At 36.8% G+C, this 72,089-nt stretch overlaps 2 protein-coding genes across 2 annotated transcripts; both read right to left on the reverse strand.

Annotated features, from left to right (window-relative positions):
- Window positions 1-1,951: 1,951 nt before the first annotated feature.
- LOC309408008 (5'-3' exoribonuclease 1-like) lies at window positions 1,952-14,017 on the reverse strand (the record flags this gene model as incomplete). Its single annotated transcript, XM_082003711.1, has 12 exons — window positions 1,952-2,306; window positions 3,106-3,172; window positions 4,521-4,670; window positions 5,692-5,759; window positions 5,975-6,143; window positions 6,260-6,347; window positions 8,277-8,359; window positions 8,599-8,709; window positions 8,802-8,911; window positions 9,262-9,359; window positions 10,696-10,928; window positions 13,943-14,017. The coding sequence occupies 12 exons, from the start codon at window positions 14,015-14,017 to the stop codon at window positions 2,197-2,199; spliced, it is 1,362 nt and encodes a 453-aa protein (XP_081859837.1). The 3' UTR covers window positions 1,952-2,196.
- Window positions 14,018-15,617: 1,600 nt separating this feature from the next.
- ATR (ATR checkpoint kinase) lies at window positions 15,618-57,161 on the reverse strand. The gene is made up of 47 exons (XM_082003610.1): window positions 57,082-57,161; window positions 56,051-56,142; window positions 54,605-54,748; window positions 53,160-54,049; window positions 52,227-52,414; window positions 50,740-50,934; window positions 50,312-50,538; window positions 49,485-49,637; window positions 49,140-49,338; window positions 48,279-48,538; window positions 47,689-47,879; window positions 47,478-47,578; window positions 46,992-47,163; window positions 46,163-46,330; window positions 45,055-45,249; window positions 44,532-44,717; window positions 43,997-44,089; window positions 42,440-42,570; window positions 42,111-42,254; window positions 40,790-40,883; window positions 39,924-40,049; window positions 38,226-38,432; window positions 37,919-38,032; window positions 36,852-36,967; window positions 35,821-35,941; window positions 34,748-34,885; window positions 33,409-33,616; window positions 32,782-32,960; window positions 31,744-31,908; window positions 30,447-30,538; window positions 29,758-29,849; window positions 29,185-29,362; window positions 27,747-27,923; window positions 27,193-27,352; window positions 26,472-26,651; window positions 25,028-25,170; window positions 24,507-24,604; window positions 23,180-23,412; window positions 22,282-22,416; window positions 21,487-21,687; window positions 21,029-21,172; window positions 20,138-20,288; window positions 19,079-19,235; window positions 18,803-18,956; window positions 17,739-17,890; window positions 17,386-17,491; window positions 15,618-15,989 (listed from the first exon to the last, which is right to left on the reverse strand). The coding sequence occupies exons 1-47, from the start codon at window positions 57,138-57,140 to the stop codon at window positions 15,816-15,818; spliced, it is 7,983 nt and encodes a 2,660-aa protein (XP_081859736.1). The 5' UTR covers window positions 57,141-57,161; the 3' UTR covers window positions 15,618-15,815.
- Window positions 57,162-72,089: the final 14,928 nt, after the last annotated feature.

The raw sequence follows: 72,089 nt of genomic DNA on the forward strand, positions 1-72,089 counted from the left end.
TTAGCACAGAAATGTCTACATTGGTTAATGTGTTAAGTTCAAAAATGGCCTTTCCTGGTCAATGTGTTAATTTTCTCATTACAGTCTCACCCTTCCTCATGTCCCAGCTCCCTCATAAAAATGGGACAATTCCAATGGAATGGCTTTGGAGAATAAAGATTACTTTTTTACAAATATGTTTCCAATGGCTGATCATATTTTGCCTTTTACATTTAACATAGACAGAAATATTTAAAAGACTGTAGATGTTATCATAAAATTCTGCAAAATAACTATTGAAAAAACTTCAAAGCCTTAGGGGTCATTCAAGTAGCAACTGTTGTCTTTTGTGAGAAGACTAAGTCCCCTCAACCTTTCACTGCAAACTATGAAAACAACTGATAGGCACATACCACCATCTGTATATATCTTAACATCTAATCTGCACTTTTATTTTCATCCACTCTTTGATGTGCTCAAATATAATCTGATAAAAGACATTACAACAATATATAGAATACTGTTATCCTATATGCAGAAGTAAAATGTTACTATTTTACTCCTCTCCATTAATGTTTTACTGTTTGATTTGTACTTAAAGCCTTCTACTCGTTACTAGTGTTCATACGAACAGATTTTCTATAACAAGATGGGTTTTTTACCTGCAGATATTCTGTATTTTTGTATGTATATAGGAATAGAATTTTTTCTCAAAAAATATGAAACTAAATGTTTGAATAGCTGATCAAAAACATGAACAAATAACAAAAAGTCCATGTCCCTTACTTAAGACTTCTGACACTGGAAGCTGACTTTGTTCATGGTAACTTAATCTAGCCTTACTCTCCAGGCAGCAAACATTTATATTTCTCTGTGGTCTCATCAAGTGTTAAACTTCCATTTAATTGCCTGTCTACTGTTGATTAATTAAGAAGTTCAGCAGATTTCTTATGAAGCTTTTATAGACAGCAGACGTTGAAAGAACTTACCTCATCAATGAATGGGATTAATACTACAGCTTCCCATTCTTGCTGCTTTCCATTTAGGTCAGTTTTAAAATCCGGTGGATAGTATTCTATAATAGGAGAGTCTTGACTGATCATCAAATGCTAGGAAAATACAATAGAAAATACAAAATACAATACTCTGAACAATATCAGAGACAATTTAGCACTAATTCTAGGAAGAGATAGAGAAAGGCTGGTATTAAAACCAACTCAAGGCTGAATAGGAATTCAACATTTATCATTTAACTGTCCTAGTCTGAAAGCTTGGCCAGCGTAAAATCTTGTATTTATTACTAACTTTACAATGTACTAAGAATAGTAAGAAATAGAAGTATCTCACCATACACCTACAATTTAGAGGTAGAATATGACTACAAGGATGCTCAAAAATATCAAGGAGTTACTCCAAAATAAAGCAGACAACCAGTAAGCGATAGATAAATGCAATTTAATTCTAAATCCTACCTGGTAGCATTTAGGTAACAGATCTTTGCTAGCTGCTGGAAGTACAGCAAGAAGCTGTTCAAATGGCATGAAAGGTTTTCCCAGTTCAAATTTGATTTTGAGTTTGCTGATGTTGCGAATATCTGACAGATAAGGTGCATAATGATAAGGATAATACCTGCAGGGGGAAAAAAACCTCTTATGTTACTTGAATTAATTGTAGCACAGCAGTGTTCACAGATCAGAAGCAAACAGAACTACATTAAATGTTCCCAGCATACAAGGTGGAATACTGCTCGATCTTTAAGCAATTTCTCATTTGGCAATTTTTCTTACCAGCTCCATGACTGAACTCCATGGTAATAATAATGCAAAATCCATTGTATTGCCTGGACATAACATTCAGCTTGATCAGCCAAGAAGTCACTTAAAATAAAAAGGAAAGATACTTATTAGTTTTTCTCATTTTCACTGGTGTATAAAAATTACTTAGCACCTTGTACGTAGGAATGAAAAGCATTTTGGGAAGCTAGTAAGACCATGGTTTTCTAGATTCATTTAATTCTAATGGATTTTTTTTCTCTCTGGTCATCAAATACTTGTTGCAGAAAACTTGACTTGCAGCTCTTCCTGCATTAGCCAAAAGAATCACTGCTTCATTATACTGCCATGTGTTCTCTGCTTTCGACATCAATGAATACTCTGTCTTGTATTAGACATACTGCAAAGACTTGTATTTGGTGTTTAAAAAGAAAAAAGCATATACTTACTCAGAAACTACTTCTACACCCATTTTAGTCATGTAGTAAGTTCTTTTGTATTGCCTAAACTCAGTTTCAAACAGATCATCATCTTCTGGTTCATCTTCCAACACAGCTGAAAAAGCAATCATGGGGGAAAAAAAAAAAAAAAAGAAAAAAGGATTGACATTCACTTCTCTACTACAATAAGGTTTGAAGACATTCAGTTTTGACTTAATGCCTTAACTTTACTCCTCAATTCACAGTTATAGGTGCTCATACCTTCCTTGCACTGAAAGTAGCATGAAACAGCCAAACAAAATCTTTACCCAGATAATCTGGAACTTTTTTTTCCCTTTAAAGACAGGCAACCTGTTTTGTGATCCAATTACAATAATAGAGAAGAGAATATAAGCCATCAGAAAATAAGAAAAAATTAAAATAAAAATTTTAAAATTCAATATTTTTAGCAACATCATCTTGTATCATAGAGTAGTATTTATACATTTTTGACCTTACATTTCAAATCATGAGCAAAAAACATTTCCTACAAGTGGAACGAGTTTAAAAACACAACCATAACACCAAAAGCCCCAAATCCATATAAAAATCTGTTCATTTGACCCCACCTGTATAATACAATAACTAGGCGTACAATTATCAAAACCATAGTGTTGTTAAGATTTGCTCATTCATTCCTTTAATTCATCATGGAAATACTGGTCAGGTAAGAAGCACTTTAAAAGCTTTATCCCCACTCCCTCTCACCATAAGCCAGTGATGTGCAGTTCCATTTCCCAATAGCTGACTACATAACTCTTTCATTTAGATTAAGGTAATCTCTGACATTAAATTCTTACAGATCTTCCAAATGTATACACAAATTAACAAAGGGTTTTTTATTATACGTATACGGAAAAATTATTTGCACTTACTTTTAGGGGTCACAACTTCACCTTCGCTTTTTTCTAAAGCAGCCAAACATATAGAATTTTCCTGAGCCTATTAAATTAGTATTTGAGATAGAGTAAAAATACAGAATAATATGCACATACCTCATTCACAACCACATAATCTGCAAGTCAAAATGCTATAATCAAGATGTATAAATATTATTATTTAGTATAAAACCCTCTACATTTCCTTCTCTTGTAATTGCCTAGGGAAAATGATTTTATCCATACAGATCAGACAAAGGACCAGTCTCAAATAAAATCTCAACTGCCTTTAAAAAAAAAACTGAATCTTTTCCAACACACAACTATTTAAAAAACTGTGCAGTACACATTTAAGCATTTTACCTACATCATGCATTGTGCTACAGCATCAGTATGCAATGTTTTAATCAGTAAATTTTTAAGAGTCCAAATCACTTCTGTAGAAAGGATAGAAGAAACTGTGTTTTAGAGAGTCAAGCAAGCCAAACATTCACTGCATTCTCACGCTACACACTGTCTTTCGTATACAGCACTGTGTAGCTTTCAACAAGCAGAATCATTAAGTTGGCCCTCCTCCCCTGCACCTGAGATACGCAAGCTCCTGACTGTCACTGCCATTCAAAGGATCAGTCAAGATGACTAGCTAATACTACACAGCTGCTCCAAACTTCTGTGGCAAATAAGAAAACAGCCACAAATAAAGCGTATCTTATTGATGGAAGAGCTAACATCTTGCTCTTACAAACCACAAACTGCACTAAAGAACAGGATAACGGTATACAGTGACAGATTGAACTTGAAGGAATTTCCTGCCACTACTCTACCCTCTGCTGAAGGCACACATTGAAGGACAGACAACGGAGGTGGTCATGGGGAACATTTCAGTGGGGCAGAGTCAAGATACAGAGAAGGGTGCTGTTTATTATTAATTAGTTATACCAAGAATTGCAAGTGTAATAACCAATCTGACATCGCTCACACCAATGAAATTGCTGTTTATCTATTTATTGTCTAATAGTCGGCCAATACCAAGGCATGCATGAATGATCTATCAGTGTATCTGAAATACAGAAAAATTCCAGCAGGCTATGCACTGAAAAGTGCTATAAAGCACAGCAAGTTTGACCATAACTTACCCAGAAGTAAGTTTTGCTGCTGTTGAGGAACAGATAAATTGATATAAAGCACTAAGTTATGGTCTTACAAGATTTCAAAAATCATGAGAACCTGACCTTGACTTAATAATTTCATCACTCACAGCCAGCAATGCATACAGGCAGTTCCTCTAATGTTACATTTTACCACCTTTTCTGATCTCAAAAAATCTCAGAACAAAGGTTTATGCCATTTCATTTCTCTAAGATCAAGTTATAGATTTGCAAAAAGTAACATTCTTATTTCCAAAATTGCACATGTAAGACACTAACCTTTTGTTTCTTTTGTTTATTTTTTCTGGCTTCCTCTGCTGCAATACCAGCTGCCTCATTGAGGTATTTATTGCCCACTTTACTTTCAAACCATTTTAGGTCTACAAAGACTTCACTGAAGTGTTCACGATCAAACTGTGCAGAAAGATTAAAGTAAGTTTAGAAATATTTGAGGAAGGCCAAATTAGAGTGCTAAATTAACGATGTCTTTTTAGTTACATGCATTAAATTACATCTAGAGTTATTCATACACATTTTGCCCTAGAGCTAAAACTGAACTAACAGATTAATATTAAAAATCTTTTTTCTTATCACTGTGTAACATACACCCAAGCCATACTTTGTTTTCTTTCAGTAAGGCAGCAATGGGTAACAAAAAGAGTTAGATCATTTCCACACTCCAGAATCAACTCTAGAAGTAGAAGAACTATATAGGGTCTGGGTAATACACTCTAGTGTCACACACCCAACACTTTCATAGTTCTATCTAACAACCAGAAGACATGGCTGAAGCAGGGACAGTAGATGAACTTCCTCCTTCCACGTTCAGCAGAAGGCTGAGACCTTTCCATTTCTGTATGGCCTATACCTTTGCTCATCTTACTTTTACTGCAGTGGCACTTAAACAGGATTGCCTCCTGTATGCCAGTTAGTTCATGAAGAATGCCAATGCCTGCCTCTGAGAGACACTAATGCTTCATTGCTCTTTATCAGCGATCTTCATGAAAAAATGGCAAAAAATATTGCTCTCCAAGATCTTCAGACATAGCTTTACCCCACAAGAAACTGATCAGCAGGAAGAGCAAAGAATATTGCTGCCTGCAGCACGCTCTGCCCAGTGCTGCCACTCAATATTGAATGAGAGTTGAGAACCATGATTCTACTGGTGAATCCTCATTTGACTGGTAGTACTAGAAGATGCTGGCTAAAGCATAGATCAAATGATTCAATCTTCTTCCTCTTATGTCATGATAAGATCAGACAACTGATTGGATTCCATCAGTTAATGGTAAAACAGCTGACTGAACCCCATGTAAAACAGAGTCATTTAACAGTTCATTAAAACTACAACATGATGTAGTTTTTAGGGCACTATATTGAGGTTATATACAATAAGCTATACCTTTCTATACAGCGCAATTTCAGAGTTACTTACATCTGACAATTTTGTGAGATATTTCTCAAAGCGTTTTAAATTCAGATGCCCATTTTCATTTATGTAACCTATTGGGAAAATAAAAGTACGTTTTTTAAATTAACAATTTACCAATTTCAAAATTTCAATTTACATGCCCCGTAGATAATAGAATGCAATCTTGCTGGCTGTGTAAAGAAAGTGTAATGATGTTAACCATTCTAACATGGCTAAAAAGGTCAATAAATATTAATGCAGGAATGTTAATGTTTCTACCTTCCACAACTGAACTTAGTATTCTTACCTCCCAGTTCTGGCAAGATAGCCATATACGTTCTATAAAGTAGTGGCAGTGCATCATGATTAATGTGTAAATGAGGTAGATGAGGAATAAAATCATTTCCTACAAGGAAACCCATTAAGATCCAATCATCTATTATCCTTTCAATATCGTATTCAAAGGAAATCTTGTCCTGGAGGCAGGGGGTGTGGGAAGAAAAAAAACAACACAGAGGCATAATTTTTATTATCTTGTTTGCATAAAAAGACCTCACCCATTTTTTTCAATCACAGCGCCACTAGAACTTACTTTTACTGGTGAAAATTCATAATCAATATATTCTCTCATCAGTGATAAGTGCAGTAAATGAAAGGTGGTTTCCTCTGGTGCACATGCTCTGTAAATTATTCAAAACACTAAGTTAATTATTTATAAGCACACTTTCAACATGAATATTTCACAAGTCCAAGGTTACCTAAAACCAAGTAATCTTACTAAGATTATACCTTTTCAAAAAAAATAATGTATAAATATTTCTTTGAATCTATTTTAGGATTCACTTGGTTTGGGTCTATAAAATTTTGCAGTAGAATCTTCTAAATGGCAGATGAGACTGCACTGTATGGGAAACAGCTAGCTTAGAAAACAGGGAAGCTTTGTGGAGTTCCACATTGCATTAACTGCTTCCTAAATAATTATCCCACTGTCCAAAAAAGGGACAGCCTAACCTAACTTTGCACCAAAGGAAATAAACTTAAGGTATTTTAGAACTAGTCTGAGTACATACGGAGTGCACAGATTCATGTCTAAACTGCCTGGGTTACATTCGCAGTCATTTGAAATGCTTCTTGTAAGAAAAGAGTACGCTCAACTTGAAGATATGCTCCGTATGTATTATCTAGTGGCTTCAACACAGCACCAAAAAAATGACCAACCTACTGCTTGTTTATGGCATAAATTAGTCAACACCTAGTCTGCCTTCTTTTCCTCACTTCACTAAAATTACTTAATACCCAAGCCAACGTTAGACCAAAATCAGTTTATACCTACAAAAGATTAATGAGCTAAAGACTGATGTATTTTAAATTTGTAAAGGACTATTTCACCTTATAGATACTGTAACTAGCTGGGACCACCTCCACTGACAAACCAGCATAAACACCTGTGTATTCACACACACACGGTAGATTTTTGCCAAAAATCCTCTGAGGAAGATGCATGTGATACCCAAGCTTGTATGAAGACTAAGATGAACTCTGAGCTACACTTGGCTGCATAGAACTTCAGGCCCAATTCTGTCAATTTTTAAATGTAATTTTCATATTGGCAAATCCAGGTTGATGCTCTAAGACTCTAGAGACATTCTGCCCCTTATTTGTCATTGATCTGGACTTGAAAAATACTTGATAAAACAAGTAATTTCTCTCAATCAAAAAACTGCTGACAGGTATTAATTTGTATGTATTTTTAGTATTTTCAAATTTCCAACTAAGTACTCATAAAAGCGACAATATCGACAGAAAGCAATTGCAGTAACTTCCAGAACTAAATTCCTGTAATGAGCAGTATATGATCCAGAAACTACAACACATACAATTGTATGTAATTACATACAATTATATCATTATAACTATCACTATTATCCAAAACCCTTTCTGTATCAAAAAAGTGTATTTCTCCCTGTCTCTCCTACCTTCTCCCTATATTCACGAAATATATACTTTATGGACCTTCAAAGAAGGAACCTAGCCACAGTAACAGTTATAAAATTAATTCTTCTATCACTTCAGAATAGCTCCATGTACATGCACAGTTCTGGAACAAATCACCTTTTCCTGAGCAGTTATAGCCCACAAGTTAGTTCAAATGGGCAAATTCAGAACAAGAGCATCCAGTCAGCCACTTTAAGAGAGTTTATTTTAGTAATTATTCTAGTAATTTAATTACACGCACAAAACCTCAGAGTTACAAATACATTTTAAAAAGTCAATATCTGCATAAGACAATTATGGAAACAATGTCACTACACCCTGGGCTGCTCCATTCATAATATGAAGAAAGAAGCACAACACATCAGAGCTCTAAGGATTTTTTTTTTTTTTTTATCAGCTATCCCGACAGCATACATTTCCTTGTGTAAACTAATTCAAATGCACAATTTAAAAAGTTGATTTCCCTGATTTCATGTACTTTCTAACACAAAAATAAAATAGTATTTTATTAATTTAGTATGCAATCAATAAAAAAACCTCTGTTTTAGTGACACAGTATATTTTGCATTTAATTTCATCATATATAAAATAAGAATAAAATTAAATCAGTTCACCTTTGAGATTTTTTACCACCAAATCTGACTTCTTCTCTTAAGAGCGCAAAGTGTGCCTCATGACTTGTTAATCCCAGCATAATCTATTACAAAGAGATATTAGAAAGGTCTTACTTAATTTTTTTTAAAAAACTGTTACTCAAGATTTGAGCAGTATAAAGAGAATTTGCTGTTCTGTTTCATTACAAATTCAAAAGTTTGCAGGAATACAAAATTACATGTTTGCTTAATAACAGTTTAGAACCCTATGTGCTTAGGAAGACATCAAAGTCATAGACACTTCATAAAATTTTGTTGTTTGTATTATTTTAATTGCACATACCAAGTCAGCATCTAAGCCATAGAGACAGTGTCTTGTGTTTGGATCATGATGGGGCTTTGCTTTTTCTGATCTGATGAACTCCATAATTTTATGCTCGCCTTCCCCTGGAGTCTGTACAAAAAAAAACCCCTAAATTAATCAGTAAGGATCTTTGAATAAAATAAGAGTTTATTTAAAATAAAATATTAACAAAATACAATGACCTCATGGCCTGATAAGTAGACTGTTACTCCTTGCCAGGATTTGTCTGTGGAAATCTTCATATTTACAAAATATTTAAGATGCTCATGCAATCTGGCCATAAATTCAGTTCCTGAAAACAGAAATCTAAGTCAAACACAAAGCTTTTCACTAGTCTTTCAAAATTGTACTTACATATCAAAAGTATCAATTAAAAAAAAGCAAGTAAAAATTTTGCAAAAGATGAAAGGGACAGCTGTTTTTTTCCCCAAGAGGTTTCATTTTTTCCATAGCAATCAAAAAAATTTTTAGAATAAGAAAGTAATCCAACCCTACTAAATGTTATTAAAACTTGTGTTCCCAACTTACTTGAGCCTTTATCAATTCTGTCCTCCAATTAAAAAAAAAAAAAAAGCCTTAGGATATAGATGTAAAAGCATAAAGTTAAACACTTAAATTTAAATAATTAACAGATTGTCTTACCTGGTGTAATACAGTTGGAGTCAAATCTGGCTTCTGTAGGGAGAGTTTCTCCCTTTTCTAATGCCTTTTTTATTTTGTCCTCTGCCTCTTTTGCTGATCTAAAACAAAATAGGTTTGGAGAGAGGGAGTAGAGAAAGAATCATCTTATTCAAATGTTAATAGCCTACAACATTACTGACAAAAGACATATAGTTGATTTTTTAAAGTGTTTTAAAAAATAAAGGAAAATTTAACTCCTGAATAGAATTTGAACTTGTATCTGATACAACTGGAAGGCTTAAAAATAGCTTCCCCCTTAGCCCTCAGTAATGATGATAATCTGTTATTACTCAGCTACAGTTAATATTTAGATTACCGAGATGATCATTCAGTGGCTGATCACCATGAAAGCGAATTAATGTGGAAACAGTAGGAACACTCAGGATTTAAACAACTGTAAATGCCATCTCAGAACAATAACGGTAATGTAGCTAAACAAAGCAGCAAGTTTGGAATACCACAGGGGTAGGAGGGGTGAACTAACAGTTTTCAGCACTAGTAATGGAGAAATCAACAAAAAAATATCATTCTAGCCTTTCTCAGCCAAGGATTTCATAAACACTTTTGAACCAGAAAAAGAGAAGCCACCAATGTCTCATATTTTTGTCCTTCCCTCAATTCCGCTCCAGTTTTCTATTTAGAGCTCGCTCTTAATCTCTTCTTCCTCTCAACCTCCTTTTTTTCCTTTAAAAAACCAACCTCCCAAAAAACCCTGAACCAAAAACCAAATAAAAAAGAAAAAAAAAACCCCAGTAGCTTGAAAATATTTTCTCGTGTCCCTTTCCCCCAGTTTGTTTCTGTGGCATTTCACTGTCTGACCACTGGCTTGCTTTCCTTACAGCAGTCTTCAAAGAAGCTTCCACATCTCCCAAAACATTAATATAATTCTTAACACTGTGAAATCTACTTGCAGCTCTGTATCGGAGCTAGGCTGCTAGCTTACATCAACAGGAAACCAGAGTTTCTAATGAAACTTTATTTCTTCTATGACTGTCAAAGAACATTCCATTACAGCAACCAAAAAGGGGTATCTTGAATTCGCATTCACAAATACAGAAGACACTCACAGATTAGGAAGCTATTGGAGACATCTGTAAGAGCTTAACTGCAGGTTTATTTCACAGAAAATTTCATAGAAAAAAAAAGCTCCTCCCACCCCCAAGTCCTGCATACACCGCGAAAAATCTAAGTCACAAGCAAACTTTCCTTTTTGGAATCCCGATTTAATATTTAACATTTTACAAGTAGTTACCCTCATTTAATGAAAAATTAAAACTACTGTCAAAGGCACGATCGCTCATAATATATTTTTCTTTTCATGGCATACATTTAAGTAAATGGGGTTTTTTTAAGTGTTTACTATCATAAAGACAGAGCAAGAACAAATATTCCCACCTAAAACGTCTCCCACGCTGCTGATTCATTTTTGCTCTTGGAGCTACTCCATCAACTGCCATGAAGAAAACCTTCCTTGGTTTAATAATCCGAAACAGTACTTCCAAGTAGTGAAAAATATCAGCAAAAATCTTATCTTCTGAGATTCTGAAGTGAATATCATCATCATTTGGATGTGAACACTGATGTATAATGCCATTCATGTCCAGGTATAAGTTGTCAAATTCTGGAATCTACAAAAGCCACAGTTAGTACCCATTTGGTGACAGCTGAAGCAATGCAATCACTGCCGAAGGTGGGGCTGAGAGGAATGAACTCTGGAAACGACCTGAGGTGGGAAGACCTCCCTGGAACCTACTGCACACCAATGGTCTAAGAATATCTTGCCTGGTTACGGGTTTTGTCTGAATTTGCCATCTGTTATTATGATTTTCCCAGTGAAGAAAGTCAGCTGAACAGATTCCTATCCTATCCAGACTGTTCCTGGTACCTCAGGACTTCCGTCTCCTGTGCTTGATCAGTCTTCTACATGGTACAAGGGAAAAGCAAATATAACCCACACTCTCAGGATGAGATGATTTCTTTTTTTAATAACCCCACATATTTAAACCGAGTCAATCTTGCATAGCTGCACTATAAACAACAAAACCTACAAAAATGAGTATGCAATTTCCAACAGTATTTCAAAAGCAAAGCCAGTTTAAGAAGCTTTAGGGTTCTCCCCCGTTAACCAGTTCCATGACCACTGCATGCTGCCTCTTCAGCTATACTAAGAGCCACCTGTGAGTCTAGAGAGTAGCAGTTACCACCAAAAGCAGCAGATACCACTGATAGCATCAATTTCTTTCCCACGCTTTCCACATGTGGGTTTTTTCTGTCTAGTTCTCTGTTCTTCTAACAGCCTTATGTGTAGCAGCCCAATTTTCTTTTAAGGGAAAAAACCCTGCCCCGAATGCACACAAGGAACATGTAGAGCACAAACACTGTTAAACGCATAAAGCAACGGGGCCATTATCTACCTTTTTGTTACCAAAAGTCACCAAACATGCACAAGAGCAATGAATCCATTCTTTAATCCACCGATATGACTGTTCATAAAAATCCTCCTATCATTACAACTGGAGGAAGGCACTGCTAACTTTTTGTTATTTTCTGTAGTATTGTTGCTGAAATATCTTTACGTAATTTTGAAAGGCATGTTGTTGGACTTTTATTTAGCATCCACAGGCAAGAGAAACACAATTCTGTTTTAGAAAGAGGAATGAGAAAGAGGAAGGATCAGGAAATCAGGAAGGATCTCCAGTCATCTGCAATAACTAGTCTTCTGTTACGCATAATGATCTTCAGTACAGTCAAATTCAGTAACGAGACTGCTCTCAACATGCTTAAGCACCACATGATTCACACAGGCATCACTTTCAGATAAGAATAGAGTGGGGCTTTGCACAGGCAGCGTTCCAGACACATGAAAGCTAAAGCTTTTACATGGAAGCAACATATATATGGAAAACAGATGACCTTTTAAGAAGCACAGCTATAATATGATTTAAAAATAATGATGTGTTTTACAGAGGAATTGCCTTTTATTCTGGGTAGTTTTTTCTATAATAGCAAACAAAAGTCCTAATCTAGATGCTAGTGTGTGTCAATCTGTACGTTCAAGTGGTCTGGCAGAGAAAAGGATGTAAAGGGATACACGTTACTGTTGCAGCTTAATATCATAATCTAGACATTTTCTTTTCTCTTTTATACAGAGTAAGAATTCCACATAAGCTGACAACATCATCTAACCTTTCAAAAGACTAACTAGAGAATGACATTAGCATACTTAAGGTTGAGTTGTGCCTTCTCTTTACCTTAAGAGCCCTAACAGCGTCTTTCAGAAAGCATCATGGGTACTACTCCCTGCTGCTATCCCCATGGTCAGAGAAGACGCATACAGACTCCTCAGCTTGCCACAGTTGGCAGTTGTTCAGCAGAAGTTTAAAGTTGCCACCAATTTCAGTGAGCAGCCCGGGCTTTTAACAGAACAGGTGAAAAGCCAGCATACACTGCCGCCTTGCTACACAGACAGTAAAAGAAACTGCAGTGAAATCCAACAAATCATAAGCAAAGACCTAACCTTTGAAAACTACTTTGAAACTAGACGGAAGGGTCAGACATCCAGATTTGGAATCACTTGAGTAGGGCATCTTAGATATGTCGATACAACAGCTATTTAATCTTTTAAAGTGCTCTCTCTTTTGGAAAAAGTATTAACACTCAAAGACGCAGTCAATAATCACCCAACTCATCTCAGAACATCCTTATTCAGATGATAAAACCACATCCGTAATGCCATTTGAAAATGGTAATGAAAAGTTAAGCGCTTGTGCTAACAGGTACCAAACATGACTCCTCTAAAAACAAAACTTTTTTCCACGTCTGTTACAAGCATTATTTGCGGCTTTCCTTTTGCAGTCTTTAACACTTGTTGAAGTTTTTTTTTTTTCTTTCTTGTTTTTGCTACTAATACTGCCCGACGCATGCAACAACAAGGAAAGGCAGCAGAGCTGTAAAACCTGTCCCTCGTCATTACTGCACCATTCGTCGTCAGCAGCAATAACTTTTCTGAGCCCAGTAACGAGGGAACTCCGGTCTCCTGCTCCCCAAGGGATGAAGGCGCCGAGGCAGCACCGCGGTTTTCAGAAGGGCTGGGGAGCAGCACGGTCACAGGAAACAAAAGCGAAAGGCGAGCCCGGCGCAGGGAGCCTGACACCGCCACGTCTGCGGGGAACGCTCCGCGCGGGGCACCTCCTCGGGGAACAGCGCCGTTTCGGTCCGGGTGCTTCTGCAAACATTACTTGCACGCAATGAGGAGGGCAAACATCTCCGCCGCTGACCTCCACAGCAGCAGGCTCCCGCCACTGCTGTACGCTAGCAAAGACCTCGAGCGCACGGTCAGGCTTTCGGGGCCCCCGAAAGCCTCACCCGCTTCCCAGCACCCGCACGCCGCCATCCCGCGGCTTTCGGCCGCTGCGAGCTGCGGGTCTCGCGGAGGCGCGGCTGCAGGGCAGCCGCCCGCCCTGCGCCGACCCGCCTCGGGGCGAGCCGGCCTCAGCTCCGGCTCAGCCCCGCAAGCCCGGCCGGGGACCAGGCCCGCTCCCTCGCCCGGCCGAGAAGCCAGTCAGGACCCCCCCCCTCCTTCACCCCGGCGCGGAGCGGGGACGGGACCTTGGCAGGCAGCGGCGCTCCGCTCCCAGCTCACCTGATGCTCCTTCAACACCTGGCTGAGGCAGGGGTACCGCTCCGAGATCCACCGGTAGAACTTGGGGACCCCCATGGCCACTGCTCCCTGCCGACCTCACAGCCCCGCCGGACCCAAACAACACCGGGCCGCGCTCCGCCTTCCTTCCGGCGCGCAGTACTGACAGCGGGCCGCCCGCGCCATAGAACGTCGCGCAGAGCGCCCCGCGCCGACCACAGAGCGGGGCGGATAGAGCGGCGCTGCTGGCGCAGAGCGGGGCCGCCTCCCTCCCTTCAGCGGCAGCCCCTGCCCTCAGGCGCAAACGTCGTTCCACCGCCTCCTCCCCCGCCAAGGGGCTCGGGGCGCCTCATCGGCCGCCAGCATCAAACACGCGAAGCATCGCCTCTCGCCCCTTCTCCTAGCAGCCCACACAGGAGCTCCCAGCACGGGCCTCGGTGCCCTCGGGCCTGGCGTGCTGCAAGTAGCAGATCCAGTCCCAGCGTGGTGGAAATCGGTACCTGGTGCGAATTCCCTGGGAGGCTCTCTTCACTCTGCGGCATAATGGTAAAGCCTGTGAAAGGTAACGTAACCCCAGCACTCTCACAGGCCCCAACAAGAGAGATCATAGCAGGTTCCAAAGATCTTACTTGGAAAAAGCTCCAGGTTTATGAGACAGTGACCCCACTTCAGAACATTACCCAGTAGTTCCCCACAGAAACAAAACTATCGTAACCAGTTGTAAACCCATTACATGTGTTTACTCTCCAATGTGGATTTCAGCTTCAGTTTTACAACACAGCATCCCTGTGATCAAAAACCAATGGCATTGTTTGCCTCTCAGAAAAGCAGAAACAAAAAACACTTGACAAAAATTCTAATGAGACCCTACTGTAGGGAAGAGGAGTATAATTTTTCCCTGCCTCCCTGCTCCTTTCCCTACAGTTTGAATGCCTAGAGAAGCAAGCATTACTGTAAGTTAGTATATGCCTTCTGAACATACTTAGTCTACTCTTACCCATGTCAAAACACTTTTTCTGAAAGAGTCTGAAAAAACCCATCATTGTAGCCACAGTTTTTACAAGGTGGGGGGAAAGAGAAAGGCCTCTCCAGAACTCTCAGGGGCCTGAATCTATGTCAAACCCACAGATACTATACCCCGGCCTGGTGTGCTGGTGTCACAGCCGTACTGCCAGGGTCCTCTAACTTGCAGCTTTGTGTCATTTACTTCACAACAGTTTCTTACCACAGCAGGCAAGGGCTACAGAAACAGTTAAAACATTGTAACACTTCACCAGTTTCTTCATGGTAAGATTTAAGATCCCAAATGCTTTTCTAGACATAGCCAGGCCATATGGAAGAAAGTAAAAGGAAGCCAAAATTCAAGGTCTACTGCTCAAAAGAAATACTAATTATTTTTAGAAAGCCCTTTTGAACTAGGAGTAGGAAAAGTTGAGAGAACCACTTTACATCATACCTGTATAAAACTTTAATGTCAGATTTTCTAATCTACAAGTAAGCTCAATGACAAACATCTTTATAAATTACTGTATATTTTTGTAAAGTTAGAGTGCATTCTTTCAACATTGCAAAAATTTTTCACAGAGTAGATAGGTACATAAAGAACTTGCAGAAGCTTGCACAGTCTAATTTTTAAGCAGTTCCTATGTACTACCTTCTCTCTCTATATATAAAACAAGTCGTAACACCTTACACTTCAGCAAGTGTATTCGTAGCATACTTGCAAGTGTATTGTATATTTTGCATAGCTTTCGGACTGTTCTGCTGCCTACAGTCAGAAATAAACAGAAGTAACCAGTTATCACTGATTAACACCTTCTCAAGAATATTACAGCTACATCACTTGCAAATGGTATTGTTCCAACATGAACAAAGTTCACATATATGGAGCCCAGCCCATATACATTTGGCAGAGCAGATTGTCATCACTTGCTTCTTGAATAAGGTAATGAACGTGCCCTTCAATAGATAAGGGTAATCCTTTTATTCTGTTTCTAGTCTTAATGACACCTTGCAGCCGCTGTTCTATATCAAGGACATGGGTTTTGGCCTGGAAACAAAGAAAAACAAAAAAAAATTAATATTGCTACTATTCATGAACTTCCACTTCTTAAAATAAAAAGTATTTATTAGGATGTGTTTGAAATCTGTACAGTACTTTAATACAAAACCCAGATGTCTACACCAATTGCTTTGAAAATAAAGGACACTCACTTTTAAAAAATAATTCTTTAAAATGGATAGATTATTAGCCAAGTTATAACTTTCGTCTTACATTTTTACAGATGAAATTTACCAGAGAAGACTGAAAAAGCTATGCAAATGTATTTGAAAATGTTAGAATGCTTTATTTCATAAAATTACTTTCAAAGTAATGCGATATTTTCCCAGCCTTTCTCTTGGAATTCTGGATAAAATTGAAGAAGGTACCTAGAGTCTGGTAAATTTAGGCCAAAACTATGAGCAACTGAAAATGAAGAAGTCTTATAACAAGTTACGCTGCACTACTCAAAATGAGCTTATTCTGAGGCTCACTAGAGTAGCTAGTTCATACCAATTATACTCACACATTTTCTTTTAAAGCTCAAGCATAACATTGGCACCTATCCAGAAAAAACAGTTAACCATATACCACTATGTGGGTGGTCCTGTAACTAAAAGAAAGGTTATGTAGACACAGCTGGGTTAGTAATTATTTGAAGATCAGGAGATTTTCTATGCTCAAAAAGCTCAGTGATGTTCTTTGTGGTAATACAGCTTCACTGCTGTAGTTTGTCCTTATCTTAGTTGCCATGTTTATTAGTGCTCCCTAAGTTTTATCTGCTGTTACACCTATTTATTGTCACTAAATATTCCTTTAAAAGCAAAAAGGAGACAAATCAGAGTTCTTGCAATGGGGAAAGAGAATAAATATTACAGGTTGCACAAGCTACATTTTGGATGAACAACATAGTATTTATGAGCAGATACAAAAGAATCAGTACATATGAAATCCCAATTTTAACCAAGTATTCCTTGATATGTAACAAGGCACCTATTTATTCAATAATAAACATTCACTCATGAAAAGCACAAAACTATGCATGGAAAGGACCTCCATCACTGTAAGTCTGGAGGACTATGCAACAGTCAGAGCTAGTGGAAGCAGGAGCCTCACCTATCCTATTTGCTTCTGTTGATGTTGTCTTTGATTTAGTAACACTAATAAGGGAATCATAGGCTCTATTTTGTTTGGTTCTTTAGTAGATAAATTATATTTTCCATCAATAAAAATAGTGTTTTAATGCATAAAAAATTATGAACACAGAGATAGTCAAGAAGAAACAACCAGAGGGATTTTTACATGAACGAAAAAACAAGAAAGTTACAGTTTCAGTTAGAAAATACATAACTTGCAACCATAATGGACATTTGAATACCTTATCCTATGCTTGGTTTCAACTGACCTTTTCGTTGACAACTTCTCCAGTTTCGTTCACCTGTGCTTTTGTATTCCCTTTGACAGGTTTACTCCATTCCACAAGAGGATCATGGAGAAAAGTCTTTAAGACACTAAATAAATTAAAAATAAAAAAGGATAAGATACATATACAGTTAATTTTCAAAACAAGAACACTGACAGCAGTCTAAATTTAGTGCTGAATATTTATATTGTTTTATATTTAACTGCATGTCATAGTAAGACTGAGCTGCATGATAGGCATATGCTGGAACTGGCACATTCACCAGCAGTTACTGTTTCAGATATTTAGACTACAGACAGCTTTTTCAGAGTTTGTAGAAAAACCAGTTGCCCTACCTCATTAGAGGCTCCCTTTGATCACGCATAAGCCTCATTGTAACTTCACACGCTCTTCGGAAGAGACCTTCTGTTCCCATTGGACCCATTCCGTTAACCATGTTGTGAGTGAGACGAAAAGGAACGATTTCTGGAACTTCAAAAGTTTCTCCCTTTACATGGATAAAAAAGAGCATACCCCCAGTGTTTTAGGCATTATTAAAGAGTAACATTTGCATTGTTTTTAGGTGTTTTTCCCCCATCTTTGCCAGTGGCAGTTTCCTAGCTGACAAGAGATGTTTTCAAATCCTTCTCAGCTGTTAAAGGGAAATTACAGTGAATAAAGGATACCAATGTCCAAAAACCCTCTTTTTCCCTGTTCTAATACAGCGTATAAAATTTATTCTAAATATATATTGCTGCTCTGTAGTCCCATGAAAATCCTAACTTTTCTTTTATAATATGCAAGTTAGCTTAAAAACATATGTCTGTCTTTTATTAAGGGTTATGTAGGACAATTTAGGCTTACTAAAAAGAAAGCAGGAGAAATAAACTAACAGTGTCTCTACCTCAGTTATCTGAATTAAAATGGGCACATATTCCACACCAAAAGCATCTTTCAACAGAAACACCAAAACTTCAAATCCCACTCTGGCCACAATTTCTGCTGTTTATTTTTGCAGAACCATTGGAATTTTGTGCTGAATTAGTGTGAGAAAAATAAAGAAACTTCAAGCAGCAGAATTCTGAATATAGTAATTACAGCTTGCTTTGTGGCGTGGTAGTGAAGACAGGAGAGTCACAAAATACAAATACTCTAAAATTTGGGCTATTTCAGTGTATCCAATATCAGATGAGCTGATGTGGCTAAATCAAAAAGCTGGCTTTCATTAATGCAGTCTACTGAACAATCACATACTCTTTCATATCCCAGACTGTTGGGTATAAATAAGAAACAAAGTGAGAGAGAGAACACAACAGATACATTAAAGTAAAAAAAGTGGGGAAAAAAAACAAGACAGGAGAAATTTATAACTTACATGCATGTAAAATAAAGAGCAAGTTCAGCAAGTGGCATTTCTCACCTTATTGAAAAGGCAGTTGAAATCCACATGCACACATTCACCCGTCAAAGAATCAAACAAGATGTTTTCGCCATGACGGTCTCCTAGACCAAGTATGTAACCTACCATTGACATAACCGCAACAGAACGACAATAGGCTGACCTACTATTGTACCTGCGGAAATAAGAATCAGGTATGCCTAGGTCACTTCCTTGTATTTATTCAGTGGTATCATTAATGTTCAGCGAAATACTTAAAGTAGATATGCTTGAGCTAGCCTAATCCCAGTCACTCACCATGAAGTAGGGTCAGGAAACGTTCTAAGAAACCATTCATGAAACAGAGGAGGGTGACGAGGCAGAAGGACTTCTTTGAACATTTTCAGCTTTTCAGACAAAGGTGCTGACTTTGGAAGCATATGTTGTCGCAATTCTTTTCCAGTCATATAAATACCTGTAATAGACCTCCTCATTTAGACAAAAGAAATCTCCAACTATTAACTTTTATACATACTGTTGCAATATGGTATTTCAGAGATGATAAACATCTCCATAAAAAATAAATAAACGAACAAATGGGAAATAACCCATAGAACATGTTGGTGGTGGGATACTGGAAAAAAAAAAAAAAAAAAAAAAAAAAATCACAGCATTAACTGAAAGAGAAGACCTGGCAAAGAAGCCACCAGTTTTACCAATCGCCATGGGGTGGAGTGGGCAAAACACACATAATACAAAAACACCTGCCCTCACAAACCCATTCATTATATTCAGCTGAGATGTTTAGAGTTCCAAACTCCCAGACATCTGGATACATCCAGATAACATGTCAAATTTTCTCCCAAAATTTTATTGTATTGACTGGGAAGTTGCTTCGTTACCAAGAAATTATAAAGAAATCCGATCTTTTCCCTGGAAAGTTGCTGTACCCTCAACCTTAATTAAGGTAATTTGTAATTGAATCATCTCACACAAATGTAACAGAAATAAAAACAACAGATCAAAGCTAAAGTCCAGTCTTTTCTATTATTCAGTGCTGCACATACATTCCCGTGCTGCTGGCACTGCTGCTGAAACAATTTACATTGTTGTATAAAAGAATGTATTAAGATGGCTGAGTTATCAGTTCTTGTAAAAGGAACTTGCTTATTGCAAGCACAAATTATCTTCCTTTTAAGAGTAAGAGTTTACCACACATATGAATTGTAATAATACATTGCAGATAGTTAAAATACATGTGACTCTGTCTTCCTAGAATTTAGTCTGATCCCTGCTGTTTGTCTCATTTACCAATAAAGATACAAGCCCTTTAAAGAAAAAAAAAAAAAATCACTGTAGTCTAATATATTTATTTACCTTTCTCCTTATAAAGTTTTATCAGGATATTTCTTAGGCCAGCAGTATTGTTCACCCATTCAATTATGCCACATTCATCATTTAATGGGATAACTGCGTAGGTCCGAATATGGAGTTCTCGCCTACGTGACTCTGCATCTTTTCTTAAGCACTATTCACAAAAGGAAAATTAGATTAAGAGATAACATAGATAGGATCAAAATGTATCAATAACATTAACCATTCTATCTATTTTCCAATCACACGATCTAGAATTTGAAATTCTAAGCTTCACTCTCTGCAGTAGGTCACATGCAAGCAAAATGCTCATCTGTTCTCCAAAGTAAATGAAAAAAGAGAATTTTGCAATAAAACAGTCAAACTGCAGAACTTGTACATGGCTTAGATCCCTTAAAAGCAGTATTTGAAATAGGTGTTTTAGTGTTTCAGAGATGCTATCGTTTGCTTTAACCGCATGGAAAACATGGTACCTTAACCTTAAGTATATTGCCAAGAAGCAAAATGTAACTAAGAAGTATGGCAACACTTTAGCATGAAAAGATGGGATTTCCCTATTTCTCATAAAAATTATTAGAAAACACTGAATAAGAAATATTAAACATGACAGTAAAAGTTTACAGTTATTTATTTACTGTAAAAAACCTTTCCATCTATAACAAAATAAGCAATTGTTTTGGCAAAATGTTGTATTTTGTTATTGTTTCCACAAGTCTGTGAGAAGTCACACATTATCAATTGCTATTGATTTCCACTGAAATAAGATATTTTGCAACAGTTTACTTTTCTTCCCGTACGCTTTATCTCAAGGTAAGTCAGGGTTTTTTGTTAGCTAGTTCAGCACTTTGGTCTGGTCAATGAGTATAATGCATCTGATTGTCTCACTCCTCAAACCTTATTAATAAGCGAGTTGAATTCCATGAGCCGACAGTCTTTTCTTAGATCATCTTTTGGCTTACACATCATAATGTAAGATTTCCCATCTGAACCTTTTAAGGTGATCTTTTTTGGCTTTTGAAGCGAGGCAAGAATTTCCACCTAAGGAAAAAATGAAATTCTTTTTTAAGACCTGTATCAGATCATACAAAATAAAGTGTCTAACTGTAATAAACCACTGCAACCAATTAGGTCAGCACTTCCATGGTGCTACAGCATATTAAACCGCCAGGTCAAAACTGAAAGTACTAAGAGGCCATATCTGTCTCAGGTTGTTATGACAGAAGCCACTCAGTTTCCACAAAAATAATTACGAAGTTTCCTACTCAATTCTCCATTTCTAGGGAGCTAAGATATATTTGCAGTTACCTTTGTTTAACATGAATTTTAAAATGAGGTGCCAACTAGAGACTTACCGTATCATCAAAGCCTGCAATGTAGGCCCAGCATCCGGGAAAAGGGTCATGGTTAGCATGTGTACCAGGGATTGAAGGAAGAGTTGGTATCATTACAGATTGTAAGGGAATGAGAATTTCACTAAATGTGTGCTCTTCTACTAATCTCTTAAGTGTTTTGAAATGAATATTCATGCTTAATGTTGAGCTGTTTCCATCAACCTTGAAAAAAAAGTTGTTCAAAAGTTAAAAATAAACACTTAAAATATTACTGCTATTTCACATTAACTAATGTATAGAATAGAATAATAAATGCTTATGGTAATAAGAAAAAAGGTAAATTACATTTCAAATTAAATGGGAGTCGTAAAAAGTAACTATATCTGGCCTTCATGGCACTTGTATTGTTCACCCTGAATGCGAATGCAAAATAATGAAAGAATTTAGTTTTACCTTTATTATCAGGTTCATTTGTTCATGCAAACACAACCAGCTACTTTTACAGTGAAACTCTGTGAAAGTTACTGGGCAAGAATCATACATGAAAGCACAAAGTAACGTAAAGCTCATGCACTAGGAACCATTATGCCAGTACCATTATGCACTGAAATATTTTACAACATGCTCAATTTAGAGCTATTTTCTTCTTTTTTTGAATAGTGTTCTTAAATTAAAAAATAATCTTTTACAAGTTAATGTAGTTTCTATTAAATTGCAGTTATGTAACGGATTGGCTAGAGAAAGCCATCAGAAGATTTGTATAACATTTCTGAATAATCCATTTGCATGCATTAATTTGTTTATTTTTGTAAATACCGGTTTGTTGCATAGTTCCAATAGCTTATCTGTAAGGCGTGTTGCATCTCCAATAAATTTTCCTAAAGAATCCTTCATGTGAATAGCTTTGTTTAGAATTTCCTTACATCTATTGACACGCATAGGGTAAGAGGACTGAAAAAAGAGCGAAGTTAAAATGTATTAAGCCACAGTCAAATCAATTAAAGAATCCTAAAAAAACACCAAACCACAGTAATTAATACATTATTTTCTCTATTTATTGCTTATCATATTTAATATCTGGTGAAGGATGTTCTCCAACTGAAATTTGGTACTTGAGCAAGTACTGAAGTGGTGTGGTAGCTGGGGGTGTGTGGGGTTATTTCTTGGGAGTCCCACAACATAAAGGCCAATAATCAAGAATATGCCAGTGTATCCTAAATATTATTTCACCAGCCTTAAAGAAATAATAAGCACCATGCTTCCCAATTTGCTTTGGAATGACCTTACTACCAGGTAAATATTAGGACTAAGTGGTATATCTGTCTCATTTTAATGAAAACACAGAGTTATTATTTGATTATAAAACTGGAAGTACTATCACAATTACTAAACCCAACGAAATCTGTTGTCCATGACTACCCAATTTATCAGCTATTTGTTATTCAAGCTTCCTTTCCTCATATATCATACAAGTCAGCATGCATATTAGCATTCTAATCGGGAACATTTAAAATGTAATATCTGAATTTTAGACTACAATAAAATCTTTTGCAGTGATAGCATTGACACCCTGTTCCCCAACACTGTACCAGAGCAACCGAAACTCTCAATTCCTTCTTATCACCTTAAAGTAAAATAGGTTATATTCACATTTCTCTCTGATGAAAACAGTTTTACAAACTTAACAAAGGTGTAGCTATACTTGTCAAGGTACCTTGGACACAGCAGTCATCATCCACATTGCTTGCTGTGGATAGGCTAAAAACACTTTAGCAACAATCACCATCAGAACTGCAAAGACTTCATCATGAGAATGGCAGATTCGGGAGATTAACTGAGAAAAAGCTGTCAGAAACTGGTAAGGGGCCAGGTGATTTGTGTGCTCTGTAATCACTTTGTTTATTTTAGCCAAATCATTTTTCATTTGAACACGTTCTGAACGACTAGCTGAAAAACACAAGAGGACAAGATTATGTTCCTTTCCCCCTCCCGCATCGGAAATGTAAAGTCATTGAAATCAAGCCTGTGGAAGCTCATTTTGTTGGTAATTTTTATAAGCCAAAACAACTCAAGGAAAAGCTCCTACTGTAAAGTTCTTTTTAAATTAGCATACAATGACTTAATACATATGCTATTTAACTAACCAGAATAACAGGAAATAAACAAGCACAGACAACAGGAACATGGAACAGGCTATATTGGAAAAGCTCTCCTTATACTCTTAAAATAAAACATCTACTCCTCCTCTAAAGGAATGCAATGGCATAGAACAAAACCAAAACACTCCATGTATTTCCATGGTAAAAGGATTCCAGTGTTCTTTAGTGGAAAGGAAAATAAGAAAGTCTTTACAAGGGACCTGATCCACCCCTGCACCAGAGGACTGAGCATGAGTAGCACATCAATAAGAGAGAAAGCAGCATCTGATGTGCCTGCAGCCAAATCCAGTTAAACTCAGTGTATAGAACCAGGTCAAGATCAAGGAGTCACAACTGTCTGCTGCACTCCAGACCTGCAGGCAATGTTTGCAGTTTTCATTTGTACAAAAAGCTCCCACCCGAAATGCACGCATGATAGTCGTTTCACATGCCTTGATGCTGCCTACAGCATTTTTTCCCCCCTTTATTTAAATTTCAGTAAAATTCCTTCAACAACTGGAACCAAGACAAATTGGAAAAAAAACCCAAAGCCTAACACTTTACTGAAGCAAGTGTATACAAAGCCACTACTCATGTGGCAACTTAGAAGAGGTGACATGCAAGGATTTTCCCTAAATCTGTTTGTCAACTTAAGTTACCTGAGGAACAATGCTATCCCATTATGTAATTTTTTTTTAAAGTTCTGGAGGGTTTAACAAAAATAATTAATACTCTCCTGCATATTAACATCCTATAATTTAGAACAATAATAGTACTTTCTTGTTTCCATATAATATCAGGCAATAAGTCTAAACAAAGAACTGTAAACATACTTCACTGTTCTTTCAATCCTATATTCAAAAGTATGACACAGGCAGTGTGTACTGGGAAAAAATGTTCTACCTTTATCACATTCATATGCTTTTGCTCCGAAGTCCAGCCATAAAGATAGCATTCTTGGCATTGACTGATAGATGAATTGGTTTCCATACTGTAGAGACCTGCGATTACATGTTTAAATCGCAGCATGTTAATGATATATATTAGAAGCATTACAAGTTTTACATCCTTAATTGTTTCTCATTCCGTTCTGGACTTTAGAAGTTTATGTTCAGCATTTTAATGCATCTGCAACAAGCAAAAGCTTACTAATATACAACATTTTTGGTTTTATTAACCAAAACTGCAGATGAAATAATTAACTGTCTTACACAAGACAGACAACAATTGCTTAGTCAGAAGGCAGAAGTAAAATTAAGTAGGTATGAAAACAAAAGGAAGCATGCAGTATTTTATTTTACTATATTGCATAAAAATTTGAGTCAGTCTGAACTACTGAAAGACAATATATTCCTATAAAATGTGTTTTCAGTAGAATAATCATCCTTCTATAGAAACTAAGCAAAGTTCTCTTAGGGTCTAACCTTCCAAAATGATGAACTATGTATCTAATCAGGTCTCCTTGTTTTTCCATCTTGTTGTCCGTTACCATCGGCATTAATTTATCATAGTATTTAGCAAGATAAAAATGTCCATCTTCCCATTCTGGCAAGAAAATCGTAACATCCTGCAACAAAATAAAAAAAAGATACTTACTTTTGAAAGGATGCTAAATTTAAAATAAAAAAAAAATAACAAAAAAGATTCTCAAGAAACAAGAATCTTGTATTAGTTACCTTTGTGCAAAGTATGTGCAAAAAACCTAAATAATTGTAACTTCATAATTCCAAAATTGCAATTTTGCCCCAAGAGAAATGCCTGCACGAACTAGAAGCCTGTTCTTAAAATACCTTTTGGATTTGGAGACAGCAAGATAGTTTAAGATGATACAGGATTCCTCAACTAGAAGATTATTGTTTCATTAAAAACATTATAATCACATTCCTGATCCTGGTAAACTCAATACTGTGTTTCTTTTAGTTTTTTGAGAAGTGAAACAGCAGGGTGTTTTTCACATTTGTTTTCCTTCTAAAAGCATGATGTTTAAAAGAAAAATAAAAAATTGTGTGACATGTATTAGAAAAGAAATAGCATAGCAAGTGGTACATCCATTCTCTAATAACACTGGCTTGTTTCCAGTGCCAGTGTTTACACAGTAGAGAATTCTAAGCATTAGTATTTTAATATAATCCACCAATATTTCATTAGTTTCCATTATTTCAACCTTGATTTGATTTGATACATACGTTAGATTTTTCTCTACATGAGTATTACAGAAGTATTTCAATTAGTAAGACAGCAGTAAATATTAACAGCATAAAATGCCAAAACTTGGCTACAACTGTTAAGGAAGCATAGAGATCTGCATCTACTACTGATTTAGTATGCAATATTAATCAATGCCAAAACAGTATTTCACTGGCATAGCAGGATGAAGCAGCACAGTGCTATCTTGTTAAAGAAAAACATACCAGTTGCCTCTTTTCCTAGTTCTCCAGAGACTGGAAGTGTATTTAAAGCACAGTTGTAAGTCACTAACAGAGAGAGAAGGAACACTGAAGAGCAGCGCAATGTGTCATCAAGTTATCTCAGTACTTAATTTAGAGTAGTCCACTTTTTAGTGAGGAATTCTAATTTGTGCATACTTAAGAAAAAAGCCACACTTGTCATTTGTTTTTTTACTTTACAAGAGTTATACTGCTGGGAACTGTAGACTTCTTCGTATTGATGTGTTACATTAAAGCTAGTTCAGATAGTTAATTCTTTACAAGAAGAACTACTTCCCTCCGATGCACTGATACACCATTTAACTCAATTGATGTTATCATTGGTTGACATCATCAGGAGCATAATGATAGCTTACTTAAGGGATATATTATTATTATTATTAAAAACTGCTGTTTTGTTAACATGAGTATATCATATTACCTTATACTTTTTCATAACTGCATTGCTTTCAAAGTTAGCAGTTTCTTCCATAAATCTGCCCACTAGCAACATTGCCCGACCATGGATGAGTTGATTTTTGGTATTGCACGGTGCTTTGTTTTCAGGGAAACATAACTCAACCCCCTTCTGGAGAACAATGAGTGCCTGATGAACCTCACCCTAAGCGAAAGAGGAAAACATTTTATAAACTGTAAACAAGAGAGATGTAGAACTTCCATTTTACAGTTGTTATTAAGGCAAAGCTACGTCCCCAAGTGTGTTCTAGATCATTCTGGCTGAGGTAACTGGATATTACTGACTTATGCTTATTATATTCCCTTGTTATCTCAGCATTGTTGTCCCTTTAGTTTCACTGTAATAATTGCTGCCCTGCCTGCTGCCTACCTCTATTAGTTAAAAGGACACAGATTAAGGAAAGGTCTACTACTAAGATAATGCAAATTTGCCTGGGCTGTTTTGACAGAGGCAGGTAATCCACCAGTTTTATACATAGCTGCCAGAAAAGTCAATGGATACAGTAAAGGGCTGACTAGCAGTTGGAAGTAAAAATTTCCCGTGGCTCAACTGCAACCAGAATGCGTTGATAGTCCCAGCTGACACATTTTGGTTTACATATACCAATTGTATGACTTTTCTTGAAGAAAACAAAAGATTATTTTCTTGCATGTAAGAAAGAAAGAAACACTTTTATTTTCTTTACCTTGGACCAGAGCCACTTTGCTCTTTCTATATAAAGTTCTGAAAGCGTAGATTCTCCAGCATTCAGAAGAGCATTATATGCAGTCTGGTGATGACCAGCTTTTCTTGCAACTCTAGCACTCTGGAGCCAACACTGACCAACAAGCTCACTGTAATCGTGGCTGCAGAGATATTTTTGCAGAAAATGGAAAATTTCAGTGATGAATGCTACTTTACAATCTGAAGTAAATATTACAATGTGTTGAAACACAAAATTTCTCAATAAGCTACATACTACATAGAGATCATTTGAAGTTATTTGTAATATATCTATTTCACCTTTTTTTCCATTTAAGCCTGGAAGCAAATACTCTTTCCCCCTGTTTCTCCCTTACTTTTCCTATAGACACCACTCTTCCCTTCTATTTTGAAGGTATGTAATACCGGTGGGGACTGCTTTTGCATACAATATACATTTCCACAGAGTTTTATCTTCTCTCTTCTAATACACATATGGAAAACCAGAATATAACTCAGAATACAAAAGGGACAGACAGGAAATAGTCGTGTTCTCACCTTTTACTGAGACTAAGCAAAGCCCTTCTCAATGCTAAAATTGGTTCTTTTGCTCTGTAAGAGTTTTGGGTCATTTCAATACGAGCACACCAATTCAGGGCATCTCTACTGTGGTCACCATTTGGTTGCTGAAACACTGGTCCAATACTATGCTCCAACTCACATAGCATATGCAACCTGTGTTAACACAATAAAGGCAAAAAATTGTTGAAAACTGGTTGCTGTTTGAGATATATGCAAGTTTTATGCAGCTTTTTCCATTTTCTTTCTAAAAGGGGGCCATGTAAGTAATTTCAAATGGTAGGACTTTATTTTAAAAGCAAAAATACAGCAAAGCCAAACACAAAAAAATCAAGGATTTGCAAAGTGATTAGTTATTTTCTCACTATTCCTTTAACAAGCTGTTGAACACAGAGACAATGAAGATCACTGGGAGAGGAAGTCAATCTTCAGAAAGACTACTTCTATTCATTACTTTTAGTAATAATTCTTAAAAAAGTCTGATACTTTCAAGAAATACCATTTTAGAGACGATATACTATCTGTTATTGAAAAACCTCCTTTACAAATAAAGTTATTCCATTTATTTAAAAATACCATTATTATTATTAGCTGTCACTGTAAAGCTGCAGAGCTGAGGGCTTTTAAACGCCTACGTTCTCCCTGTCAGAGTCTAAATGTAGAGAGTATGTCTGACAGAGAAGCAGTGACTGAAAGTTTCCAAGTAGGCCAGATGAACAGCTAAATCGAACTATTTTGAAATACTTATTTCTCAATACTCAAACTCCATTTCCTAAATAAAATAACACTGAAAAAATTATCAACATAAAATAGTATTGAGAAGTAATTAAGAAATACGTACTTCAACTTGCTAGTTTCATGCAGTATCTTGCCATAAGGATGCATTTACAGTGCAGAGGAAGTATTAAGCCTTTTTCATTTAAAAAAAAGGCTACTCACTTGTTAAGTCTACTGAAGCCAACTTCAAAATTTCTTAGAAAAAGTAAAAGTACTGAAAGGGTTTCAATTTTTACTGCTTTTTGTTTATAAAAGAAGAGAGTGCTTTTAAGCCACCATAGAGATTAAAACCAATGCTCTTTAGTTAATGGAATACGTATACTGGCCTACATGTACTACTATAAGCATGAAATTAAATTGCTGATTTTTATTACCTGATGTTTACCTAAACTTGCTTGCTGATTTTGAAAGACTATACCCAACAGTTTTATTGTGAATACTTTTCATGGGGGATAAATATTAATTCCCAATTAAACAAAGGTTTCCAGTTGGCCGAGTATAAAATAAAATAAAAAAAAAAAAAAGAGGTGACAGAAAATGCACATCAGTACCATTTATTGTGGAAATGGAAAATTCTTGCTGCTGGATACTTGATTATGTGATTTCTGGATTTGAAAATAGCAACATCAAAAACAGAAACCTGATAATATGTTCGTATCCTCGCTGATAGGATCCTCTTTCAAAGCTTGCTGCTGAAAGGGGTACAATCTGTTCTGCTCGAACAACCTTGAGCGTTTCATAAAAAGCTGCTTCATTTTTCTTCTTGGCTGATAATAATAAATGTCCTAGTCTGACACTCCAAGTAGTGGACTTCACATCTTTGGGGAGAAAAAAAAGCCTCTCAAACTCTGTTTCTTTTAAGCAGCTTATTCTGAACATGCTAGTTTGTCTTAACACACCACTAGAAAAGTAAGTTTTTCTCAGAACTAATTAATTGAGTTTTAGAAATACTGTATAATTCCACCCCACAACCCACCCCCTCAAACAAACTGAGAAGAAACGTGGTGTTACACTTGCTTGAGATTTTTACTCAAAGACTATACAGTTTACAATCAAATAAATTTACAAAAACTAGAAGACCAACCTTCCCCACAGTAAAACCCAAGACTAAAAAAATTACTATAGCGACCCTCGATTCAAGATGATTAGACTAAAACACACGCTTGTCAGAAATGCAAGGAAGTATTCATATTTTGTCATCATGATAACTTACCTGAAGCCAAATAATTTTCCAGTAAATCCCATCGTGATAGTTTCCAGGCTGCTTCCACTCTGTAAGTGTTCAATTCAGAAATCCATTCAGACCTGTTAAAAGAAAATAAAGGCAATAAAAGGTTGTGCTGAACTAAGGTTTTTTTTCTCCCCCGTATGTTAGTTCTACATTATATTAGCACATATTCTTTATGTACAACTTCTCTCACTTGAAAAGAAACAAGATAATGTTGCTTCTAATAAAATTTAATAAAACCAAGGATATACATTGATAAAAAATAACAGTTGTACAACACGATCCTACAAATTACATTTCTAAGTAGTGTATTTAACTTCTATGGACCAATTTTAAAATTACCATCTTCCAATCCATTTATCCTACTAGACTACAGAATAGCTATGGAACAAGTAACACGCAAGACAATGAATGAAAGATTCTATTTAACAAATTAAAGCACGTATCAACACTGCACACAGTGCAGACAAGAAGTACTAACATTTCTGGAAGTCTTGGAATAAATTATAATATACAGACAAAGCACTTAAAGTTTTCTAGGTTCACATTGCTAATTGGATATGCTTGATAAGCCTCAAATGCTTGATAACGCGCAAAAATGGCTACTGATACATAGGTCTAACACGAGAGCTTCATATTACTCAAATAAACATTGTATTAGATGCTTACAGTACCTGTTTGCAAGCACTCCATTGACCTGAGTCATTACAGTAGATAACTGACCAAGGCCTAACATGGACTTCACTACACCATGATAATGAATAATCTAGAGGAAAAAAACACAGCACCCAAATGAAGAAAACACACACATATTACATTAATGAACTTCATGGCAGTCTGAAGGAGGAAATGTGTCCATTTGGGTGCTTTTTACAATATGAAAAGGCACAACCAATTGCATCATAACTGCGAAATGAACATTCAAAATTAAAAAAGCCTATGATTACCAAAGAACTTAAATCACTATAGGCAATTTATTTGTGGTGAGGCACATTTCAAGTAGTTTGATGTTAATTTATTAACACTCATACCAGAGTTGTGAATAAAAATTTGATTTAAAGAAATTATCAACAACAAGAAGAAAAAAAAACAGTCACAGGAAGGAAATAATCCCAAAACCCAAAGCAATTTCACCCTTCATAAAAAGGTTTTCCATACTCTAGGAATGAAGTAGGACAACCAAAACACTCTATTTACTATACGTTTTATCAGCTGTGCTAGATAACTGCTGCTTCACAGGGAAATGTAAGAAACTGTAGGGACAGCCTAGCCTAGGAAACTTTTTCCAATTTCCATTAGAAGAGTATTTCAAATATATAAAGGGTAATACATGTCTTCAACTTGCTTTTTGCATTTATCATCACATGTCTGGATATTAACTTTGGCATACAAAAAGCATGACGGTTTTCCAGTACTGCTCAGGCTTACAGTACCTAGTGCTACCTGGTTCCAAATAAAGGATGGGAAAGGGGAATGGAAGACAAATAATTGTAAGTTTTCTTTCATCAATTTCCAATTGCTCTTACATTATGAACATTTTCCCTGGAAATCAATAATCAAAATAGTAAGTCTGAATTACTTCAAATAAAACCTGTGGTAACTTGTTTTAATAGGTCTCTTGCACGTACCAGTATGGATCAATACTTAAGCAATCCAATTCCAGGCCTTCCCAAGCAAAGGCTGAACTTTAATTGCTAAGCTGTCCTAGCAAAAACGTGGGCATAAGCATCCAACTATTAACCCAAGCCTACCAGTTAGAGTATAAATGCAGTAAAAGATTTGTTTCAGTTCCTCAGACACTTCCCATAGCAATAACTATTCAGCAACTACCACAGTAAACTCTTATGTTCCCATTTTACTTAAATATTCTGAAGAGGTATTTTTATCTCAGTCTTGTGTTAGTTAAGAAGATTGAAGTAATAATTACATATACTTAGAAAAAGAAAAATAAAGAATTTGTCTTGTATTTACCTGATCAGGTTCCAGCTGGATAGCTCTATCATAACAGGCTGTTGCATCTCTTAGCAAGCCAATACTTTCATGTTCAAGGATTTGTTCTTTGAGAGATGGTTCTGCTTTCCGAATTGCACTCACCCCAGCTACTCCATCTGGCTCATGCATAGCAGCATACAATTTCTTTATTCAAACAGAATCGGAAATGGATATTAAAACCAACTCCAAGACAGCAAGACATGCTCAGAATCACACATCTTGAAAATGGAAAACTAACTACTCTGTAGGACTTCTTAGCATTAAGCTTTCATAGAAAAATGTCATTTTTGCTGGGCCATTTCCAAAGTTGAGCCCTACTTTTGCTTAGCATATTGTAATACTCATGATCTCATACTATAGAAAAAATAAGAATGAATAACACATCAAGTTATCTGACACAATCTGTACAAAGAGCAAAATAAATATCCTATTATTACACAATAAAGTAGTATATTATGAAGCTGCAGATTACTTCAGGTAGAAAAGCAGCATAGTAAGTTTTTCAAATTTGAAGTGTCACTGAGGAATATAGCCATAAGGAACCACAAACAGGTTCATCGCACAGGTTAAGATATTTCTTGAAAATAACTTACATCGTTTTCAACACCCTAAGCATTAGCTCTTTCTCTACTTTAGAATAAGCCACTTGAGCTTAGGCCTTTTTTTTTTTTGTTGTTATTACAGTTGGCTGTGTTTTCTCTGACAAAAGGCACAGAGTTAACCAAAAGCAATAAATGCTGTACTTTCAACAAAAACACATTTAACTATTTTCAGGATTTTACAATCTTCTATTATACATTAGAAAGCTACTCTTCCCTTTTCATATAAACAGCATACCAAGCAAGGAGAAGTACTAAATATTGCTGAAAGACAGATGACTAAACACTTGTATCCAATGGCAAGAGCCTGACTACATCTTTTCTTCTTCCCATCTCAAAGGAGAATTTGACTAAGCTTTATTCATCTATGTCTATTTTCATTTTAAAATAAAACAAAAACCAGAAAGAATTTCGGAACCTGAAGAAATCCAAGATGCTCCTGAATATTTTGTTTCTTCTCTGTGATGAATGATTCAAAGTGCATCACAGCCCTTGTGTAGGCCTTAGAGCGAAAGGAAGCCACGGCTAGTGTATCCTGAGGTATGAGGTCTAGAAAACGTGTCACATTTTGATATTCTCCGTAGTCTTCACTTGATGCTATAGAAAAAAAACACTTTAAGAAGTCTGTCCGTTGAAGTTTCATTTACAGGAATGACCTTATGCATCAAAAATTGGCTAATTAATTTCATAATTTAGTGAGATAATATCTTCTATCAACAATAATTTATTTAAAACAATCCTGGTGAACTTCCTACATCTTGCAAGACAGCACAGGATATGTTAAACTGAACCTTTAGGAAACTAGCAAGAAATTTGCATTTTGTTTTTTGAATTTTGAATCTGTATTTCTTACAATAGGTATTCAAAACAATGGATTTGAGGTGGGAGGGGGTGGAAATCACAATATGAGAGTTAAGAAATCATACAGCAGACTAACATATTATAGTAATATTGCACTCTTCAATGGTCATAATGTGAAGTGGCAAATTTAAATACTTATCTGAAGAATGTAAATGCCACTTTGAATAAAATAAGCATCACTCACTTTTTAGATCACCTCTGTCCTTGCTAGACTTGCTAGTATTTTTCTCAGCAATAAGCATTTGAAACTTATGTCTAGCCCATTGAGTTAGATGATCAAGCATGGAGAACACTGTCTGTGTGCTCAGCTGACTTAGATCAGATGCACTGTCTTCAAGTCTCCTAGTCGACTGGTCATCGTGTTTCAGAACGGCCATAATCTCCACATAAACCTACACAAACATTAATATGAAAAAAGACAGAAGTGCCATACAGGCATCAAAATAGTAGGAAACAGCAATTAACACAAAAATCAAACTAAAATACTAGATATTTTAATTGTATATTTTAATAATTTGGGTCTTTTTTGCAAGCTCTGTTTGTCCCACAATCTTAAGAGGAAGAAATGGCAAACCAAGTAGCAGTTGTCAGGAGATTCCATATGGAGAGAAAGCCTTTCAAAAGCAAACCCTTGGATTCAGAACAGCCATCGCGACTACTGGAATTTTAAGTTCCAAGACACAATGAATGCTACTGCACTTCTACTGCAAATACAATACTTCAAGGTTTGGTAAGAGTCAAGTTATCTACTGCCTACCAGGTCACAGATCTACTTTTATGTTTATCTTTACGTAAATGCCATGCTGAAAGACCTGCTTCCTGTTTGTTTTAGTCAACAGAATATGAGTTAACATACATAAAAGATGCTTATTGTGGATGTACTTGTTCACAAAAGAAAAAAATCATCACCCACCTCTACACACCCACAATGTTTAAATACAGTTATCTTATCTGTGAAACTTCAAATTAATAGAACAAAAGTTATATTTTTCAGTCTCTTCAACTTCCGCTAAAGCAAAAATTAAGGAAAGCAGACTGGACGATTCTTTTCTCTCCTATCCCAGCTTTGCTACAAGACATCTATGAATCCTGCTCTGCATGAATCTAGTAGCTACATAGTTTTTCCACTTAAATTGTTAAGCGTATGCAAGGGAGAGAAAAAATTATGGGTCTGAAATCTTGGAAGTATACAAGTTCAATTTAGTCCTTGTTTGTGTTGCACTCTTCCTCTTCGTACCACTCCAGTTCTTGATGTTACTGCAAGTCATAATTAACTGCATAATATCTCATCCCAGGCCCTGCTGAAAAAACAGATGGAAATCCACAGACAAGCAGTTCAACACAACTTGTATGAGTAAATTAAAAAACTTGGCAGAAAATTTGTATTATTAATACAGGAAAAGGCATTTAACACCTATACGATTTGTTCACCTAGGTCAGTAATTCTGCAGAGCTGAACAGCTCTTAGGAAAAACAGCTCCTGAACATTCCTATGAAGAACACTACCTTCTTATACATCTCACCTCTTGTTGATCCTCTTGACTGCAACCCAACAAAACATAGACAAGGATGTGTGGAAGCAGATAAATTGTCACTTTATAGTCATTCTTCATCATAATACTGCAGCAATCAAAAACTCTTCTGGCAAGATCATGTCGCACCTATAGAAAAAATTATTTCCAGGAAAAGCATCATTACAAAAATGCACATGCCTGAACAATTAATACGTTTCTTTCTGTTGACAAATAAAATTATTTGATGGAATAGAATTTGCAAGATACCCGTCTCCTACAGAAGGTTCATCAGACTTAAACCTGCAACAGGGATGCCAAATGGTAGCTGCTATTACAAATATCAATTGCTGATGCCACAAAAAGACAGGCAAGCATTGCTTACATGTCCCACTTTTCCATGTTTTCTACACCATTGTGAGCTTGCACTGGCCATAGAAAAAAACCTTAAGGCTGAGAGTCTACTATTACACTCATCCTCTCTTCTGCCCTTAAAAAGCCTGCAAAAAGTCAGAAATTACGAAGACATTCAGTTCTTCTCTGTCTAAAATAGAAAGAGAACAGTGTAGCTACTGAGCTATTGCAAGTAAATTCACTTCTTAGAGTGTTTATTAAAATAAACAAGTGAAATTTACAGTGGGACATGTGTATGTTGGAAAGGGGAAAGGAAAGGAAGAAAGGGACAAGTACTTTTTATGTGCTGAGACTGTCAAGCTATGGGAAAATGAAAGAAATCTTTCAGAAATTGAGGAAGTAAATTTGAGGTTTTTTCCAGAAGCATTTCAGATACTTTTCAGAAGCATTTGTCAGTGCCTTCAGCTATACAAGAGTCTCTGCACAACGGCAAACTTCCTAGACCTTTGGCTTAGACATCATGTGTGAGGCCTAGCCAAGAAAAAAAAATGCTGGGAAAGGGAAGGTGCATGGTTATCTTGATGATGTACAGGAATTCTTTAGTTATGTGCTTTAACAGGCCTATAGCAAATAGGCATATTCCCCCGTCCATCCCTGGCTTTCAGAAACTGAAATATGGTTCAAGAACTGTGTTGTATATACCAATACAGAGAGCAGATTTATTCTCTTACCTTTGTTGTAAGATAACCTGCCCAAGTTGCCGACCATTCTGCAAAATTATCGCCTAATTTGCTTAAGTAGATTGGCTTCTTCATCTTAGACCAATTTACAGCCTTTTGATAACTCTTGTATCTGTAAATTTTAAAATATCCATTTAATAAAACTAACTTTTTATTTAATATAATAAAAAACAATAGCACATTGTTAATTATTAAGTTCTCTAACTGGAATCATATTAAGTTTCACCTTCTAATTTTTAAAAATAATTAAGAAAATACTTTCAGTAGTAAACATCTTTTATTCTACAGGTTCTTAAAATGAAACATGAAATAAAATTTCGGGTTAACATGGTAGGTTGTTTGTAAGTATACTTTAAAGTGCTGTTCAAATCAGTTTTAGGAAATGCAGTTTGATAAATATTTGAGTGCTATGTTTTTGACAGGAAAAAACCAGAACATATATGAAAGCCACAAAATGCCAAAAAGTTTGTTGTCTAAAAAGGTAAAACTTATTGCAGATGAGCATGACAGTCTTCATGAGGAAACAGAAAGGCAACATTGTTGATTATTTCAAATTAAGATGCATACATCTTTTTAAGTTTCCTTCACATAATTTTTATCGTTAATTCAACAATATGAAAAGTCAAATTAAAAACCAATGAGCTCCTCCTACTTCTACAAAGGGTAGCAGTAAGGGGATATTAATGGATTTGAGTACAAACTGAAATCCTAGTGAGCCTTTGTACAGAGGAAAGAAAACAGAGACAAAAGCTTCAAGACATTGTATCAGACAATGCTCTAGGGACAAACAGCCAGATTGGGGCAAAGTATGAGCTCAGAATTTTGCTCTTTTGATTTATAGAGAATTACATTCAAGGAAGTGTTAACTCAGTTTTACGTTGAAAGACCTTACTTGAATTTTGTACATACACATCCTTCACAGAAGAGTAACAATCACAAAACCAAATGAAGTTATTGCTAACCTGGAGAAAAAAATATTTTAAAAGCTGTTATGAAAAGAAATTGCTTACGTTGTCACATACCGTGTTTTTAAGTGAGGTTCCAAGATCTCCTGCACGTGCTCAGGAAACCTCCTCCAAAGCCTGGAGCCTGGGCAATCAGTGTTTGTCTCTCTACAGTCATAGATAGACAATAACTCCTGAAAAGGCATGGTTTATATGACGAAGTTAGCACTGAAAATATTTCAGGATCACAGTAGTGACAAAAACTGGTGTACATACAGAAGTAACGAGATAGAAGTTACAGAACGCTTAATTCAGAAATTGTAACTGCAAAACTTTCAACCAATCCCCTATATATCCAATCTCCAATACTAGGCAGTGTTGATTTCAACTACTGATCTCCCAGATTCTCCAGTTGGTGTTTGGACCACATTACCCTGTATTCTTCACATCTGCCAATAAACCAGGACTAGAAGTTAGTTCAATTCCTCCTTGTGCATAAGCTACTGAAATTTTCTGACTCTTCTGACTACATGGGGCCACTTATTTTCTCCTGAAGCAAAGAACTGTCCTGAAGTTTTCACAAAGATATTAAACAACAACAAAAAAATAAAACGAACAAAAAAACCCCACTCAAAACCCAAACCACCAACCAGCAAATCAGCTTGGAGTTGACAAACTAGCACAAAAGACTAGAGTCTGAAAATAAGGGTAGGCTCCCTTTCAGTTGCTTCTTAAAAGCGTAAGCAGAAAGCCTCTTAGGAATACTTACCGCTTTGCATTCCTGCCTATGAACCTGCACCATTTCTAAACCAGTCTCAGGATTACTCCTTGAATCATTATGTATGGACTGTTAGTCATCTCTGAAACCTCAGATCACTCCTAAAATATAGTGACACAAAACCAAACAAATCTTCTTTCATTTAACAACTCCCCAGAATTCTAAGTGAGCACTGAGGAGTTTGAAAAATAAAAAAATCACTACCCCAAATAACGTTTTACCTTGTAATTTAAAGCTGGATAGGATGAAGTTTCACATACTTAACATGTACTTCAAAATGTACATTTATATTGCATAATTGTAAGTTGAGTGTGATAGGAAATAATTTGTGAAGAAAAAAAAAATAGGGTCTAACCACATATCTTACCTGAATTGCATATGCTGCAGAATCCTGAGCACGAACATTATCAGCATAAGCAAGGAATGCTCTGGTCAGTTCCATTAATAATCCATAGGCAAAATTTGGATCCTCCACACCAGCCTCATTCACAAACAGAACACCAGTTTTATTAAAACAGAGTAATAGCTGTATCTTTAATCTCTAAATAATCCCTTTGAAGCTGAGAAAGCAGGTATAGATTTTTCAAAGGGTCTAAAGATAAGAGGTTCCCTATTCCCAAGTACTTTTAAAAAACCCTTAATGCTAAACAAAACACTGCAGCAACACTTCTTACCACAAATGTAAAATGTTTTCCTTGAGTTTCACTTGTTGAAAAATCGAGCCTGCCGGGATCTATGGCTCCCAGTTCACCTAAACATTCTCCACAAAGTAGTCGGGCTTGACAATTTGCATCCTGGCAGCCAATTAGAAGTACAGTTACCAACTGGGAGATGACTGGCTCCACAGTTTCACTGTCTGTCACATACTTTATCAATTTTTCCTAGGAAGTTGCAAAATAAAGATGAGTTATCCTACAATCATGTTTATGGTAAATAATCTCACAAATTTTCCATCTGTAACTCAATTTGTATTTCATTTACCCATGACTTTAGGTTAGTGATTCAAATACTGTCATTTCGTAATTATAGCCCAATTGCCCTAAATTGCGTGTTCCCCTACAAAGGCTTAAACAAATTAGCAAGAATGAGGAATTTGGGCCTCAATTAATAGTGCTGTCATGGCCAATATTGTATTTCATTATCATACACCTCTCTACTATGTTTTTTTTCTTGATTTACCAAGAATCTCTGTTCTGCATTATCTTTTTCACTTATCTGTCCCTTTTCTTCATGCGTTCTGATACTTCCTCGCAATTTCTTTCATGCAGCTGTTGTCATACCTTCTGGTTTTGCTGACATTTATATCTTTATTACTTCCCATTTGTTGGCTGTTTCATCACCCTCAGCCTTACAAAGCCCAGGGTTTCAAGTCCTTTAGTCAATGCCCATAATTTTAATTGGATGTCCTTTCTTCGTTTTGGCCCAGCTTTTACTCCCCAGTTCCACATTTAGTCCAAATACAGAAAAAAATTTCTCTTCATAATGTGAAGATGTTTGCCATTGTTATGTTTAACGAAGACTGAAACCACAGCCAACATAACAGAGCAAATAGTTCCACAAGCTGTAGAACTAATTAAGTTTGATTTGCCTGAATTATTTGCTAGACTTCTAACTAAGCAAGACTTGGCAAGATTTTGCTGACCTGAGCAGCAAGAATTAGAGATTGGCCAGGAATATACACAATGATTGTTTGTTCTTTTAGTTAGGATTTTTTTTTAATTTCTGACTGAAGAGTGCCCCACAATGTTATAGCTACTAGGGGGACAGGTTTTTTTTTTTTAATAGGTCACATACACCCCTCTGGGCTAATAACCACATAGATTTGTAAAGCAGTATCTTCAACTTATACATGGCTATAAAATTTATTTGAATATGATCAATGGATTCAAATTTTTGAGGGTGAAATGCAAAGAAGGAAGAGGAAAAAAAAAAAATCAAAGGTGTGAGGTGGTCACACACCTCTGAATGCTTTCGGACATTACATTCACACACAAAAAATGCTGGCTTTAATGTATTAGTTTCCTGATGCAAAAGCCATACATGTTCTAACAGAGAACAAGCCCACACAATAGATTGCTGAAATGGCCTTCTTAGATATTATCTTTCCTCAGAGTTGAAAAAAGATAAGAAATATACCACTAGCCTTGCTGAATCAGGATCACAGAAATTTGGAGGGTTTGAAAGTCCTCTTAGAAGGAGACATGATGGAAAAGAATCCTTTCTCCCCATTATAGTAACAAACGGCTAGCTTAATAAATTGAGGAGAATAACACAGTTCATGTGAACACCCAGTAGCAGTAAGGAGTTTTACATTGTTGGTCCACATGCTACTCTGATTTATTTTTAATTCTACTAAAAGAGATTTCCTATACCTGATTTCTATATAATGTTTCTTTCAGGCTGGTAAGTGCATGAATACGAACATCCACATTTTCATGCTGAATAGCTCTCATAGACAGCTGCAGCGTTGTCTGCAAGTCAGTGCTTTTGGAGGATTCCTTAACAAGACATGACATAGGAAGTTCAAGTATAACAGGAACACAGTTAAGCAGCATCACAAAGAATACAAGTGAGAACACATGCAAACAACTACTTTTCTGCTTACACCCTCACCTATATCCATATACCACTGCCTCCCTGACTAATTTTTTAAAATATTTTCCTCAAAAAGGTGCTATATTTACATTTTTTGTGTAAATATAATGATGGTGTAAATAAAAAAAAATTATTAAATCAGAAGAAAATGCTTTGCTTTAAGCACCTCATTATCTAAAATCAACTTAATTTTTACCTTTGTTACTGCATTCCCACTAAATAATTGCTACTTCCCATCTATTACCTAACCATTCTGAGGGCAAGCAAAAAAAACGGACCATAGAGTACTCCTAACAATAGACAAAAATTTGTTACCTTTAAAGAGAATATGGAAAAGGGATCAAATTAAGAGTAGCTTCCCTTGTAACACATTCATTGCCATAGCTAATACTGCTGACTTTTAAACTTATAATCTCTTTAATCTCAAAAAGATGAGAAGTTAATGTTCAGGAGACGCTACAGAAACAGGCATATTAAAGGTGAGCATATTTCACTCCTAAAGAAGAATCAGAACAGTATTGCTGCGATACACAAATTCTATTCTGTTTTGTAGGCAGATAAATACTATTTCTGCTTAACAATAAACGTTACGAGTTCTCCTCATTTGTCATTAATTCTTTTGATGAAATAAAAGAAGCTGTACCTTTCTGTATTCCTGAAGGACGACCTGAATTTCTTTTAGTTCTGGAAGGTCAGGCAGAAAATATATTTCATGTAAAAAGTCTCGTACTGCATCCCTAATAGTTAAAAAAAAAAATATTGCAAAGAACGTAGCAAACATCAGTTGGATCAGGAAAAAAATCTTAAAAATCCATCAAAAGAAAGCAATGAAATGTAATATCTACAAGAACAGTGACTTGAAAAGCAGAAAAAAGTAAATTCCATGGATTTTTTTATCTAATCAAGTATACATACTAAACAACTTGTTTCTCTTGTTACTCAACTAAGCCACAGGTATTTCTCCTCTATACTTTAAATTACTTTCTCTGTTAAAGACAGTTCTTTCCAAAGCTTTCAAAGGTGCCATTCAATCAGGATTGGCTCTCCTGATTTTGGACACTGGCCAAAGAGTGAGAATAATCCCATTTGATGTGAATCCAGTTCCAGTTTTCCTCATAAGAAAAGAAAACACACAACCAAAAAAAAAAAAAAAAAAGTTCTGTGTTCCTAAATGAAGGAATCTCTCTCAATTTTGCTACTACAGGCTTCTACAAGAGCCTTATTATTCCTATTGTCACCTTTAATTTTGAATACTGTTGGTATGATGCAGTGCAAGAAAAAAGAACACCCAACGAAAGTAATCATGATATAATCTATCGCCATTCCATAAAAAAAAATAATAATTTTAAGCTACAAAACATAAGATGAAAAAGAGTTAAGACTCCACATGTCTTCAAAAAGGTTGTCACAGAAATTTAAGTCTTTTTATTACACTCTGATTTTATTTTCAGTTAGTGTGGTCACTTGTGAAAAGGATGTATGAAATTTTACTCAACATTAAATTCTGTGCACTTCATAATTCTAAATCTAATTATTGAAAGAAATAAAGAACTCATTTCCTCCCTATTTCCAACTGTGTAAACTTCTCTCTAGCTTAAAGCAAATGTTAGCAATCGTTGTTATTCTGTCTGCTCTGCAGAGGGAAATCATTCTCCACATTTTTTTCTGCTGGTATGGAATTAGAAAATCTGGCAGGGATAAGTGTTTGAATGGGCTGTAACTTGGCCAGGGCGTCATATATTTTTATAAGGACAATATAAAAACACCTTTTCAGATGAGGCTATCACTTGTAAAATTTTAAAATCTCATTGCAGTTTAGAAAAGTGGGAATTTAACAGAATAATATACTATTTTGCAGAGAAACAAGTTTTCTCATTTTAGTGCTTTAACAACTTTAATTTAGGGTTATCCCCATTCCTATTACAGGATTTAATCCATATAACTGAAAATACTTTGTACGGTACCTGTTCTCAACGATGAGAAAGTAAAATACTGCTGTAGTTTCCTTTGGTTGGATATGTATAAGGGGCAATAATGCTACTATCACGTGACTAAGCAAGGAGCCAAGGTATGAATGGTCCAGACTTCGAACAAAACAATCCCAGGCTCTAAACAAGAAAACAAAACAAGAGCAAACAGTGATTCTTCTCTCTATAAAGACATTTTAGGTGCGTCATGAGAAACATTTTAAGTTATTTCAGCTCTATGGTTTAGATTATTGTCTAGAACAAAACAGTGTATTCAAGGACAGAAATGGCAGGTATGTCACTGTTTGGATACAATATCAGTTCACCTGCAACACAGTTCTGGAAAGTCATCCTTGTATCGTAGAGCTGTTCTCAATGTAGTCATCATCTTCACTCTTACTGAACTGATGTGTTTGGGACCCATGAGCTTCATTAAAGACATAAGACTGTTTAAAGCCTAGACATAGAGAAAAGTCATTTTAGTGTATTAAAACATATAAAAGCCATATTTTCTAATAAAACCAGGGTACCCTGGCTTAAGAAACTATGCCCTATAAGACAAATTCAGTTTCAATACAGAATTTGGGGGTTAGAAGATAGGAGAATTAAAGGGGGTCTGTAATGACAGGATTGTAACAAAAAAGGCATTTAAGCTGTTGACAGACTGATGAAGGAAGAATTGTGGACATCAGAGGAGTTCATGGTTATAGAACTCTGTTATAAGACGTGATTGACTATATGTCCAATGTTTTAGAAGTTGAAAAGAGCAGGTTTTGAAAATACAGAGAAAACAAAAAAAAAAATTGCATTTAAAAAAAGCCAAACAACAAAATACCAACAACAGAATTGACATACAACTTTTGGCAGAAGTGACTGGTAAGCTTCAGGGGACAGGTAATAGCTCACTTGTCAATGGGACTGATGAAAGACAGGAGAGAAGTACTGAGATACAGAAAAAGCAGGAGGTATTTCAATCACAGTAACAGTGTACCAAACAAGGTAGTACAATGTCCAGCATGACAGATCAGTAGCTCAGGAAGAAAACCTGAGCCTGAGGAAAGGTCATGGAAGGGGAAAATCACCAATACCAAAAAACAGACCAAGAGAAGATAAAAACAATAGCAGGTGCAGCAGCAGAAATGCTATACAAATGAAGAAATTCAGAAAGCATGAAGACATGGGTCTATGAAAATGAGAGCATCTCAACATGAGTATCTGAGAAACAAAAAGCTTGAAAGAACACCAAAGAAAATGCAGTCCATCAATGTGAAGGTTATACACATTCTAGCACTGAAAAATTCCCTACAGAAATCATCTGCACTACTTCTGTGAGGCGGCTGAAAGCCCTGTCTTGTGGTAAGAAGCACTGTCTCAGCAGAGCAAAATTTTCAGACTTTGTCTCAAGGTGTGAGCTCTAATTTCTCTACTGTAAAGCTGAAAGGAGCTGTTCTGTGAGAAGCAAAAACAATAAAGCACAGTTTCTCTTGGATTTGCATCTTATTTTCTTTAGCTTTGCCGCTTGGTGCCCTTATAACCCTGTTCCCTGCAGTAACTCCAATTTCCTCCTATGTTCCCTCATCCTCCCCTTTACTTCTTTCACAGATATAAAACATACACTTGGATTCCTCCTCTATAATTACTAGTTGAGTGATTTGTAACATATACCATGTCTGACTGAAATATGTACCATTAAAAGAAATAAAACAAAAAAAACTTTTGAGCTTACACAGAGGTCCTACCCACAGTGAGACCATCAGTTTTCAAGAATCGTGTCGCAACCGTTGAAACTTCGGTGACAGTTGCACGATCACCTAATTAAGCCTGGAATATTAAAATAGCCCTTGCTTATCTTTCTTTTAATACTCAAAATTAAGTTTACGCACCATTTTTTTATCCTCAATGCCAACACTGGAACTCAGTAACTGCATGTTAAAAAAAGCCAAGATGCCCAGCAATTTAGGTTGCAGATAATCAGCCTGCGGCAGGAGGGAAGAAAAAAAAACAACAGTAAAAAACACCAATAATGTTACTATTAACACATTCCTAAGCTTAAGAAATTAAAAAGCAAGTATGAGATGCTAATTCTGAAAGACAAATGAGAAGAAACCCAAATACTTATATTGTTCCTTAAGAGATATCAGTGTTAATGAAAGACATTCCCATTAGGCTGTAGGGTTTTTTGTTTTGGTAGGATTTTGTGTTTGTGTGCTGGGGGGGGTTGTTTGGAGTTTTGGGGGTTTTTTTGTTATGCATACTTAGTATGTATCTCCCTACTACAGGAACACTTAATATGAAATGCCATCTTTTCCGCTTTTGCCTCAAATAATGTTCAGAGGATGTCAAATTGTCTTCGCTCTCAGACTGAAGGAAAAAAAAATTATTGAACAAAACTGAACATTAATATTTTGACATCCTTACCATTTGTTCAGGCGATGTTATTTCTCTAGGTCCCTGATAGGGATCATCATGAGATGCAAATGAAGCCAATATTGACAAACCATTGAAGACTTGTTGATAGTGTTCTCCTATACGCAGCAATAATTCATTATGCAGTCCCTGGTAGTCCTGTCTCAACAAGCTGCCCAGTTCTATCTCGGTCTCATTCTATAATCAAATAGCAAACAGAAACCAAGTCTTCATTGCATCACAATGAAACTAGCACACAGACTCAGGAGGCATTGGACTCGGGTTGATTTACCATCAAAGAAAAAACTTCAAAACAGCTCACTGCTAGATAAACCACGTTTTTAGAGTTTAAGTTCACACAATATAACAGTTCCTCAGAACGAACAGAACAGATTGTAAGTAACAACAAGAACAAAACTTCTGCATATACAGTTTCCCCACCTATGCTTTGCAAGACCTTAACTTAAATAAAGCACAAAGCTCACTACTCATTAATTGTAGCTCCTAATCTGCATGTATGCAAATGCAAATTTACCTTGAGGTAATGAAGTGCCCGCTCAAGCTCATCCTTGGAGCAGGAACAGACCAAATGAGAGAAGATGTATTTGAAGTTATTGATTAAAATCTCTCTTCGGTTTACATTCAGCTGTTTTGCTATGGTTCGAATAAGCATGGAGGCTGCAGGACTAGCCTTGGCTGCAAGGTCAGGAAGCAAAACTTGTAAAGTCCGCTGGAAAATTAAGAACAACACTTAATAGAAAAAACAAACAAAAAAGCCCCTCCAAAACCCCAGAGTTCATCTTTGTCCCATTTGTGTCAGTACAACAACACACATCTCTTGTCATATGATGACCACAGGTGTGAATAAAGAATTTTAATGAGATGGAAATATTTAGTAAAAACACAGATAAAATGAAAATTACTTAAGGACGTGCTTCATCTAATCAATATTGAGAAACACACAAACAAGAAGTGAGCTAGTATTTTTTGTGTCCATCCAGATTCTCCACAAAAGGAAATCTTAAAAGAAAAAAGAAAAAAAAAACACCCCACACAAAAAACCCAAACACTCGAAGACACAACAAAAAAACCCAACACACCCACACACAGTAACAGTCCCCCAACCTAGCAGTCAGCTAGAACACTGCTTACTTAATGGTTGTGCATTTTCCATCTGCCAACAAGCAAAATACAAGTATGAAGCTACTTAGGCTTCAAATAAAACATATCTAACCAGATCAAGATGAGATCTAGCCACAGAACAATAGCTTTCTTCATTTGAAACAAGAAAGCAGACACCATGCAAAAATCACGCCTTACAAAGAATCCCTCCAACTGCACTAAATCATTAAAGTAGATACACTCAATGAATACTCCAGACCTTACATAGTTCATCACCTGTCATACTTGGAATAGCACTGTAGCCATCACTGTAACTCCTTGCTAAAACGTTCCTTTGTATTTGAGCACCCAGTTGCAGCAATCCCCAAGTATTATATATTATAACAAAAAACAGCAGCTAGAGAAAAAAAATTCAGACCTGTGACATTGTTCACTGAAATAGAAATCCACAAGCACACATACACAAACAAACAAACAAAGGCAAAAAAACACCCAAGAAGTAAAAAGACTGACCAACTTACTGAGAGAAATCGATTTAGATCTGTAAAATCAAATACATTGGCAATCTCAGATAACATGTCCAGAGCCATTTCTCTTTGGTGAGCAGCTGTTTGCTTCTGTAGCTCATTACCCTGGCATGGAGCACTCAGTACTGCCATCTGATTGGAGTGCAGGGATTCCACTAGAAACTAAGCATGAAGAATATATAGTTGGTATTATTGTCCCCTTTTTCACTTTCTAAAAATAAACACAAGAGTTTTGCTCCTTTTTCTATACGCCTGTTTTTCTTTCTCATTTACTGCATATCAATCTATGTTTATTACTTTGTGATAGCACTGAATTATCATTCACTTAATAATTGCATTTAATTTTGCAACCTTGGATTCAGACATTGCATTATTAAAAATATTAAAATTTATGAAAGTCTGCTTTTAAGAATTTTACTTTAAACAAAACTTTTGTCTTTACGTAATGGCTAAAACAATTTAGGTAATAGGTAAACCAATCATTTCAGTATTATGCCTGTAAAACATTGACTTCAATTCCAATTTTAAATCATGGCCTCTTGTGACAATGGTACTACATCATGCAAGAAACTACATAGTTCCTTTATTTCAGCATGACAACATCTAGAGAATTAAAAAAAAAAAAAAGGTAATACTGCTGAGGGGAGAGGCCCATGACAAAGTCAAAGATTCCCCATCCCTTTTTGAACGTTTGTATGGGTTTGTTTTGTTTTTCAAATCATCTCTTTCTTGTCCTATGAGATTTCACCTTGTAAAACAGTTAATACCATTTCCAAAATACACAAAAAGAACCTAAGCATATGTGTGTGTCTATTCTTTTTACCTGACAGATAGGCTTCTTGTACTGACTGAAAAAAGCTTGCAGTTTTATAGACTTGGCTGCCGCCAGGGATCGGATTTCTGTGTATGCTGCTCCAGCCACAGAAGCTGACTTGGACAACAAACAGTGCAACAAATGCAAGAGGGCAAATGGTACCAAATCTCCTTTTGATGCCCTTACAAAGCAAGCAGAAGAAAAAGAATCAAAAGAAAAAAGAATTGTTACATTAATAAAGTTACCTAAGAATATACAATTACCATAATGCAAAATAACTCATCATTGTATTTGCATAGCTTGTCCGTACTTCCTATGGCAGGACAGAAGATGAGGAATATTCCATATGAATCAACAGCTTAGTACAGTTGCAAAGTGTTTCAAGGTCAGCCTTTGTCCAGAGTAATTTAATCTTACAATTACCCTTGAACAAAAAGTTACTTTGTATCACAAACTGACACTACTTTGCAATTTCCAAGATACTATCAAAAATACCTTCCAATATCGCCTGTTGTGAGAATCAAGGTATCTTTAAGCTCATTATTTCTTGATATTTTTGCATTTGTATAGGCTTCTTTCATTCTTGAAACAAACAGCTGAAACACATCAACACAAAACAAAAAGAATAATTTAAGAGAATTTGACATCAGTGAAACAAAAACCATAGTAAGTTAGGAAAAACAACTAAAAATAAATATGAATTCACCTCTTTTATGAATCCTTCTTCAGTGTCTAAGGATTCTAGTATGTTCTTTATGCAGTCACTGAAAGCCACTCTTACATCTTTGTCTGGGTCTTCCATCAGATTTAATAAAGACCCAACAAGAATCTTCATACTGGACTCATCAGTGTTAAAATCCAGATGTTTGCAAAGATGAGGTATATTTTCTATAAATGCTGAGTGGCATGGGTTGGAGGAGGAAAGGAAAATATATTTGTAATGCTTTTTAAGAATCTTTTGAAGTACACACAAAAAAGATGCAAGTAAGCCTCACTATGGGTTTTTTTCCCTCAAAAGAGTAAATCCTGTCAAACCAGAAAAGCTATTTAAAATTCAGATTTTTGTCAAGTATTACATTTCCAGATATAGCCATAGACCAAAATTAAGCCAAGCTAATTTAAAAGAATATCAATGACAACATCAAACCTTAGCAGTGATATCAACTGAAATACAACATTTCAAGCACCATTATAGCTATAAAAAAGCAATATGGGGAAAAAAGGAATGGGGAAAGGTACACAAGTAGTGACGTAGTACCTCATACAGAAGTGAAAAATGTTCATAAAGTCACATACCTAGCTTTACTGAACTGGATACTTTGTTCTCAAGAAGAGTAAGAAATGGCTTGAAAACACAGGCTTGTACAGAACAAGTTTTTTCATGAGCAGAAGTCACAGTAAGGCTGCTACATAAAATATCATAAGTAACATGCTTAATAGCAGAATCTGCTAAGGAAGGCCGTACACAGAATGTACCAGAAAGACAGCAAGATAATTTTCCAACTATAGCAGCACAAGCCTCCTTGACTAGCTCAGACTCATCTTGGATTTGATTTCTGAAATGGAAACAAAAATGAAACCATTTTCATTGATCATTTACCTCTACATTTGTATTTCCACATTGTCTGAGTTCTATAACAATGCTGAAAGTACCACTAGGACAATTTAAGGACACTAAATTATCTTTTTCCTTTTCAGATTATCCTCAAGTTGTATTAGATGTTTGAAGTAGCACTGGGCATGGTGAGTCTGGCATGTTACAGAGAAACTGAACACTAGACACAATAGGACAGGAGACACTGAGGCATATATTCACAGGGCAGAGAAATGGGAAAGATTTTAAGAGACATGTGTACAAATATCACATGTATTTAACTGACAAAGATACCTCCTTTCCCCTCCTTAGTTTAAATTTATTAATTAGAAATATGGTCTTCAGCTACTGAAATAACTTGTATACTGATATGGTAAGTGAACACTATCATACAGAAATCATCACTTGCACCTATCCTCTTGGTATCTTAGGATTTCTGAAATTGAGATCTAGCAAATCCTGGATGAAATACAAATAAATATTTATTTTGGTGCCTATGCAACATTCCTTATTTGTCCATTTTTCTTCTTGCATGAAAGCAGAAAAGCAGCATTAATACATACAAAAGAACTTTGGGAATCATACTGCAGGACTGCACACTTGGTGGATGAAGCAGGAGAGAGAATGCTTTAACACAAGTAGCCCGAATTACTTCATGGGGACTTTGCAATGCCCAATGGTAAATGGATTTTCTCCAATCCAAACGAATGTTTCTTGGGAACAGAGACAGAAGAAACACACAGTGTGACTGAGTTTGGGGTGCTAAAGAGAAAAGACAAAATAAAGCAGATAATTACTTGATTTAAACTTTGAATATAATCAATCATCATAAGAGGAAAAAGAAAATAATTTTACTTTAGAATAATCATTCTAGAGATACTAAGTTTTATATATTTTAACATACTTACAGAAACTCTGTGCAGTTTTTTGACTCAAAACTAGAGGATCAAACCCAAAAGCAGATAGCTTAAAAGAAGAATCATCAGGATGGCTGTAAAACCAGGGCAGAGACAGCAACCCACATAAGTTATCAAGAATCTTATCAGTCAGTGGAATTTTCCCTGGGGGGTGAAACCAAAACAACAAAAAAACTGATACTTTTACATCTCTGTGTAGCTTATAAAACAGATGCATATTAATTTGCCACAAAAATGTTGTTTTCTTCTAGCAAAGATCAGTATCACTATTCCCATGTATGTTGATATCCTACATTTTAGGCATAGAGTAATAAATTATGTAGTCTTACATGAAGACTCTCAGGTGGACTTTGGGATGGCTAGCAAGCTGAAGTTATAACACTTTAGTCTTAGTAGAGTCCGTCCTCCATCCTACTAGCTACTTCTAAAAAAACATGCAAGTACTTCAATATTTTTGGTACACTTTGTGCATGCCACATTTGCTGAAGCTAGTCAGAAGCTTTGAAATCTTTGAGTGAAACAGAGATAGTAAGGCATGCTGCCTCTGTGTTTTTAAAAGGAAACTGCTAACAGTTTGTTTCTTCTTATGCATATTCACTATCCCTGTGTAGTCCCTTGTTCACATAAAACACAATAGAAGTACAGACTCGTAAATCAGGCTCAAAAAGGAAGGCAAAGGAAGCTCTCTAAACAGGAATAGGGAGTTCTAGCACAAGATGTATAATTTCCGTACTTCTACCACAACACATCAACTTTGTCAGATGCATTCCTAATTTACAAATCCAATAAAAGACACGCTAGATTAAAGGATTTCTCACCTTGTGCGTACAGCAAAGCATCAAAGATTTTCACTATTCTGTCAATCACTTTTTCTAGGTTAACAATCTGTGTAGCAGCCTCTAACAGGTTTCTGCAGACTTTCACTACACTTGTGATAAAATCAGAGGAAATCCATGCAAACTGTATATCCACCACCGAATCTGAGGAGCTCACAGTATTCTTACATGTGTCAGAGTTACACAGGTGAGTTACTTTATGATCCATACTGTTAAAATAAAAAAACATATGATCAATGCAACAGACTATAAACTTTTAACATTGTATTGCTTGTAAGCAACGTTACTGTGAAAATGTACCTCTTCAAAACATACAGGACTTATCTAATAATTGTCCAATCATTAAAGTAATCTACACAAATCACAGGAACAGTTAAAAGAAACTATTGGTCTCACGGTTTCACCTTTACCTGGTATAATTTGTTGGGGGAGAACAATGAACTATGCACAGAGCAGCTAGCCGCAGAATTACAGTGATCCCTTCTAGAGTCTGAAGAATACCCACTGTCGGAATGTCTTTCTCAAGGATAAACATTAAGGATGCAGCTTTCTTTGTGATGGCATTCCATAGCGTGCTCTTCAGTTTCATGTTTACACGACTAAATCTGTAATTTGACCATATTAATTATTTTCCAAGTCTTACTTTTTATTTTCAGAAAAGATAAATCATCACAGCAAAAACAGCTAATCCATGTTGGATGCAGGATTAGGAAAATACTGTATGAAGTTTTAGGTTAAATGTGCTCGTTTGGGAGAACAAGATACTAACTCTGAAGTTAAATATGATGCAAATCAGACTTATCTGAAAGGTTATAAGGGTATAACTATACAATCTTTGGAAGATCATGGTGACCAGGGTCATTCCAGATGACTATAAAGAGGCAAAAGCTACACCCATCTTCAAGAAAGGCAAAAAGGAGGATCCAAGAAACTATAGCTCTGCCAGCCTAACCTCAGTCCCTGGGAGGGTTATGGAAAAGAAGTCTTCCTTGAACTCATTTCTAGCCACATAACAGACAAGAAGGTGACTGGGAACAGCCAGCATATTCACCAAAGGCAAATCATGCCAGACTAACTTGATTCCTTTCTACAATGAGACAGGTAGCTCTTTGTATAAGAGGATAGCTGCTTATTTGGAGGACCTCGACCGGATGGAAAACTAGGCTGACAAGAACCTCACGAAGGTCAACAAAGACATATGAAAAGCCCTGCAACTGGTACAAAAATCCCTGTGCAACAGAACAGGCTGAAGGCTGACTGGCTAGCAAGCAGCTTTGGAAAAAATGACCCAGTGGACTTGTGGAAAAGTTGAACATAAGAGCATTGTGACCTTGTTGCAAAGAAGGTCAACTACATACTGGGCTATGGTATCAAGAGTGAAAGCTGATCAATGTCTTCACACTTATGAGTCCATACCTGGACTACAGCATGCTAGAGACAGTTTTGAGTTCCCAAATACAAGAAAGAGATTAACATGCTGAAACAAGTCCAAGATAATCAGGAAGCTGAAGAACAACACAAGCAGAGGCTGAAAGAACTGGCTTTGTTCATCTGAGGACAACCTAACTTAACTAGACCTGCATTAAGCACGTCCAGTGCAACAGCATAGCCACATACATAATTCTGTCATTCTGTATGTATTCTCTCAGCTTTTCTGTTTCCAGTGTGTAAAAATGAAAATAATTTGCATTGAACATATGAAAAATACAGTCTCTAACTAAAGATTGGCTTAAAAATCATCTGTAGATTCTGATCCTTCAAAATATCATTTAGATCTTTTCCCAGAAGATCTTTCAATGTGGCTGTTACAAAGAAACTTCCTCAAAAAAAAAGTTATCATTTGTTATTATTCACTAGCCAAATTACTAAAAAAATAGTTATTGAGTAAGTGTCATACGTTACTGGTGTAGGTGATTTCTTTGGATGCTTTGCTGGTAGGCTTAGTCGTCGTCTTTTCTCTGGAACTTCATCACTGCTGCTGCTCCACCCATCAGTATCAGAAGTATCTAGCTGGTTCTGATGAAGCTCCTGAAAGATTTCTTCTGTTTCTGTTTTTAATGCTGTATAAAGTGGACTCACCAGATACTGGAATGGACGAACAACAGAAGTACCATGATATAAGCTATGCCTTACTTCCCGAAGACATTGTATTACTGTTTCTGACTTAAAACACAAAATTTCAAAATATTATGGTAACAAAGTTCTTAAAAATCTTTATGTTCAAAAATCTTAACTAAAAGATGAAATCTCGCATAAGCAATGAAGTTTCCTGTGTCCCTACCAGAAAGAATGCAGCTTGTACAGCTGTTTCCTAGCTCTTGTCATAATACCTGGCTACCAAAGCCATCAAGACAGGCACACCAAGTTTAACAGACAACAGATATAACACGCACGTGGGTGTACAGGGTAGAGGGAACACTCAGCATATCGGCACCTCATTATTTTAATTCAAACCTTTCTGTCTGCCTGTCCCCAACAAATATGACTAAAAGCATATGGTTAGAAAGTAGGAGCAGCTCAGATGAAAGGAAATTACTTGTAAAGATGCCCTGTTCAGTGAACTCTATGCCTTACCCCCATTTTATACTATGATTACAGACAGAGTCTTGTGCCTGCATAGGTTCTCAATAGTTTAATACATCTGAAAAACACAGGGTCCAGCTACATCCAACTAAAGAAGTCTGACCTACACAAATATGTGAAACAGCAAGTATCAATCTAATTGTGCAACTAAAAATAGTATTTCCTAGATTTTCTTCTTTGTGCAGATATAAGTTTTTGTATCCTATCTATTCACATGTTAAAAATACAGTTTTTAAAATTAACCTACCTCTTGTTCTTCCTGAGTTCCAAGCACATTCACAAAAATTCCACATATGGTACTGATATGGACTTTTCTTACTTGTAAGGCAGATTCATAGCCAGTTGGAACAAACTCCAGAAAATATTGCAGTATATGGCAGAAAGCAGCTTTCAGTTTTTCAGACTGAAGACACCTAAACACATCACCTTCAAATAATGCACAGAGTTTCTCTAGTAGCATATTCAAGTAGACAGGTTCAATATTTTTGTAAGAATCTGCTTCAAAAGGCAACAATGTCCTCACCAACAGTAAGAGTGGTTCTCCAAAGAGTTCTGATTCTTTAGTATCCATTTCAAGTGCTGACTGTAGAATTCCAAAAAAGACTGTGAAGAAAACACTGGCCAGCTGTTCTGGAGGTCCTCCTAAATGAATTAATTTTACCAAAAACTTCACCACCAAAGCTTTAAGTTTTAGGCTGCCATACTCCAAGAGGGAGCAGCCTATCCCCCAGAGAATAATATCTTGTCTTACAAAAAACACATCTGCAACAATATCTGTCAGAACAGACATTAATATAATTTCCAAACATTCTACATTGGGCATACTCATCAACTGTAATGATGCCAATCTTAAATATCCCACTTTGTCACTTGTATTGCTTGAAAATCTCTTTATAGTCACTGGCCAGACCAGTCCATCTCCCCAGAGGTGCTTTTGAGCATCTCTTTCATGCAGGAAGATTAAGTCTTGGAAAAGCTGTAGAAAGTCTTTTGTTAGCACTTCAAAAATGGAGCAACTCTTCATTTTAAACAGAAAAAGTAAAGAGCAAATGACATCACAGATGTTCTTGTGCAATGTGTTGCAGTTTGGACTTGCAGCAATTCGGAGAAGCCTTGTTATGATCCAGTTACTAAATTCTAGGACAATAAAATAGAAACAGCGAACAGGAAATTATTAAGATAAAAACCAAAACCTCTTATTACAAGTACCTCCTTGAGGGCAGGGTGCCCATCAGTAAAACAAAAGAAAACTCCTTGAGATAAATGCACATAGGCTTAGTACACAAAAAGTCTTCACTAGGACATTTCTTCAGCAGGTCTTGTTGAAAAAGAGAAAAGAGGGAGGGGGTGTCTGGGGGGGGAAACAACAGACTTTTTACACTGAGTAGCTCCAGACATTTTCTGTCAAAAGAACCCTCAGGCAATGAATATCTCCTCAACATGAACCAGGTAATATCACTAAGCAATGGTAATGAATAAGGTCAAACTCTGTTCTGAAAAATTGCCATTATCACAAGTGTAAATCAATTCCCAATATTGAAAATCTATCATAATATTCAATTACTTATAAATACACAATGCTGAACATACGAATCTGCCTTTTTCCCATTTTTGTTCTTTTGCACGAACCCATTGTCAGAAAATTTAAATCCTGAAAACATCAAGCTTCAACATAAACATTTTCAAACTCACCAATGCAACTGCATTCAGTTTCCTCCTGATTTCCATCCACATTTACAAACATAAGTGGGGAAGATTTCATGATATGTTGAATAAAATCAAGCAACATTACTGAACTTGGCTGTGAATCTGATTTCTTAATCAGTTCCAAAGCAACTTTTCAAAAAAAAAAAAGACACATTTCTGAATTAGCATTGGAATAAATCAACTTCACAAATTTTGTTCACACCTAAGGAGAAAGAAGAAATTTATTATATAAAATACTATGATGTGGTATTAAATCTGCATAATTATCAATTGGGAGTGTGCTTTATCAGTCCATGAAAATGATTTTGTGTATATTTTAAATCCTCTATGTGACACCAAACTGTATGAAGGAAAAAAATACAAATTACTGTGCTTAAAACTTATTCATTAACACTACATACATTAACATTAAGTTAGTATTATAACCAACTGAGTGAAGAATAGCAAAGAGTTAACATTTTAGTTTTCAATCACACAATTTTCCCCAAGTTTACGATCTTGGTAGAAAAAACTCTAAGAATTGTTCTATACCTCTAAGAAATACAAGTCTTTCCAACAGCAAGTTCAACTTACTAAATCAGACTAAACATACCACATGAGATATATACAAATTCTACACAGTTAGTTAGCACAAGAAGGAAACTATCTCAGATTCAGATAGCAATTAACCGGAAAAGTTATATGGTAATGATAAAATACAACACCTATGTATTCAAAAGCAGCATCAAGCAGATTGGCTTTCTGTTTTTATTTTTAGTCTTCCCCTTCTGGACTGTAAGAGAATTAACAAACGCATCACCTCAAGAATAACAAGGGTATGATACCTAAAATGATCTATTCACTAGACAAAATTTCAGTCTTATTGAGACAGCTACATGAAATTATACCTTGGAAACAGTAAGTTACCTTCACTGTGATTCTCCTTGATGCATATGTACAGATAACTACAAACGATAACTTTGTAGTATATGTATTTCATAGTCACCAAAATGTTGTCAAAGTACTGTACAATAACTGGAACCTTAACAGGATTTAAGGAATACTAAAATAAGGCTTTGTTAGAATTCTAAAATTAAAAATAAAGCTGTTTACATTAAAGTATTTCAATTCTGAAAGACCCTGTGAGTATTAAGACCCGCAAGCTATATTACTCAATGAAGAATCATATTACATGACATTCCTCATTTTCAATGTTGTGAGCATTTCTATTCATACACCTCTGCACTGCATTTCCCCCTCCTTTTTTTTTTTTCTTAAGTTACTTCACATTATACAGGCAAATACTTCATCGTGAAGGTTATAAAAAATAAGTCATAAATGGCATTGCATTCAACTATAAAGTATTTATTGAAATGAGAGCTGTAACACTTTTTTTGGCAGGAAAAGCATAAATCAGATAATAATTTTAAAAGATAGGGATGCAATACTTACCAACATCTACATCTGTAAGAATTCTGTCAATGAACTGGCAGAGTATTTGTCTTGGTTTCTGCACGACTGTATTGTATTCTTCTGGACTAGCACTAAAATTAAAAGTACATTTTGACATTTTCCATTTAAAAATACAAAATAATTGTTTGAAGTTTATCTCAACAACACAATGTTAAACACTGAATTGGTTTTTCTTCTAGAAGTCTTCAAAAAGAAACACAAATTGATTTCTTGTTTTAGTGACCAGCATATTGCTTGTTCCTCTTTCTCCTTATTCTTCCGATGTACGAAGTTTTATGGAGTGCTGAAGATCGCTTACTTTTATTAGGCACTTATGTTTGATATATACCAAATCCACATCTGACAGAATAAGGGATTTATCCACGTGCTACTACCAAGCAACAATCAGCTTTGGTGCAGGAAATAATAAAATTAAGAATCCGTTTTACTTTTGGAACTAACCAAAATTATTCAACTGATTAGCTACCAATACACTGGGTAAGGGGTGTCAACAGCAACTGCTCAGGTAACTAAGATGGCTGCTAGCACTTGCCAGGTCAAGTCTTCAACATATAACTTCATCTCCGTGTCAACTATTTGCCTACCAGAAAACAATCTTTGTTTTCTGCCATGCTGCCATTAAAATTTCAAAGCCAAACATTTTCAGGGTAGTTTAATTCTCGGTGAAACCACACTTACAAACACAAAGGAAGTCCCCAGGACGCGGGTGCACACTCCAAGATGCCTCTCCCATCAGGTTCTACCAGCACGACCCGTGAAGGAGGGAGGGAAGGAGGGAAGGAAGGAGGGAGGGAAGGAAGGAAGAAACCCAGGCAGGTAGCGGGAGATGGCGACCAGGATGAGGGGAGGGCGCAGGCCCAGCCCCGGCAGACCCCGCATAGCGGTGAGAAAGGAACTTAACTTTCCACCGCCCCATGCCACACACTGATGCCGAGGCCGGCCGCGCTTCCGCCAGCGCAGCGCCGTGCGCGCCCCCCCATCCTACGAGGCGGGGGCTGGGTCCGTCCTACCTGGCCAGCTCCCGCAGCGCCGGGATCATGGAAGCCATCTCCAGGCCCTGCTCGGCCATGGCTCCCGCTTTGAAACGGGCCGCGCGCCACCAAAGTAGGAACTCCGCGACGGCGTCCGGCAGGACCCAAACTTCTCCGTTGTCGAACGGGCAGCTGTGCGCCCCCTGACGGCTCTGCTTAAGTTTAACCGCTTCGTCACGAGACGAGAGCGCGGTCACGGCGGCTCAGTGCCAGGCCTCTCATGGCCTCCCACAGGGGGGACCTCGCTGCCCCCGCAGGGTTTTCCTCCGCGGTGCAGTGCACAGACAGGTAACAACCGAGCAGGGGTAGAGCGTCTGAGAGGCGGCTCGGGCACTGAGGGGGTGCCGGGAGCCCCAGCCCGGCCACAATGGGCGCCTCGGCGGAGAATGGACTGCGGCTCCAGGGGACCCGCAGCGCACAGAGCGGGAGGGAAGTGCCGCAGTTTTGAGGGTGGCTTAAAACGAGGCAGGGAGCACCTCCGCTCTGGAGAGCGGCGAAGGAGAAACTTCGGTGCTGGTTAGATAAACCCCTACTAGAGCGCTCCCTGCAGCTCACTGCCGGGCCGGGTCGGCCGTGGCGGCACGCTCCTCAGGATGTCCTGGCGACCTGCCGCCCCCCAGGCAGAGCATAGCCCCGGGCTTGGCGCCCTTCAACTCTGTCAGGTGTGAGGCGGGTCCCACGTGAGAGAACGGCCACAAGCGAGCCCCGCCTCTGCCCGCCCCTGCCATTGGCCGCCGGCGGTGCCCATCTGCCGGCCCCGCCGGCAGCAGGTGGCGGCGGGCGCCAGCAGCCGCTGTGGCACTGCGGGAGGCGGCAGCCGAGCAGGTAGGGAGCGAGTGTGGGATGGCCACGGCTTCGGCTTCTTGGTGTTACCCCTTCGCTGTGTCCGAGGGGCCGGGCCGGGCGAGCTCAGCTCGCTTAGCTGGCGCGAGGGCGCATTCTGGCAGGTGTGGGGTCTCAGCGCTCCTCTCTGTAGGTACCGGTGAGGAGCGTACTTAAGCAATATTTAAAATACTGCTATTAATTTTTTATTATTATTTATTTTTAGCGTATGTTACTTTCTGTTTATGTTCCTTTGAGGGAGTGAGCGTGTTTAAGTGCATAAAGTTCGAAAGGCTTTGAGAAAAAACCCAAACGGCTGCTTAAACATCATCCGGTGTGTGGAGAGTTACGTGCCGTCCTACACCGTAGAGGAAGGTGTGTTTTAGCAGCGGTCCTGGGGTATGCGGGTGACCCCCGCGTGTGGGCCCTACCTGTGTAGCAAGTCTGCAAGGCTTCAGAGTATAAAAAGATGAAGTAAGGGGGATTATGTATAGGTAGTAATAGCAGGGACAGTATGTGAGGGGACGTTGAAGTCTGAGCTTTGCATTTCTGATGAGGAGGTGTAGCTCTTTCTGCACTTGTTTATGAACTTTGTCGTAGCATTGTTTCTGGGCTGAAAGAAAATCCTCTCGGAGGCTTCTAATTCTGTTGCTTGTTTCTGCTGTGCTAGGGCTATTATGTCACTTGCGTGTAAAACAGTCCATGAAGTGGGTGCATGTGTGTATTTCAGTTCCTGATTCATTTCAGATGGGTGCTTTCAGGGCACCTGTTACTAATTTTTCGTTAATACATGGTTATTGTTGTCCTGCAAAATATATGTATGCTGTTTCAGTATGAATTCTGGTGACCTTTCAAAGGTTGCTAACATGGGAAAGACATGGAATACTTAGAGAAACTCTGCAAAACATAACTGGGTTTTATCTTTGTTTGATTTTCAACATGTATTGAAATGTTTTCTACCAGGTGACTTCATGAAATACTAGTCTTTCCAGAGTGACTTCTAGAGACAAAGCAGAAACCATGTTTTGTTAAGTAGAACTTCAATGGCCCAGGAAAACCAAGTATGTCTGGGTTTTGTTATCAGTGTTACATTGAATGCCCAATTTTCTACACAATTTAAATTAAAAAAAATATATATATTGTGAAAACAACATTCTGAGTGTAAACTTCCAGGCATGAGACAACAATCACACTAAGAAAGGTGTAAATTGCACTACTTTCTAACTTGATGTAGAGTTAAAATTCCTGTGTCATCCCTGATAAGAAAGATAGTAAGAGATCTGTTGGGATCTTAAGAGAGTTTGAGCAGGCTATATTATTCTTTAGGTTTCAGTCCTAAGAAATATGATAAGTTTATTGAATCATAGGGAGATTTGGTTGTTGTTAAAGCATAGGTGGGGCATACAAAGTACTTGATGGGAAAAAAAAAAAAAGTGCTTTTGCCTGGAATTCTCCTGAGTCAACACAGATCATATTAATCTAGGTACTGTAGAAGTGCTTTCATTTGTTGTAGAATGCTATATAAATTTGTGGTACGGTTTCTTTAAGTGTTTACCAAGCATGTACTCAGGCTTTTTTCTCTTTTGTAGTAAGTATTTATAGCAAGTCACTAAAGAGAAATCTCCTGCTTCTGGGAGACTTTTTTTCTTTCCCAGTTGCTAAGCCCCATCTACTACCTTCTGACCATATCATAAAGTTCCTCCTGCTACTGTGGACTTATAAGATGCTACAGAAGACTGCCCATAATAACAACTTCATTGTTCTGTGAGGATGTAAAGTCTTCTAGACGCTCCTCATAAAAACATTTTTATGGAGATTCACAAAACCTAGCACTCCCCAAACATGCCAAAGAAACACCAACTGAAACACCTGACTTTGTTCTTTGCTTTTCATGAACACATGACAAGCAGCTCAATAAACTCTTAATTCATCTCCTTGTTTCTTATCCCATTATTTTATACTTCTATGTCTCTTGACCCTCAGGAGGTCATAAGTTGGAGAGAGTGGCTCACTACAGTGTGATCATTTGTATTTTCTCTTCCAATGCAGAATTCATATTGGTGAAATGAGTCACAGGTGTGCAAAGTTGCAGTTTGCAGAACCTGGGGAAATTCATGCAGATAGGTAGAGCTAAGTATCATATCCATTATATGTGGCACTACCAAGATTTCTGCTGAAGCTGATGTTACTTTTTTTTTTCCCCATGTGGGCAGTCCTCTGACTTTATAGTTGCATGGATTCTTCCATACCCAGGCTTCTATCTTCTTTGGCTTTCATTGCTTCTTTACCACATGCCTCTGCAGGTCAATGTAGTTATTTGAGGACACTGAATGACTTTGCCTTGGACTAGCAGGTTCCAGAGCACAAGAGAATGTTGATTATACTTTAATTCCCTTTGCTGCTTTTTAATTCTGAGGTAGAATTAGTGTTCATCTTGGGGCACATCCACTCTGTGGATACATGTGAGATGTGGTTAGTCCATGTGGTTAGCATGACTTGCTAAATATCAGCTGTCTCTTGCATGTAGACACAAGTGATTATACTAAGATATTTAAATGGACATGTGTATTCCTTGATGCCCTCACGAACTGTGAAATATGAGCATTATACAGGCTGATGCGCTGGTCAGAGGAAATGCAGCCAAGATGGTGCATGGAGGTCCTCTGAACTGGACTAAGTGGTTTCATGTAATATCAAGGTGTGCTTATCATTTGCATCGTTGCTGTACGATTACTTGAGGACTAATTTCCATATATAGCCATGAAAGTGCTTGTCAGAATAATTGCCTGACCTTTGAACATGCTGCGTTGTTCCTGTATGCCATAAAAACATGTATTCGGCATACTCTGTTTTTATCTATGCCTGTGTTGCTTAGTCAACTTGGCTGGAGTGCAGGAGCACAGTAAAAGTATATCTTGTCCTGAATATTGGTTTCACTTTTTTTATAATAAAAAATTTAAAAATTACAAAAACATTAAAATCTGCTGTTCTCATGTCTTTTATTTCTATATGTAATCTAAACAGGTCCTAGTCCTGCAAGCATTTAGCCATGTTTTTTGTGAGTAAACCCGCTTTTGTACTTAAGACTACTGATGATGTAAAATTAAACATTTGAGTAATTTGGAGAGAGAGCATGTTAGGTTATGCATTCTTTTGGAAGCTGGCATTACTATCTGTATAGCAGGAATGACTATTTTTTGCTTATCTACAACTACTACTATTAAAAATAGTTGCCTGTATGTATCTTTCTGTTACTTGTTTCTTGCTTTCTACTATTTCTAGAACAGTATTATTCTTGAGGCTTGTAGCTGTGGAGGAAACTTGCAGAAATGTATTTACTACTAAGGATCAGTGTTACAACATCAAAACTTTTTGAATTGGTAATTTTTGAATGAGAGCAAGTTGCCTGGAATCTAGTTCCCTACGGCAAAATTTTCAGGATCTTAAATGCTGATTTTAAAAACAAATAAAAAATCCAGAACTAAAGAAGGTAACTGTCATAATGGTTTCTTGGGGGAAATTTTTTCATGGTTTAAATTGGCTCTGGAAATTACTTTTTTTTTTTAACTTTGTAGAAACAGTGATGCTTAGAAAGTGCAAAACTCTGTACTAGTCATGCTAGGAGAAAATTGTGCAGTGTTTTAAATTAAAATGTCATTCAACCTAGATTTGAAAGTTCTGGGTGTTGTAATTACGTAAGTTCTTCTTTTATTAAAGTATTTCTTCAATGAAAATCTGAATAACTGTATTAGCTACAATTTTCATAGTGGAAAATTGTTTTCTGAGACAGACTTAATGTGAGGAGAAATAATATTCCATCTGGTTCTGTGTTTCATACTGATTAAGACTAGAATAGAGTTTATGCATGGTAATACTGATAAAAGTTCTGCTAACTGGCAGATTTCCTCATTCCATGGTTTACTATAGAAACCAAAGCAATGGAGAAGGGAGAAGGAGGATTCACTTGGAGCTTTCAGTACTCTGAGGATTGTGTCAATGGGATGGACACAAGATGTAACTGTGAATACCTCACCTAAAAAGGTTGTACCAGTACCCTTCCATTTTTACACTTCACGTAAAGTCTATGTGTAATGTTTAGTTGCCACTCTTCTTATTGCAGTAATTAATTAAATAAAATATTTTCATAGCGTTCACCACAATGTGTGAAATAATTCACATTCATGATAACTGTTGCCATCAAAACTCCAAAAATGACTAGGCCTAACTAAATGGATTAAAGAAATGTACAACAGGAGTACCAGCGAGTAAAAGGATCTGATCCTAGCAAGCAAGTTTATTACTGGAGAAGGCTTCACTGTACTGTGCCAGACGATGAGGAAACAATAAATTGTAAATGTAGTGCTGGGAAAAGATACCTAGCTAAGCGACTGCAAATGCTTTTGAATCTGAAACCCAGGTTTTAAGCTCTTCCGTGTAAGATGTTGTCTCACTATCTCACTTAAGGTGTGACATTCACTGAGCAAACAGTTGACCAGTGGTCATGTTGTGATACTCAAAGGGATATTAACAATGAAAACAACAAACGGCATTAGTCAGATCAAGCTCAATAAGTATCAGGAGTTCCAGGTTACTGATAGAACCAGTTCTGTGTTACAGTCATGAACTGCCACTTTATTAAGGGATTTTTAAGCATTGCTGTTGCTACACCTTTAAAAAAGGGCTGCAAAAATGAAACAGTAAGGGTGACTTCTCTATTTTTCAGTGTTTTATGTTTGTGATAAAATGACTAATTACATTATTTCAGCTTTGATTCAGCTGGTCACATGCAGGAAATACTAAATGTCAATCATGATCTTACTATATACTTTATTAATTTTTTGGCACTTCTAAATATAAATTACTTGATGAATTTCCAGATTTTTATGTGGGTATGTGTGCTTAGTTATTGCTATTACATACAGGTGTCCGAAGAGAATAAAGGTACTACATCACAATAGCACATCAGTGAGACTGGTATTCCTAAGCCTCACAAATAAATTATGCATAAAGCAGATTGTGTGTTTCTACATGTGTGCTTTTGGTGGGAAAAGGATTATCAACCCACTTTCAGGGCTCCCTTGCAGATGTTTCCTTAATAATAATAGGCACTAGCCAAAAAAAAAAAAAAAAGCTGGATCCAGTATTACCCAGTTTAATTCACTTAGTGTATTCATCCTTTCGTTTTCTTAATAATCATTGGTAGGATAGACTGATTAAATACATTGACATGTAGTATAGCTGAAATACTAGGCTGTATGTTATCAGCAAGATTATATTTACTTGAATACTAATTTAAAGGATTTGTCTCCATGTGAGCTTCAGGAGCTAGCTGTTTCTTCTCAAACCAGATGTTCCCTCTTGGGTTTTTGTTTTCCAAAATTTTTATGGTTTGGAATGTTTTTGTCTTGATGATTTATCAAGCTCCTCTTCTAGCTCCACATATCCCGTTCTATCTTGTTTCCGTATGTTCTACCACTTCTCTTTGCACTCGTTTATCCCCTGATGACAAAGGGAAACTAGATTCTGTCTTTTCATATCCTAAAGGAAGGTCAGTATAAAGTAGTATGAAATTCTCCTTTTTATTGAGCTGAGTATTTTACTTCTGCGATGTGTCTAGTCCTTCCAGGCTTGTTTATAGAATCAAGATATATTTAGCTGAATCTAGTGTGGATTTTGCCAGTGATATAGCTGGCATCAGGACTTTGCTTCTAAATCTGTTTTTTTCCCCTTAAGTAACATGATGTATTAAGTGACAAAACAATTCATAACTGAATATAGAGATATATTTTGCTTTACTTGTCATCACCTATATCAGCCACTTAATTATATAGGGCATAGTATTTTTCACGTCCCAAATTAGCAAAATGTTATAGCACAAATACATTTAAATCTTACCAATAATTCCATTGATTTAAAAGAGAGTTATCTGCTTAGTTGTATACACAGATAACTGCTTCGCTAATTCAAGGCCTGTTGGACAAATCCTTCTAAAAGCTGGCATCTTGTTCACCTGAATCGTCAATATTTATATATCTTTGATCTTTCCAAAGGGCTTTCATTATTCTGCTATTACTATGTGTCTACAGATACATATTGCTAAACATACATGGAAAATATATATCCTCTGTAAGCTGCAGTGTTGGGAACTCTGTAATGTTTTGAATAAGCTAAAATATAACTTTATCAGCATTGATTAAAATGTACATGTGAGTACACTATTGCAAAGTGGAAGTTTCTATTGTGTATATGGGAATTACTCCAAAGGTTGGTTTTTTTCCCCCTAGTTATGCTAATAAAATGAAGCCTCACAAAATTTCAGTTGTGGTAGTGTTCTATGTGTCAGGCTGATTGAGCTTTTTCATAAAGATGGTATTCAAAGGGAATGCAATCTTTTTTTAATAGACATTAAAAAAAAAAATTAAAATGAATGTGTACACCCCCCAAAAGTCTTTGAGACCATGCATTCTGCCTGAAACTCAAACCTCCTGGTTGGCTTCTCTGGCATGGGCAAGGTGGTTTGATCACGTCCTACTAAAGCTGCTCCCAAGAGAGGCTTGACAGCAACATGAAACTGGTTGGTTGTCATGCCAGAGCAAATCCCTGCTTCCGGCACTCTGTGTTATGTTTGTTTTCATAAGGTGGCTTGCACCCTAAAATAGCAGCCCTCCTGTTGTGGTGGAAGACAGCTGCTGGGTCAGCTATGCTGGGCTTTTTAATAAAGTTCTGTCTGATAGACTGACGGCCTTGAAAAGTGGAAATTATGAAATGATCTATAGTAACAGATGCACATATTTCTGTTGTGTTCCAAAAATTCTGCATGCTTTCCCTCCTGAAATATTTTTGCTGGTGGTTAACCTACGGAACAAACTCTTCTGCCATATAGTTTGTTCTTTAAGCTACTATTCTGCTTTTTACTAAGTAAATTAAGAGCAAGGCATTTAAACTCAATAGGATTAATCCGTATCAGTCCTTCTCAACCAAATAAGCATATGTTGGATGAGTAATTGAGTGCTACTGTAGTCTCTGTGCTACCTGAGAAGTGCTTCATTAAGATGTCACTTCAGAGTTGTATTGTTTTCAGCTGGACTCCTGAATCAGAGGGAGATAGACAGCAATAGTGGGAAGGCTTGTCCCTTGTATTTCAATGAAAGTAGGGAAGGTAAGCATAGTGTTGGCTTGCTAATTGATAGTAATAGCACAATAAATATTTGTGCCATGTTTAGAAATTTAAAAATAGGGATTTAAATACTGATTACTGTTTAATGCTCAAGAGCATTAATTTTGGGGAGTTGGAAATACAAGTTTTTTCATGAATTGTCACTGTGTAACAGTAAACAACATGGCAGGGTTATTCAGTTGTTGTGAAGGTCAGTGGGAGGAGGAGAAGCCCCTTGGTGCAGACTTGTAGTTAACTGTAGTGGTTTGACCCCACCCTGCAACTAAGCACCACACAGCCGCTTGCTTACTCCCCCGCAGAGGGAATGGGAAGAGTAAAAGTGAGAAAACTCGTGTGTTAAGATAAAGGCAATTTAATAGGGAAAGGAAAAGCCGCACATGCAAGCAGAGCAAAACAAGGAATTCATTTGCTACTTCCCATAGGCAGGCAGGTGTGCAGCCATCTCCAGGACAGCAGGGCTCCATTATGTGTAACGGCTACTTGGGAAGACAGACGCCATCACTCCGAACGTCCCTCCACCCCTTCCTCCTCCTTTGTCCCAGCTTTATATACTGAGCATGACATCATATGGTGTGGAATATCCCTTTGGTCAGTTGGGGTCAGCTGTCCCAGGTGTGTCCCCTCCCAGCTTCTTGTGCACCCCCAGCCCACTCGCGGGTGGGATGGGGTGAGGAGCAGAAAAGGCCCTGACTCTGTAAGCACTGCTCAGCAAAAATGAAAACATCCCTGTGTTGTCACCACTGTTTTCAGCACAAATCCAAAACATATCCCCAAACTAGCTACTATGAAGAAAACTAACTCTATTCCAGCCAAAACAAACAAAAAATCCAAAATGTTTGCTTATTTAGTTAAAATATTATGTGAAATAAAACATCTGTCTTGTAAGATCTCCTCCAGAGACATGTTTTGCACTTGTAAGAGAGCTATTTATCAGCAAGCTGACTTACCTGGTAGTTGATCACACTTGATCATTGTATCATGAAAGAGGCAGGTTTTAGCTACATATTTCATTGACTGAACATGTGGAAATCTGCTCTCAAAATCCTAGCAAGTGTTAGTGTAAGAAATATTAATGTTTTATTTTGAAAGTGCCATGGTTTGGGAAGACTTTGAGCTGTTATCTGGTAATTTTGGAAGACTCTAGCATTTAATGCAGGTTATGAGAGCAAACAGTTGTCACATTACTGTGGGATTTTAAAGTGGCTAACAGAAAGCAAATATAAATGCATATTGAATTTAAGAACGCTCAGAAATCATGCTTGACTAAGCAAAAAGACTCCCTACAAAGGCAACCTGCATGACCAGCTTCCAGGATTTTTCTGTGTAGTAAGTATTGAACCCTATAGTTACTAGACTGTAGATAACTGCATAAGCATATCTTTCTCACTTTATGGGACTTTAGGTTATTAACTTTCAAGCAACAAGTAATTTTTCTAAACTATCTAGGTTTGTAAAAGTTGTTACTAGTCTAGCACTATCTTGTAATATGAATTTTTTATGATCCTTGAAAAAAGGAAACAAAATCTCTAGTTAATGAAATCATGCACATCTTTATGCATTGTTTTGCATAGTTGGAATGTATCATTTAAATGCTTAGGTATATCTGTTCATGTTGCTGACTCAAACTATTCAAAAAAAAGAAAGAATTTGTCTGAACCAGGGATCTTTATAAAGTTGGTTTTTTTTATATTTCTGATGTTTGTAAGAAAGATAGTAAAGTTTTCGCCTAAGCATCAGAAACAACTTTTTATTCTTAAATGAAAACTATCTCCTAATCATATGAATCCTACGGCTGAGGGTTTGAATAATTTAGTTAGAAAAAATTTGGTCTTTCTTTTTCCTCTTCAAAATATGATTCAAAATGACAGTTGGCAACAACTGTAGATGTTTTCTTCTGGACTAATTATTAAGAACTACAGTACCAGCAAATGAACTTCATGTGTGCCCCAGATAGTCTTCTAGTTTAGAAGCTACAAACAATACTCTATTTAGTTTTAGTCACTCAGATTTACTAATGTGCTCCTTTTATCCTCAACGCTGTAGCAAACATAGCTCCTTAAGGCTATGAACTGGCAAACGAGTAGCATTTATGCATCTGCGGACTCTGCACAGACTGGATGGTTTTGAAATGCTGCCAGCTGCTTTTGCCGTGTATTGTGGAAGACCCTCCTTTTTCCTCTAGCTTGACCAATGAAAAAAAGAAAAACAAAAATAACCTATGAATTTTCCATGACAGAAAATCCTGGCTTGCTTGTAGTATAGTAGCTGATCAGTCTAATCTTCTAATAATCTTTTGAACCATGTAGAGTTGAACGAGGAATTAGCAGGTGACAGAAGGCCATACTGTCATCTGATAATTAATGAAAACTGAAAAATAATCTGGCAACACACATCTATTTGGTACTATGTAGTAATTGCAACTAGCTAGAATATGAAGAATCTGTGGATGTAAATTGAATTGCTGAGGGTGGGAGAATGAATGTGCATTTCTATTGTTACTCTTAATGATCTTCACATGATTAACTTCTGGGGTGACCTTAAAACTAATTAGTAAGAGTTAGCCTGTAGCGCTCTGCTGGAGTTTTAGTATTTGTAGCAACCTGAGGTTTTCTGCTTCAGACTACCAGCGAGCAGGCACACAGAAAGATGACAGCAGTACTTTTCTGGAGTGTTGCAGTTGCACTGTTTTAAGATCTCCCTCCCCTTCCGTCTGTTTCTTCACTGATTGCTTTATTCACAGTTTTGCTTTTTAAGATACATGCTGACTAAATGTTATTTTCACATGTTGAGAAGAGAAAAATGGTTCATAATATTCCAGCTGGCTTAAGAAAAAGATATTTTTCTGAAGTTATGAGTGCCATAGAAGGACAAATTCCTTAGCAAAGAACCCCAAGTACAGTATGTCCTACCTCTTAAGCAGCACCGAACCTGGAAGAAATAGAGGCTTGGGACAAAAACTGTTAGCCTTGTAAGAGATACTGAAAAAAATAACAGTGATATTGTAGCAGATTAAACAGCTGAAGGTGAGTACACTTTGGTTGTAGTAGATGGAATGCAAAATCCAGCAAACTCTGAAAAACTGTGAAGCACATAACATGAAATTGTAATTTGCTAATAGCAGCAGCAGAATTTTTGGCTGTGAAATTGGTAATAAGAATTACTGTACTAGAAGCTGGTAGATAGTGAAAAGCTTGCTGTTTGTTGTATTTTAATGTTTCAGATTACTTCTGTTTCCTTACTATATAACTACTGAGATGGAGATAACATTGCAACTATTTGACTTTAATAGCACTATCACTTTTAGAAACATACTATTTAAATTGTGGCTGAGGCAGACCAGAAGATGGTGAGTCAGTGACTTCCACAATATCATCAGTTCAATATCATCAATTTGGCTTAGATTTCCATGAAAACTGAAGATGCTCTCAAAAGTCAGTTTGTGGAGTTGAGAAATTATGTGAGGATCTATTTAATTTTAAAAGAAGTGTCTAGTCCTTCCAGTTACAGAGAAAAGCTTGAAAAGTTAATCTGAGAATAACGTGAAGTATCTGAAAACAGAAGGCAGATGTCATTCCATGTAAGTAATTTTAAAACCCTTTGAATTTATTTTTTTTTAGTTGGTTAGGGTCTGTGATTCGTTTGGAATTGTGATTGTTTTTGAAAAGCTTGGGTTATGACTATTGGACAGCCAGAATCCCCCTCTGTCAAACGAGGGGTCTGTCAACACATTGTGAGCTGTGAGCATGAGTTTTTCTGTGTGCACTGACAAAATTCTTATTGATGCAAATGTTTCAATAAGAATTTCAGGATTTGTTTCTTAATGAAGACATATATCAGAGAATACTTATATGGGCATTTCCTATGAAAATATTTGAGTTTTTATTTTTCATTGTAGTTGCATGCTAACAAAAGCTGTATATGCATAAAGCTAGACAGAGAAAGAAAGAGATTAAGTATCTTTTGCTTTTTTTTTTAACTCACTGCCTTTTGCTGTTGTAAACTTGATACGTAATGTCAGCCTTAGGCACAGAAGAATGACTTGAGGATGGAGTGCCTGAATGAATTTGCTTCTATTAGTGTAGCCTTTCCATTTATATTTTAGTGTGGTTTACTTTAATGAAATGTCACAGAGAAACCAAGTTTGGACTTAAAAAAAAAAAAAAATTCTGTTCTTCAGAGCAGTGACTGGTAATCAAACGGGTTTTATGACACACTATTTCCTAGTTTCTCATCAAATTTTCTGTATGTTAATGATACGACTCTTTCCATGTAACATGCATTTGCATGGTAAAACTGCTATGATGCTTTGACCTTTAGCAAGCATTCATCTTTCCACAATTTCTGGGTTTGGCACTCTGTGCTATGGTGGATGTGGTGTTGGCTCAGCTTGTGGGTTTTTTCTTGCTTTTGGTGGCATCATCTGAGGCACCAGCTTCTAATGCTAACTGGAAAGCATGATCCTTGCCAACTCTGTCCTCCCAGAGACTACATTTGCCTGGTCACTGGGTGGATGCATTCAGAAGTGATAAGCAAGCAAAGATATTCATATGGGTAAAGATGGTGGATGTGCGGACAAGGTCAGGGAGGCAAGGGTGGCCTTGTTTGTAGAATAAGAAGAGCAGAAGAGGTGCTTGGTGGGAGCTTGCAGAAGTTCTCCGGGAAGAAGGGTCTAGCACATATGTGTACAGGGAAGCTAAATGACCAGTCAGCATGGGACATAGGTTTCAGTATAATAAACTGATTTTTGGAGAGTATCAAATAGTCCATCCAGAAGGCAAATTGTATTGCTGGTGAGAGGAGATAAGACAAGGTCATATAAAATGAAACGGTATGTTAAGTTGATGGAACTTGTTGAAAGACAAATCTGGTTTCTGTTCAAGGCTCAGTCAAATGCTTCCTGGACCAGTGTAAACATTATGGTGTTTACACTTGTAAAGAAGTTTCTTCCACCAAGTCACCTTAATCTATCCTGAGCCCCATCCTGACTGTTAATACCTTGCTAATTAATTTGAATGTAGCTCTGCCATCATGGATTACTTGAATACGGACATTGCCATGTGTGAAATAGGAAAGCGAGATTTTTTGCTTTCAAAACAGTGTTAAGTGCCTTTAAGTGTTTAATTTTTATTCAAAAAACCCAGCTTCAGATTATTGATGAAAAGATGGGATGATGGGGTGGTTCACTTCTGTTACCATTACTATTTTTAGTTATAGTGAGCAGCCTCAGTAGTGTTCTTGAGATGTCTAAGGAAAACATGGTAATGCTTAATGTGAACAAAATTTTTCATTGCAAATACATGTGACTTTAATTGTGAATAGAAGCAGACCTGATTGTAACCATGTTACATATGTGAAGCACAGAGGTGAAAATGGATCTCTCAAGTTTCAGCCACACAGCTCTCAGAAATGGGCTGCAAGTTTCATGAATTTTATACCAGGACTTGTGGATTTCCTTTGTGAGCACTAGTTTTAACTGTATGCGTAAAAGGTAAAAATTATTCTAGACTTGGGGCAGTATGGTGGAAGCTAAAACAATACTGAAATGATTTACTTTGGGAAGATTAATGCTACACCCACAAAGATCACATGTATTACAATCATAGTGGTTTCTGCAAATGTACATTTTCTAATAGGCTAGAGGAGACACTTGTTCTAGAGTTTGCTCAACAAAGGGAACGTCTTCTGCATGAGCAGAAGGGAAGTCTCCCTTGAGACCATGAGCAGTCTCCCAAGGGAATGCCCAAGTCCCACTTCTCCTGCCACTGTTTTTGCCTATTCTGCCCTTGTGTGCCATTAATGGCATGCAGGTTTTATTGCTGAATGCAAGAATCTCTTAGTTTAAAATGAAAATGTTTGTGAGTATGTCTATGTTTTTCCATGTGTGTAATGAACTATGGAGCGGAGACCTTGAGGAACCTTTCTGGTTACGCCAACGCTTGCATTTCTATAGGAGCACTAAACAAGAGCTGCTTCTCGCTCTCTCAGAAGGAATATCATTGCAATTGCATTGTACTTGAGTTACTTGTTTCTGAAGTTTTTCACTAGTTTGTTTATAGCATGATTATTACAGATGCTGAAAATCCAAAAATTCAGCTGACTCCAGGTGAAGTTGCTGGAATGCAATTGAAAAACTTGTCTGTAATAATTCTGGTACATTTTCTGTGGTAATACCTGATAAGGTGCATTGTGAGCCTCTGGAAGATGTTCTATACCTGAATGCAAAAGTAACTAATGTCCTTTAGACTAACTGTAACGCTTGATTAGGCTGTTTCAGAGGTGAATTGCTATAGGTTGGCGGCACATCTCCCTAGCTTCTGAAGTCATCCAGGCATTTGGACTTGCATACCTTTAGCTCTGTCTCCAAGCTGCTTGCCTGCAAGTAGTAGGCTCAAACTTAACTTTAAGGGCATGAAAGGACCGTCCTTTTCTACTGTAGATTGTAGCAACTTTATTCTTGTTTATTCTATTTCATTTCCCTGAGATCATAAGCTTCATTTATTTGCAAGGAGTTTTGAAAACACTTTTTAGTGGAAACAGTCTCTTATTAGTGGATAGTTGGTATGTTTATGTTAAACACTAAGTCCTTATGCCTTTTGTGTTCTATTTCGTGATTAAATATTTACATTGTTGATGAATGAAACAAATATTTAAAATACTTAAAAATGATCAAGAAAGATGTTGAGATAGCGTAAAAGGTAATTAAGATTTATGGTTTGCATGTATTCAAATTCACTGTGCTTACATTTTCCTTATGTGTCTGCAGTTCCCTTGACAGTGCTGTTCCTGAACTCTGACCAAGGTAAAGGTTGTGCATAATAAAACTGAGAGCAAGTGCCACTTTAGCAGATTCACTGTATGCAACCTTTACTTTGGATCAGAGTTCTTTGAATTTAACCATATTAGAGATTCTGGATTATTTTTGTGTCACTTAATTTGTTGCTTTTTATGGCACAACTGTTTAGTATTTTATATTGTATACTTTGATTAT

The sequence above is a fragment of the Phaethon aethereus genome (assembly GCF_964289735.1).
Source record: "Phaethon aethereus genome assembly, chromosome: 9".
Classification (NCBI taxonomy): Eukaryota; Metazoa; Chordata; class Aves; order Phaethontiformes; family Phaethontidae; genus Phaethon; species Phaethon aethereus.

Coding starts and splice junctions, on each gene's coding strand:
- ATR (XM_082003610.1), bottom strand. CDS start 57,140: ATGGCCGAGCAGGGCCTGGAGATGGCTTCCATGATCCCGGCGCTGCGG. Junction 23,413..24,506: donor AGCATATGAATGTGATAAAG/GTAGAACATTTT, acceptor TGTGTTTTTCAG/CTAGTCGTTCAGAACGTGTT. Junction 20,289..21,028: donor TCAACTCGCTTATTAATAAG/GTTTGAGGAGTG, acceptor TTTTGTGAATAG/TGCTTAAGAAAAGATGCAGA.